Source organism: Onychostoma macrolepis, chromosome 01 (genome assembly GCF_012432095.1).
Source record: "Onychostoma macrolepis isolate SWU-2019 chromosome 01, ASM1243209v1, whole genome shotgun sequence".
Taxonomy (NCBI): Eukaryota; Metazoa; Chordata; class Actinopteri; order Cypriniformes; family Cyprinidae; genus Onychostoma; species Onychostoma macrolepis.
The window spans coordinates 37,740,375-37,801,805 of record NC_081155.1 but is presented as its reverse complement, the minus strand read 5'-3'; the positions used below and the strand labels follow the sequence as shown (position 1 = coordinate 37,801,805).

General features: G+C 35.7%; 4 protein-coding genes across 9 annotated transcripts; 3 read left to right on the top strand and 1 right to left on the bottom strand.

Moving 5' to 3' along the window:
* Positions 1–20,855: 20,855 nt before the first annotated feature.
* On the bottom strand, positions 20,856–27,748 carry brat1 (BRCA1-associated ATM activator 1). Of its 3 annotated transcripts, none has more exons than XM_058786677.1 (13): positions 27,615–27,748; positions 27,213–27,391; positions 26,926–27,002; positions 26,524–26,671; positions 25,548–25,941; positions 24,624–24,743; positions 24,328–24,508; positions 23,803–23,986; positions 23,346–23,419; positions 23,142–23,223; positions 22,508–22,606; positions 22,230–22,399; positions 20,856–21,662 (listed from the first exon to the last, which is right to left on the bottom strand). In XM_058786677.1, the coding sequence occupies exons 2-13, from the start codon at positions 27,340–27,342 to the stop codon at positions 20,919–20,921; spliced, it is 2,403 nt and encodes an 800-aa protein (XP_058642660.1). In that variant the 5' UTR covers positions 27,343–27,391; positions 27,615–27,748; the 3' UTR covers positions 20,856–20,918. The 3 variants fall into 3 exon arrangements, with proteins under 3 accessions (XP_058642660.1, XP_058642644.1, XP_058642652.1); XM_058786661.1 differs by having other exon boundaries at positions 26,926–27,080; positions 27,615–27,747; XM_058786669.1 differs by lacking the exon at positions 27,615–27,748 and adding an exon at positions 27,465–27,608 and having other exon boundaries at positions 26,926–27,080.
* Positions 27,749–27,864: 116 nt separating this feature from the next.
* Positions 27,865–38,171, top strand: LOC131546790 (eukaryotic translation initiation factor 3 subunit B-like). 2 transcript variants are annotated; one of them, XR_009272782.1, is made up of 19 exons: positions 27,865–27,999; positions 29,102–29,294; positions 29,410–29,529; positions 29,699–29,756; positions 30,055–30,183; positions 31,070–31,227; positions 31,306–31,437; positions 31,523–31,589; positions 31,677–31,723; positions 33,241–33,451; positions 33,540–33,612; positions 33,698–33,820; positions 34,540–34,618; positions 34,758–34,896; positions 35,743–35,868; positions 35,969–36,046; positions 36,872–36,980; positions 37,095–37,265; positions 37,603–38,171. XR_009272782.1 is itself a non-coding variant. In XM_058786689.1 (18 exons), the coding sequence occupies exons 1-18, from the start codon at positions 27,897–27,899 to the stop codon at positions 37,196–37,198; spliced, it is 2,049 nt and encodes a 682-aa protein (XP_058642672.1). In that variant the 5' UTR covers positions 27,865–27,896; the 3' UTR covers positions 37,199–38,171. The 2 variants fall into 2 exon arrangements, 1 of the variants encoding a protein (XP_058642672.1); XM_058786689.1 differs by having other exon boundaries at positions 37,095–38,171.
* A 636-nt stretch (positions 38,172–38,807) lies between these two features.
* Positions 38,808–50,930, top strand: si:dkey-26i13.8 (kinesin-like protein KIF19). 3 transcript variants are annotated; one of them, XM_058777670.1, is made up of 22 exons: positions 38,808–39,158; positions 39,237–39,303; positions 40,271–40,351; positions 41,582–41,692; positions 41,916–42,003; positions 42,317–42,453; positions 42,573–42,698; positions 42,832–42,924; positions 43,023–43,124; positions 43,429–43,581; positions 44,019–44,141; positions 45,053–45,209; positions 45,473–45,635; positions 46,649–46,826; positions 47,033–47,303; positions 47,393–47,514; positions 48,457–48,608; positions 48,703–48,790; positions 49,070–49,438; positions 49,813–49,984; positions 50,229–50,336; positions 50,455–50,930. In XM_058777670.1, exons 2-22 carry the CDS (start codon positions 39,262–39,264, stop codon positions 50,610–50,612), a joined length of 2,994 nt encoding a protein of 997 aa, XP_058633653.1. In that variant the 5' UTR covers positions 38,808–39,158; positions 39,237–39,261; the 3' UTR covers positions 50,613–50,930. The 3 variants fall into 3 exon arrangements, with proteins under 3 accessions (XP_058633653.1, XP_058633659.1, XP_058633667.1); XM_058777676.1 differs by having other exon boundaries at positions 38,808–39,303; positions 49,816–49,984; XM_058777684.1 differs by lacking the exons at positions 48,457–48,608; positions 48,703–48,790 and having other exon boundaries at positions 38,808–39,303.
* A 2,170-nt stretch (positions 50,931–53,100) lies between these two features.
* LOC131541747 (carbohydrate sulfotransferase 12-like) lies at positions 53,101–54,517 on the top strand. The gene is made up of 2 exons (XM_058777697.1): positions 53,101–53,134; positions 53,219–54,517. The coding sequence occupies exon 2, from the start codon at positions 53,315–53,317 to the stop codon at positions 54,512–54,514; it is 1,200 nt and encodes a 399-aa protein (XP_058633680.1). The 5' UTR covers positions 53,101–53,134; positions 53,219–53,314; the 3' UTR covers positions 54,515–54,517.
* The last annotated feature ends 6,914 nt before the right edge of the window (positions 54,518–61,431 follow it).

Genomic DNA, 61,431 nt, shown 5'->3' with positions numbered 1-61,431 from the left:
ATTCATTTTGACAGCACTAATGTTTATTGTATATAGTCAGGGGTGCACATCCGCAGGTCCGCATGCGCGACCAAAATTAAAAATGCGCTGCGTAAATAAGTTCTGACAGCGCATTTGCGTACCGACATGGTTGACAGCTGTTAATGCACAATTACCATTTTAGATCGACAGACTGTACTGTATAAGATTTCTATTCAAACTGAAAGCATAATCTAGGCTACCTGCTGCCGTTTTCAAAGCAAAACTGTCTGTGACATTTCATACACTGACGCAATTCCATCAGCAGCGCTAAACCCGGAAGCGCATAATACTTACTTGCCGGCAACCCGCCAAAATAAAAGCTCGCTGATTTTACGTTTGAAAATTAAAATTAAAATAATGATAATAATAAAAATATTAACATTTTATTTTTAAGTTTACTATGAAATAATTGCATTTGTATTATCACACTTGATTATTTAGTTTATTTTTTTAGTTAGTTAATTTATATATATAAAAACAAACAAAAAATAAATAAATGAAATGCAATAATATTATTATCACTATTATTAATAAAAAAATTTATAGTTATAGTTTATGAGTCACACTACATGCCATGGCCTGTGTGAGGACCAAACCAAATCTCCAGGTTCTCATAGGAGAACCAGGCTGAAAAACTTATGTGCACCCCTGTATATAGACAACCATACAAGGGTAATTGTTACTAAGCCTGCCCTGGGTACAGCAATTTTCTTGTCCGTTGCCCTCACAGATTCCTGCAGCTAAGCTTGGGTGTACTTTTACATTCCAATAAAGGTTAATGATGACATTCCTCTGAAGTTTGACTTTTTGCACCATTACAATACTTATAGGCAACTAGTCATCATATCTTCCGCTCCATGAAACACGTTAATGCTCAGTAGTACACATATATGGTTCTTTAGTGTATTTGCATTGTACTAAAATGCGTTAATTTTAATGGGCATATAGACGGTTTCAACAGCAACAACATAAACAAACGTTACTGCGCATGCGCGCGTTTGTGGCCCTAACTTAACTTCCGGTAGACATCCAAATACAATCAGTAACAACAACTCTCAAGTCCCTCTAGAGTAGATTATGTTTTGATAACAAGCAAAATATGTTTGCTGCGTAAATCAGACGGACTGAGATGCAGCGATTAGAGCCCTGCACGGGCCTAAAATTTAGGCCCTAGCCCGGCCCTGGCCCGAGACGCGCAGGCCCTAGCCCGGCCCGTGTCCGACAGCTCATCAGAATTCTCGGCCCGAGTCCGACCCGAGCACGTCTTTTTTCCCCCTTCTCCCAAAACAGCTTATACTACTGTTTCAGCTATTATATAGTTCAGTTTTATATGAAATGGCAAAGTGATTGTGTTTCATTTCGTTATTTTATTAAGTTAATTTAGAAAAACGTTTGGAGCATTTTTTTTATTTGTTAAATGTAAGTTTTTGTTTTTTAAAGTAATGACCAAGCGGTCAGCGGCAGACAGCGAGTTGATCATAGCCTATATGTTTGGTCAATTTAGCTTTCTCAGATCGTCACGACTTCTCTAAAATTAAATGTATAAATATAAAACAGCTCCACAATGTTAGTTTAAACGCTTGAGCTAGATAAATGTGCACTGATGCATATCCAGTAGTTTGTGCTGTTGAAGCGCGCTTTACAGGACGCGCCTGAGCGATCACTTGCATTGGAAACATTTCAAAATACGCTGTCATTTTTGCTCATAAAGTTAAGAGTAATAGGCTACGTTGTTCGGAACTGTAAAGGGTCTACTTTTATTTGTGTGCACTTACAATATCAACAAAACGTGCTTTATAAAAAAAAAAGAAGAGAAAAAAAGCAGTTTCGGTTTTGAGCAAGCGGAGTGCTTCTGAAAAACCGAAACACAGCATACAGCCTACTTGCCTCACTGACTTGATAAATATAGTATCTATAGAAAGCTTTGAATTACTACTTTAAAACGAAATAATTCGAATCGAAAACAAAAACTCTTTCATTATAAAATCGCATCCAGTGAGGAGATGGCGAGTCAGGATCATCATCAAATGCATGGCTGATCAAAAATGCAGCTTTTCCCGAAGCATTGGGAACTTTTTGTAACTCCACGCTCCAACTTCTCCCTGATGCTCTGCATGGTCACCTGTATGCTAATGCGTGCATATGCGTTGCTTATTGCTTAGGCGATGTATAACATTTATAATATAATCAGTATTTAATACAGTAGCCATGTGTGCTCTGCGCGTATATGGGCACAATAAAAGGAGAGAAGCTAAATGAGCCCGAGTCCGACCCGAGCCCGATCTATAAAAAAAAAAAAAAAAAAAATGGCCCGAGCCCGGCCAGAATGGACTCAGCGTGTCGGGCTCCGTCGGGATCCGACGGGCTTGCAGACCTCTAGCAGCGATAACTACTTGGACGGACTTATTAAACATGCAAATTCATTCTCTGCCAGCAGGAGGCGCTTTAAAGTAGGAGAAGAACTAGAGCTTTCCCCGGAAACGGCTGTTGGGCTGTACACAAGCAGCGCTGAGTTTACAAACGCTGCTTTATCAGGCATATAACATTCCAGATGAAATGAAAATGACATCGAACATTTTCTAAAGATAGTGTTCCTTCAGAAATACAGTGATATAAAAACACCTGCGCCTCGTTTTGATTTTTAAACATGCGTGCTCGTGTTTATTCAACGAAGCCTTTTGGAAAATCGGTCAGTTTTGATATCGTGGCGGGTCGCCACAAATAAATAAATGTATGTCAAACACATCCCACAGCACAACAACCTGAGCCCAACTTAATTACTCATCACTTTAATTTTAACTGTGTTTGTAGCCGGCGCCACTAACCAGGGGTGCGTTTCCCAAAAACAACTATGGTCGCAAGTTCCGTCGTTACCAATAGAGTTCAATGGAACTAACGACCAGTTAGCTAACGATGCTTTTGGGAAACGCACCCCAGACCGATAAACAAACACAGACCGGAAGTTAACTTCGGTCCAGGCGCGTGCGCCCGATGAAACCGTCTATATGCGGCTGCAACAGGTAGTCTAGTGCATCCCAAATTTTTCAATATTAACATTTTAATATAACATTATAGTCATTATGGCCTTTAGAAAAATGTTTTTTTTTTTTTGGAGGAGGTGGGGTAGTGCTCAATAGGCCCCTGTGGCGCGGCCTAAGCTTTTGTCCTTAATGGCATTTTTTTTCCTTACATTACTTTTACTTTTATACTTTAAGTAGTTTTGAAACCAGTACTTTTACACTTTTACTTGAGTAAAAAGCTTGAGTTGATACTTCAACTTCTACAAAAGTCTTTTTAAACCCTAGTATACTTCTACCTGAGTAATGAATGTGAATACTTTTCACACCAGTGCAAACTACTTAACTCATAGCCTTTCTCCTGTGTTCTCCTTGTGTTTTTCCAGTGTCTGGTATGTGAATAAAATCGCATTTGAGTTCATCGTCTGAAACACTGTGGTGTTATTCACATACCAGACACTGGGAGAAAATAGGAGAAAGGCGTGTAGATCCACAATAATCCAAACAAGACAGCATCTATATAGATAGTTTGCAAATGATTTATAAGTGCTTCGTTACTGTATACTTATTATAAAGTGTTACCAAATTAATCTAAATTCTAAACCAAATGAATTAATCAGAATTTTGAGAAATGGTTATTGTATACTTTGTTCATTTTTAATGCAACTGTCCTTAGACGCTTCATTGGAATAAACCCAGAAAAAGGCTCAAAGACCTGCAGAGGCAAGGTAGTCTCCAAGAAGACGGGGAAGGTGGTGAATAAGAAATCTGCTACAGTCAATCCAGAGGTTGCCTCTCTACTCAAATAAAAAAATAAAATATTTCGAATGGGATTTCATCTAGGCAAGTGAAGTTGCACATACATTTTCATTAAATACAGTTCTTAATACAACATATTTCACTGTTTAAACACGTATAAAATATTTCTTACATTTAAACTTGTTTAACAAGCATTTTACTAGTAAAACAATTTAACATTTAAAAGTAATCAGTCGAAAAAGACTGAAGCGACTCATTTAGGTGACTGACATCGTGTCCCTGTAGTTTGCTTTGCATAAAATAAAATAATTTACAGCAAAGAAATGGTTTTATAGATAAAATATACACAAACCTATATTTAACCAAAGAAATGCAAGTCGTCGGCGGCACTGAGAACTACTCTGAAGAGGATGCATTCCACGCTCATTACAACCCCTCTGTTGTTGGGACTGTCTGGTCCCAGGAGCTGGGTTACACAAAAACTACTCAAACACACACACACACAAAGATTTTATAATGATTAAAACCATGATTTTTTTTTCATGCACACTATAAAAGCAACTGATGCAAGCTGTTAATCAGTTAAGTTGGTCCACTAATGTTGCTCGAATGCTCCGTTACCTCTCCCTTTAATCACTTGCCGAAACCGGTCACCCCTCTTTGTTTCCCGGGACCTCGCAATTTACAAATTAAGCACTGCTCATACTAGTGGTGTGGAAGAAACAGTTGTTATTTTAGTCGAAGACTAAACTGAATTTAAAAGGTAAAATAATACAAAATCATCAGTCGATTAAAAATATTGATGTCGACTCATTATCAGCATCGACGCAGTCGATTATATCAAGCAATCGTGACAGGCCTATTTACAATAAATCTTGAACTGATAAGAAGAAATACAATTAACAATTAAAAAGAGAAAAGAAGCATTTTCTACTTCTATGAATAATTAAAAATTTTATGTGAGTGCTCTGCACAAAAAAAATAATAAAATAAAATAAAAGTAAAATTGACTTAATAAAATCCTCGTAACAATTTGCACAAGTAGATTAAGTAAATTTTACTGCTCTAATATAAAGTACAACTCACCTGTCATTATCAGGTAAAATCTACTTGCTATTTAACTTAACACTCATGAAGAAATGAAGCAAAATTACTAGGGCCCTATGAAATCCGTTTTATTTTTTCCAAATTCCGTTTTAATGGTTAAAATATATTTTAGAAATCAAATAGCAAGCCCAATTAACTGAAATCCTGAAACTTATTCAGTTTAACAATTTATTAGTACATTTTTTTTTTTTTTTTTTTTAGGAACCCTATGAAATAAGTTTTGTTTTTTGTTTTTTTTCAAATTCCATTTTATTCCTGTTACAATTAAAACATGGAAAAAATTTGTGTAATTATTCCTTAAACAATTTTTAATGGTTATTATTATTATTGTTATTTTTATCATTATACGACATATGAAAACGACATATTCTACTGTACAATACTGATATATTTCTGTCACAATTACTTCACATTAGACCAGACTTTTATTTTGAAGGGTGATTGTGATTTTTTTTTTTTTTTTTGTGTGTGTGTGTACATGAAATGAGATAGTTTTTCACAAATTAAATGGTAAAATACTGGTAAAGCGGCTTTCAAAGATGCTCTTATATGAAGTTCATGTATTCTTGTCCTCATATGGTGAGAAAACAGACGCTGACAACACCACAAGTCACACGTGCTTCAGTATGTTTGTTGTAAACAAAACCGCGCGTCTGCGCCATTCATTCACACAGAGACACAGAACATGCAGTGATCATATTTAAATAGTCTTTTTGCAGTTTAATATTCACCTAAACTAATCCACATCGCGATTTCATTAGGTGTATAACACTATTTTAATGTATTCATCCAAAATTTGTCAAATTCCGTGACAGTCCGCACAGGGACGATTCTAGGATTTTCATTTTATGTGTTAAGGGCTTTGCTGAAGGAAACAGCTGTGGTGTGATGAGTGGTGAATGCAGCGAAAACTTTACAGTAGATTGGAAACCGCTTGGAAACTTTATTTATGACAAAGAACTGCATAGATGTAGATATTATAACAATCTATCGATAAACACACACCTTGTCCTCTCCTCTGCGCCACCGCAGTCTGTGGATTGAAGAACGCGCAGAAAGATGGGGAGGAGCCGAAGTCTGCTGCCGCTTTCATTTGAAATTTAAAGGGAAAGAATCGCAAGATTTTTAGGGGGGCTGAGCAGAAATTTAGGGGTGCTAAAGCCCCCCTAAAAATGGCCTAGCGACGACCATGAGTCCGCATTATTTGACTAATTCCGTTTTCATGAGTGGATTCCTTGATTCCGTCCGTGTTTTCCACATTGTGGAAATCACAGGGCCCTAAATTACTGAATTATATTTAATTTAGAAGTTAAATTTATATGAAGTAATCAAGTAAATTGATTTATTGTTTTATCAACAGAAACCTTGCTTTTATGAAATTATTTAATAGCCTACATCTTATTAGTTACTATAGTTAGTAGATTTTATAAATCACCATATAAGATTTTCACTTACTTGATTTTATCAATTTATATTACTCCCTATAATTTTGTATAAGGATTGTTAATTAATGTTTTATAAATAAACAAATTAATTTGTCTATATCTTTCATAAATCACACAACTAAAACACATTTAAACAGTTTATTTATCATTAACAAAAGTTACTTAATAACATCCACAGTACAGTCTTGAAAAACATCAATCTATCCTTCTCCCAGACCTCAAATGTCCACCATCTTTGGCTCATCCTAAGAGTAAGGTCACCCTATAAATGAACAGACACAATTTCTTATACTACAACAATGATATAAAACACACAACCACTATTTTATGTTTTGCAGTGAAGAATAGGTAAAAATAACAATAGCAACATTATAGCGTGCAAATATATACTTGCCTGAATGTGATAACTGTACCAAGAACTCCCATATAGTCCTAATTTTGCACTCATTGTGCACTGTATCCAAACACTGACATGATAACGTTTACTTCCTGTTGTTAGAAACGTGTTAACAAGTCTTTGCTTTTAACCAACAAATTACAGATTTTTTAAACAATAGAATTTTTTTTTTTTTTTGGACCAAATATGTCAGGACTTGCATGAGAGGCTTTATACTGAAAGGAATAGTTCACCCCAATAAGAAAGAAACTCAGGTTTGGAACATGTGAAGGCATGTGAATGAGGCCTGCGATTGGTTGTCTGTTGTTAAACATCTAGGCATAACGTTCTAAAAATCAGTGCGATATGTTCCTTTACCCAGGGTTAAAAGTGGTTTAGAACGATGGCAACTTGGAATTAAGTTCAGTGTGAGAAGCCCTTTTTATGAAAGTCTCCCTCTCCTCCCCTCCCCTTCTTCAACAAGCTCAAAAAGTGTCACCCCTATTTTCTCTCTCCTTTTAAGTGAATCTAATTTCTTCATAACCATTTTTTTGTTTGCGTAGTATTATGTTGCTTGTTGTCATGTTCTTTTTTATTTTAACTAACAAAGGATTTTTTACAATGTTTGTTTCAGACTACACCTGTCCCTGCCTACATTTGCATCAGGGTTGGTGACAGTTTCATGTTTCTGAAACGTTCTTAGACTGTTCTGCAAATCCTTGCCAGGTTTTGACTCAAAAGCTTCCTGAGTCTCCAGCGTTTCCCTGCCTGACACACCGTGACACTGATTCATCCATTGGACTGTAAATTGATTCTTCCATTTTGATTGCTTTTTTGAGAAAGCATTTGCTATAAGAAATATCCTCTTGGTATTCTCTTTTCTGTGTATTTGCTGCCACTTTTTGTATAAGTGAAATTACAATACCAGTTTGTAAACTTGTTCAAGTACAGATATTTATAATAAAGTTTATGATTGACAAAATTGCCAGTTCTACCGTTTTATTAAAGAGAGAATAAAACAGTCTAGAATACAGTAATGAAACTGTGAAATTACAGAACACTGCTGGAAACCCTGCTGCCAGCATTTTACTGTTAAATTACAGAAAAGACGTAATTCAGAATACAGTAATAAAACTGTAAAATTACGTACACTGCTGGAAACCCTGCTGCCAGTATTTTACCGTTAATTTACAAGGAATTTTTTATACAGTGTAGGCCTATCAAACCTATAATACATGATACAATCAATGTATCATGTATTATAATATGTGACCCTGAACCACAAAACCAGTCATAAGTGACAATTTTTTTTAAAAAATTGAGATTTATACATAATCTGAAAGCTGAATAAATAGCTTTCCATTGATTATTGATATATTTGTTTTGATATTTACGGTAGGAAATTTACAAAATATCTTAATGTAACATGATCTTTACTTAATATGCTAATGATTTTTGACATAAAAGAAAAATCTATTTTGACCCATACAATGTATTTTTGGCTATTGCTACAAATATACCCCAGCGACTTAAGACAAGTAACAAGTTTTGTGTTCCAGGGTCATATATATATTATGAAATGACCATCCTTCTTTCTGACATGTCTCTCTCTTTGTTTTATAGGGTATGAGAATATTGGTTCAAGAAAGAAATAAGTTGGCCATTCCTTTGCAAAACTCAGCCAATGAGAAGTATGAAATGTTATTTAGTTCTCACGACTGGCGTATGTTGTTTGGAGCCCTGTCATTTTAGTCTTATGTTGAAGCTATTGATTCTCTCTGGAAGGATTCTGGGATTCGGGAAGCTCATCTCAGGAGGAGCAACTATGAGTTGGTATGTGTTTCACTGAGCATATCTATGCACAACTATCTTTAACATTCACACTGCTCTTTTCCATACAGCCAAAGCATACAGTGACCAGGCTCCAAAAATGTATGAGATTTGGGAGGATTTTTAGTAAGTAATGATTTCCATTTTGCTACATTCACCACACAAATATAGCCCTCAAATTCATATGAACTACTTATGTGCTGCTTTCAATACTGTATATGCGTTCATGAATGGAAAACAAGTATTGTCAAACACTGCCTATTGTCAGTTATATCCTCAATAAAATAAAATAAACATATAGGATTAGAACAACATGAGGGTGAGTCAATCATAAAAGTAATTTTGTAGTAGGCTATTTAGTTATCACTTCACAATTAGAACTCACCGTACTGTTCTAGTGAGTGTATGGGAGCGGTATAAAAATATGCACTCATCTGTTTTTATGCAGTATGAATCAGTAAAGTACTTCTTTGACAACATCTTTCGTATTGGCCAGCTGGTGAGTAGTTGAGTAATTGATGTGAATTAATGTAAAATGCTAGCACATATTTGGCTTAAGTGACATCTATTATTGTGGGCATATACAGTACCCTTTTAAAAAAACAGCAGGGTAAACTTTTTTTAGAGGTTAATGGGAGACCATATGAAATGGTATTTTTTGCATTCTTATTTGCACCGAGAGCAAAAGAAAAAAAAACACTGCTGCATTTAATAAGGGTTTAACAGTTGATCTGTGATCCGTACAGACACAGCCCCATGGTTTGATCATCATTGTACAGTTTATCATTTGTATGAGTTTTTAGGTCTTGCAAGTTTAAATATGCAAGCCATTTTAAACCATCAAGCACAAGCAGATGCTATAAAGAACTCAGTTTGGTTGTTTTAAGTGAACAAACATTTGAGAAACAAAAACAGTTGAGAAAGAAACTGCATATGTGTCAATATATTGGATCTTTTGGTGTGCATTGTTACGTGTAGTGGTGTCCTTCAAGGAGTGCGAGGAGGCGACGGGTTACAAATATGCTCTTTAATGAAGATAAGTAGATACAGGAACGTGATAGCATCGACATCAGAACACAACATAATGTTAACTACATTTTAAGCTCACGTTAGCATTACAACATCATAACATTATCAATCACGGACAAAACCAAAGGGAGAACTCAGGACTTATAAAGGAACCGGAACAAAAGAGCAAACAACATAATCAAACTCAGGTGGGGACAATGAAACGATAATTAACTAATGATGGCAGGAACTAAACCAAATAAGGAAAACGAGGACTAGGGACAGGCAGACATGTAACATGCATAAGGTCTTAAAATGACAGCAACCTAATATACTTACCTCTGCCTGTCATTAACAACAAAACAAACAAAAAAAAACCCAGTGGTATTGACTGAATAGGTTTTGTCGCTTTTTAAAAAGATTAATATTTTTTCTGTTGACTACCCTGTTATTGTGTCTTGTTTGCCTATTACCACTTGTGTATTTAATCACTCTGTGGTTCTTGGTTTCTGCTCCTTGTGTTTGAATTATTGTTTGTCTTAATAAAATTGCATTTGGATTCTATTCACCCTTACCTCTGAGTTTACACCATCTGCACAAACTAGCAATTGCAAGGGGAAAAGTCAGAATTGTGAGATAAAAAGTTGCGGTTACCTCTTATTATTTTTATTCCATGGCAGAAACAGAAAAACTGAATTACGATCAGAATTGATAATAATTGATTAGTATTTTAATCATTCACTCAGCTGTTGTATTAGGAAACCCCCTTTCAACAGTGTTTTTAAAATAATACTATAATATTAAAATTGCATTAGAATTATATGTGCATTACATTTAAAATAAATAAATAAATAAAAATTAAAACAAAGTTTTCTACATTTCTGCATCATCACATTCTGTGAAAAGGGTCTTTTGTGCACCTGACCAAACATCACATTATGTATATGGGGGTTATTTTTTTTTATTGACTCACTGACACACTCTTTGTACTTGCAGAACTACTTGCCATATAATCAGGACATGCACATACATTTGGAGAGCAGTATTTTGTGCTCCGTGATATCCCATTCACGATAGCAGAAGTCTCGGTCTGTAATTATATTTTGAAAAAAACTGGCACATATTTTGATATCAACATACCATTCTTCTATATCATTGGATGCGGTGATTATGACCGAACCGTCTTTGAGGACAACTGCCTGGTTGATTCGTTGAATGAGTTTGAGCACTTCTGCCATATTGAGAGCTTCCACAACTGCCCCCTCATAATCTTCTTTAACAAAATGGATCTGCTGGCAGAAAAAGTTCAGACTTCAGATATCCGGAAGCATTTTCCTGAGTTACAAGGTGATCCTGGCTGGAAGATGTGCAGGAATTCTTGGTTCAAAGTTTTCAAAAGAGGAAAGGGAATAACAAACAGCAGGCAGATTTTCTATCACATGACCACTGCTGTGGCATAACGTTCTGGATCCTCAAAAACCTTTCATTGCTGTAAGAATTTCCCACTTGGGGTTCGCGAGTCAATGAAAAGCTTAATAATTAACAAAATTGAATGGAAAATTAAAATAAACAACTGGGGCTGCACAATTATTCTGAATAAAACTGAAATTGCGTATACAGTCTGATGTGCTGCATGTTACATTTACATTTAGTCATTTAGCAGATGCTTTTATCCAAAGCGACTTACAAATGAGGACAATGGATGCAATCAAAATCAACAAAAAAGCAATGATATGCAAGTGCTATAACAAGTCTCAGTTAGCTTAACACAGTACACGTAGCAAGTTTTTTTTTTTTAACTATAAAATGAATAAAAAGAAAACAGAAAACGAATAGAGCAGGCTAGTGATAGAGGCCTTTTTTGCTTTTGTTAATTGTATAATAAATAAAAAGAAAACAAATAGATAGAATACAAAAAGATTAGAAAAGCTAGTGTTAGTTTTTTTTTAAAGAATAGAATTAGAATAGAGAGTGCTAGAGTTAGAGGGCCAAATAAAGATGGAAGAGATGAGTTTTTAGCCGATTCTTGAAGATGGTCGGATTGAGTTGGGCAGGTCATTCCACCAGGAGGGAACATTTAATGTAAAAGTCTGTGAAAGTGATTTTGTGCCTCTTTGGGATGCACAGTAAAGCGATGTTCACTTGCAGAACGCAGACCTCTAGAGGGCACATAAGTCTGAAGTAATGAATTTAGGTAAAGGGGTGCAGAGTCAGTGGTGGGTTTGTAGGCAAACATTAATGCCTTGAATTTTATGCGAGCAGCTATTGGTAGCCAGTACAAATTGATAAAAAGAGGTGTGACGTGCATTCTTTTTGGCTCATTAAAAATTAATCTTGCTGCCGCGTTCAGGATTAATTGTAAAGGTTTGGTAGAACTGGCTGGAAGACCTGCCAAGAGAGCATTGCAATAGTCCAGCCAGGACAGAACAAGAGCTTGAACAAGGAGTTATGAAGCATGTTCTGAAAGAAAGGGCCTGATCTTCTTGATGTTGAATAAAGCAAATCTGCAGGACCGGGCAGTTTTAGCAATGCGGTCTGAGAATGTCAGCTGATCATCAATCATAACTCCAAGGTTGCTGGCTGTTTTTGAAGGAGTTATAGTTGATGTGCCTAACTGGATGGTGAAATTGTGATGAAATGATGGGTTTGATGGAACCACAAACAGTTCTGTCTTGGCAAGGTTGAGCTGAAGGTGATGGTCCTTCATCCAGAAAGAAATGTCTGTTAGACAAGCTGAGATGCGAGCAGCTGTAGACAGAGAAGAGAAGTTGTCTAAGAATTGAACCCTGAGGCACCCCAGTAGTTAGATGTTACGACTTGTAGTTAGATAATACCTCACCTCTCCAAGATACCTTGAAGGACCTATCTGAGAGGTAAGACTCAAACCACTGGAGTTCAGTTCCTGAGATGCCCTTTGCCAATAGGGTTGACAGGAGGATCTGGTGGTTAACTGTGTCAAAAGCAGCGGACAGATCCAGCAAGATAAGTATTGAAGATGTGGTATCCGCTTTTGCAAGTCTTAGGGCTTCAACAACTGAGAGCAAGGTAGTCTCGGTTGAATGTCCACTTCTGAAACCAGACTGGTTGCTGTCAAGGAGGTTGTTCTGTGTGAGAAAGGCAGAGACTTGGTTGAACACAGCTCGTTCAAGTGTTTTTGCAATGAAATGAAGAAGGGAAACCGGTCTGTAGTTCTCTAAAAGAGATGGGTTAAGGGTGGGTTTCTTAAGTAGTGGGGTTATACGAGCCTGTCTAAATGCTGAGGGAAAATCACCAGTGTGAAGGGATGTGTTAAAGGAACACTCCACTTTTTTTGGAAATAGGCTCATTCTCCAACTCCCCCAGAGTTAATAAGTTGAGTTTTACCGTTTTTGAATCCATTCAGCCGATCTCCGGGTCTGGCGATAGCACTTTTAGCATAGCTTAGCATAGATCATTGAATCCGATTAGACCAGTAGCATCGCGTTCAAAAATGACCAAAGAGTTTCGATATTTCTCCTATTTAAAACTTGACTCTTCTGTAGTTATATCGTGTACTAAGACCGGCGGAAAATGAAAAGTTGCGATTTTCTAGGCTGATATGATTAGGAACTATACTCTCATTCCGGCGTAATAATCAAGGAACTTTGCTGCCGTACCATGGCGCAGCAGGCGCAGTGATGCGCAGCGCCTGAAAGTAGTCCCCAGCTAGGTAACTAGTTATAATATAGCTGGGGACTACTTTCAGGCGCTGCGTAATATCACTGCACCTGCTGCGGTGTTACGACTCGCAACTTTTCATTTTCCGCCAGTCTTACTACACGATATAACTACAGAAGAGTCAAGTTTTAAATAGGACAAATATCGAAACTCTTTGGTCATTTTTGAACGCGATGCTACTGGTCTAATCGGATTCAATGATCTATGCTAAGCTATGCTAAAGTGCTATCGCCAGACCCGGAGATCGCTGAATGGATTCAAAACGGTAAAACTCAACTTATTAACTCTGGGGGAGTTGGAGAATGAGCCTATTTCCAAAAAAAGTGGAGTGTTCCTTTAATTATGTGAGTGAGTGCAGGTACAACTGCAAGAGAAATGGCTTTAAGGAGATGAGATGAAACAGGATCAAGCGGATGATTAGAAAGGATGAGTTCGGAGACTTCTGCTTCAGAGAGTGAAGAGAAGGATGTGAACGAGTGTATGTTTGCTGGTAAGATGTGCTTGACAGATTGTGGTGTGGAAAATTGTGCACTGATGGTTTGAATTTTATTAATGAAGAATGTGGCAAAGTCTTCAGCTGTTAGAGTTGATGAAGGAGGGGGAGGAGGAGGACAAAGGAGCGAGGAAAATGTTTTAAAGAGTTAGACGAATTGTTAATTTTGTTATGATAGTATGTCCTTTTAGCAGTGGAGATATTAGCAGAGAAGTAAGAGAGGAGTGACTGATACACATTAAGGTCAGTAGGATTTTTTGATTTGCGCCACACCCTTTTAGCAGCCCTGAGCTTAGAACGATGTTCGTGGAGAACATCAGACGGCCAAGGGGGAGAAGGGGTGGTACGGGTTGGCCTGGAAGACAAGGGGCAGACAGTGTCTAAACAAGATGTAAGCGTGTAGAAGAAAGTATGAGTAGCACTGTTAGCATCAAGAGATGCTAACTGTTTAGGGGGAGGAAGCGAAGATGAAACCATAGCAGATAGCCGGGAGGGTGAGAGTGAGTGTGAGCGTAGGTTACGTCGAAAGATGACATGAGGATGGTATGTGTTGTGTCAGGAACCTTGTTGAGCTTAAGAGTGAGGAGGAAGTGATCCGAGGTGTGTAGTGGAGTAACCAGCATATGATCAGTGGAGCAGTGTCGTGTGTAAATAAGGTCCAGTTGGTTGCCTGATTTGTGAGTAGCCATAGTTAACACTCTCTTGAGATCAAAAGAGGCAAGCAGAGTGTGGAAGTCTGCAGCCTGAGGTTTATCTAGGTGGATGTTGAAGTCTCCAAGCAAAACTAGAGGAGTACCATCCTCAGGAAAGGTTGAGAGCAGCACATCCAATTCATCCAAGAACTTACCTTGTGGTCCTGGGGGGTCGATAAACAACTACAAAATAGATTTTAAAAGGGTGGGTAATAGTGACTGAATGTGATTCAAAGGAGCTGTTAATAGCCAGAGAAGGTAAAGGAATAAATGTGACCCTGGACTCTTTTGATTAAATAAATATATGACAATATTTGGCCGAGATACAACTATTCGAAAATCTGGAATCTGAGGGTGCAAAAAATCACAATACTGAGAAAATGACCTTTAAAGTTGTCTAAATTAACAGCTATGCATATTACTGATCAAAAATTAAGTTTTGATATATTTACGATAGGAAATTCACAACATATCTTAGATCATGTTCATGGGAACATGATCTTTACTTAATATCCTAATGATTTTTGGTATAAAATAAAAATTTATAATTTTGACCCATACAATGTATTTTTGGCTATTGCTACAAATATACCCCAGCGACTTAAGACTGGTTTTGTGCTCCAGGGTCCCAAATTTCCAATCATTAGAGATAAGCAGACCAGTACCTCCACCTCTTCCAGTCAGATAGGGAGTGTGGGAAAATGAGAAATTATTGGAGAGCAGACATGTTCACAAGTCTCTGAGGTCCAAGTCACATCTCAAGTCTTTGTTCTATTTATTAGCAACAGTTCTTTCAGCTAGTTTTGAAATACTGATTTCACAATATGATTTTCTCAAAAAAAAAAAAAACTTAGAAATGAAAAGGTGTCCATTTATTAATTGTCAGACAAAATGCTGCACATTTCTTTGTAAAATTGAAATGTCAAACAACAAAACTAAAATTGAAATTTTAAAACAAAACCCAATAAATCAAATAAATAACACAAATGAAAGAAATCTCATATAAACAAACTAAGGCTTTGTCTGTGCTCTTTTTCAATTTAAAATTAGAGGCAACCACTGTGTTTTAAACACAACTCAGTCCAAACAAAGAGGCTTCATACATGCAGCATGAGCAGTTTTTTAATCTAAATTTGATTGTATAATTTCAAAATTTGAAGTAAAAGAAAAAGGCCTGACTTTAGTTTTGTGAAACTATTCTACATACTACAGCAGCAAGTCTGTGTTGGATAAAACTTAAACGATGTAGTTATTAAATTAAATCTAAACATTTCAAAATATTGAATGCATTATTGTTATGCCAACTTATTTATTTTGTATTTAGGTATTTAAATAATTCAGCATTATAGGCTGTCGTCTGGCCTTATTTATTTCTTTAAATGACAAGTGACTTTGTGACTTCCTGCACTTGCTATACTTTATACTTCAGTGCGATAAAGTTCAAAATTTGTTATAATATTTATTTTATAATAAATGAGAAGACGTGAAAAAACTAGGCAGTTGAAATGGCAGCTGCAGCCAATGATTGATCATAACGTTACGGTTGAACCACTGATGGCAGATGGACTATTCTGACGACATTGTTCATTCTTTTCTGGGCCAAGACAGTGAAAATTGTTTGGCAGTCAATGGGACAGTCACAAGCATCCCAGTTTTCATCCAAAATATCTTAAATTGTGTTCCGAAGACGAACAAAACTTTTATGGGTTTGGAGCAACATGGGGGTAAGTGATTAATGACAAAAGTTCTCATGAACTAAAGCCTTATGTTGAAGCTATTGATTCTCTCTGGAAGGATTCTGGGATTCAGGAAGCTCATCTCAGGAGGAGCGACTATGAGTTGGTATGTTTTGCTGAGCATTTCTAATTGCAACTATGGCACAAACAGAGGTGTTTTGCAGAACATTAACACTGCTCTTTTCCATACAACCAAACCATACAAACAGTCACCAGCGGGCTTCAGAAATTTTATGAAATTTGGGAGCTATTCTGCAAATTGCTGGATTCACATTGAATCATGAACCATTTTTCTTCATTCCCCACACAAATGTATTGTATGATATTGATCACTTTGAATGTAGCCCTCAAGTCTTATTAACTAATTTTTGAACTTTTTGAGGGAAAACAACAAAATTAATATTTTGCCTATAGTCACCTATTTCTCAGTGAAAGAAACTGTTCCAATGAGTGCATGTGGGAGCGCTACGTAAACTACACATTAATCTTCTCTGTTTTTATGCAGTATGAATCAGTAAAGTACTACTTTGACAACATTCATCGTATTGGCCAGCTGGTGAGTAAATTATAAGTATTTGCTGAGTGATGTGAAATGCTAGGACATATTTGGCTTAAGTAATGGGACATATATTATTAGGGTCTGTACAGTTATTACATATGGACACTTTTCACAGTTTGGGGTTTAAACAGTGGAAGTAAACAACAGCATGGTAAACGTCTTTAGAGGTAAATGGATGACCATAGCAAATATTATTCCCATTTGGACCGAGAGCGGAAACAAATAAATAAACAATTATTTCATCATAATGTAAGATGAAAAGAGATGGATGGAAACGTCAAATTTAATTTCACTCACTTAGCTGCACCCTTTTTAAATAATGCCACGGTAAAATAAAACAAACTGCCATTATGTATGTACATTATATATTTTTTTAAAAGTCTGCATTACTTTCTGTAAAGGGCCCTTTGTGCAACTGACTAATCAAACATCACATGATGCATGGGACCAAGTTATTTCTTTTTTATTGACTCATTGACACTTTCTGTATTTGCAGAACTACTTACCACACAATCAGGATGTTGTTTATACACAAAAATACAGGACAACATTAGCAGATAGATATTTTGAGCTACGTGATAGCCCTTTCGCGTTTGCTGAATTTTGTAGAAGTAAAATAATTTGGCGGTGTATGTCCAATCTACTTAAACTCCAGACGCCACTGCTCTTTATCATTGGATGCAGTGATTACGACTAAACCGTCTTTGAGGACAACTGCCTGGTTGATTCGTTGAATGAGTTTGAGCACTTCTGCCATATTGAGAGCTTCCACAACTGCCCCCTCATACTCTTCTTTAACAAAATGGATCTGCTGGCAGAAAAAGTTCAGACTTCAGATATCCGGAAGCATTTTCCTGAGTTACAAGGTGATCCTGGCTGGAAGATGTGCAGGAATTCTTGGTTCAAAGCTTTCAAAAGAGGAAAGGGAATAACAGCAGGCAGCTTTTCTATCACATGACCACTGCTGTGGACACAGAGAATTTTCGGAAAGTGTTTGAGTGTTTTAAAGACATAACAATGGGCTCAATCCTCAAAAACACTTTATTGCTGTAAGACAGTGTTTCCCAAAAGGAGGTGTGTGAGTTGTAGAAATTATGTTTGTGAGTTGCTTGAATGTTTGAAAATTTAAGATAAATATTATTAGTGTATTATTGTAAATTGTAATATAAAATAAAATAATAAATTCATTAAATATTCATTTTTATTTGACAATTGTAATCTATGATAATAATATATTTGTATTTATTTTATAATTAGTTTGAACTGAAAAAGAATAATATCAGTTATTATTAGTTAATTTTATAGGGTTCTTACAGATTTGATACAGGTCATATTGCAGTTCAAATCGCAATTGCAATGATATCAATTGCAATATAAATTTTTGCAAAAGTTGTGCAGTCATATATCAGGCATGTGATCAACTAGAGACAAAAAAGAAGGAAAATGTGACCACGCCCCCAGCACTTATTATATTTTTTATTTTTTTGCACAATAAAAGATATACAGTATTGTAATAATACATACTATTGTCCTGTAAAAAATAAAAAGCAGCATTTAATAATCATGATAATAATATAATATTATAATAAAATAATATATTATAGTAAAGTATATAGAATTGTTATTATTAAAGTACCTGCCAAAAGTTTGGAATAGCTTAAGGCCATTTACACGATTTTCAATCATCATGCAGTAACCATCATGCAGTAGCGCATATATATAGCAGAAGAACAGCAAATGCCATGAGTTGCGCACTTGAAAACAAAGCCCCCAGACAGTGACCATGTGCTAATTCTGGATGCGATTCCATAATATTTCCATATTTGCGATGTAACCTATCTGAATGCGAAACTATTATTTATTATGTAAATTATAGGCGTTGTACTTCAGTCGCGTTCCAACGGTGGCACAGAGGCGGGTGCGCTGATATTTGGCTCACTGTATTTTATTTTGGTAAAGTACTGTATTTTATTTTGATGTGATTTGTTTGTTTTTGTGTGTGTGCACTATATATATATATATATATATATATATATATATACACACACACACACACACACACACACATACACACAGTGGGTACGGAAAGTATTCAGACCCCCTTAAATTTTTCACTAGTTGTTATATTGCAGCCATTTGCTAAAATCATTTAAGTGATCATTTTTAAGTGATCATTTTTCATTTTTCCCTCAATGTACACACAGCACCCCATATTGACAGAAAAACACAGAATTGTTGATTTATTAAATTGTAAATTGTTTTGCAGATTTATTAAAAAATAAAAACTGAAATATCACATGGTCCTAAGTATTCAGACCCTTTGCTCAGTATTTAGTAGAAGCACCCTTTTGATCTAATACAGCCACGAGTCTTTTTGGGAAAGTTTTTCACACGTGGATTTGAGGATCCTCTGCCATTCCTCCTTGCAGATCCTCTCCAGTTCTGTCAGGTTGGATGGTAAACGTTGGTGGACAGCCATTTTTAGGTCTCTCCAGAGATGCTCAATTGGGTTTAAGTCAGGGCTCTGGCTGGGCCATTCAAGAACAGTCACGGAGTTGTTGTGAAGCCACTCCTTCGTTATTTTAGCTGTGTGCTTAGGGTCATTGTCTTGTTGGAAGGTAAACCTTCGGCCCAGTCTGAGGTCCTGAGCACTCTGGAGAAGGTTTTCGTCCAGGATATCCCTGTACTTGGCCGCATTCATCTTTCCCTCGATTCCAACCAGTCGTCCTGTCCCTGCAGCTGAAAAACACCCCCACAGCATGATGCTGCCACCACCATGCTTCACTGTTGGGACTGTATTGGACAGGTGATGAGCAGTGCCTGGTTTTCTCCACACATACCGCTTCGAATTAAGGCCAAAAAGTTCTATCTTGGTCTCATCAGACCAGAGAATCTTATTTCTGACCATCTTGGAGTCCTTGGGTTCTTCTTTACCTCTCTCACCAAGGCTCTTCTCCCCCGATAGCTCAGTTTGGCCGGACGGCCAGCTCTAGGAAGGGTTCTGGTCGTCCCAAACATCTTCCATTTAAGGATTATGAAGGCCACTGTGCTCTTAGGAACCTTAAGTGCAGCAGAAATTTTTTTGTAACCTTGGCCAGATCTGTGCCTTGCCACAATTCTGTCTCTGAGCTCTTCAGGCAGTTCCTTTGACCTCATGATTCTCATTTGCTCTGACATGCACTGTGAGCTGTAAGGTCTTATATAGACAGGTGTGTGGCTTTCCTAATCAAGTCCAATCAGCATAATCAAACACAGCTGGACTCAAATGAAGGTGTAGAACCATCTCAAGGATGATCAGAAGAAATGGACAGCACCTGAGTTAAATATATGAGTGTCACAGCAAAGGGTCTGAATACTTAGGACCATGTGATATTTCAGTTTTTCTTTTTTTAATAAATCTGCAAAAATGTCAACAATTCTGTTTTTCTGTCAATATGGGGTGCTGTGTGTACATTAATGAGGAAAAAAAATGAACTTAAATGATTTTAGCAAATGGCTGCAATATAACAAAGAGTGAAAAATTTAAGGGGGTCTGAATACTTTCCGTACCCACTGTATATATATATTAGTGCTGTCAAGCGATTAATCGCATCCAAAATAAAAGTTTTTGTTTACATAGTATATGTGTGTGTAGGAGTGTATTTATTATTTAAACCTGAATACACACAGACTCATGGGGACTTGTCACAGTGGGGACCTAAATTGAGATCCCCACGGGTAAAAAAGCTAATTAATCACACAGAATTAAGTTTTTTGATAACTTTTTTGGGCGATAGAAATACAGTTTGTACTGTAGAAAAAGCATTACACCTATGGAGAGTCCCCACAAGGATAGCAAACCAGACGTGTGTGTGTGTGTGTGTGTATACACACACACACACACGGGTTTAAAATAATATACTGAAAAAAGATGAACTATTTTATGTTTACACATTAACCGACATTAGAGACTGATGAACATGCAAATGTTGCAATGTTAAATTACTGAAATATTAACTAAATATCAGGGGGTATTTCAAGTAAATATTTTACATATAAGGGGTTTGGTTGACAATAAAGCTTGGGAACTTTTGTAGAAAACTTGTATATACATCTTGAAAATTCAATTAGACTTGAGACTGTATATCTTCCTTTATTAAACTGCTGTAAAAAGGTCTCAAACTGTTACACAGTATATTCTCAATAGCAATCTACTATATTCTCTTCACTCTGCTGGGCAGCTGAAAGAATGTCCTCCATTAGTGATCGGGGCGAATTCACGACATGATCACTACTTAACATCAACATCCTCTGCATGTCATCTAGATCTAGAATCTGCAGTATCTTGGGTAGGCTAATGTCTTTGATACAGTATAGACCACAGTCCATTCCGTCATCAGATCCTGTAACTCCATTTGTGACACACACAGATGCTTTGGCCTGTTGTTTGTTGAGGTATCTTCTCTGCACCTCATCTCCCCATCTGTTCCCACATACATTTAAGACAAGAACGCTGTGATCCAAATCTGCAGTCTCAGCTGTAAGTGTCCTGAGTTTGACCAAGAGTGCACAGGCTCTCTCACACACTGGTCTGTCACAGTCAAACAAGCTGTTAAACAGCAAGTCAAACAGCCCAAAATCTTTAAACTTGATCAAGGCTTGCGTAAAGCGCGTCTCTTCAGAGGAACCGAAGTTCTGGACTGCGTACGGACAGCAGGTCAGTGTCTTCTCCATCAACACTTCTGCTAGCTCCAGTGTGTGCATTTTCACTTCCCAGTCAAAATCGTTGCCTCCCAGTGACAAGACAGAGCTCAGGGACGACTCCAGAGCTGTTACGAGGTGTGATCCTTTCAGCCATGATGTGAAAGTTTGGACCACTGCTCTACGAGGAAAGCCCTCTGTGTCCTGAGAGAGAATGGCCATCATCTGCACCAAAGCCTCCTCCTAAAATCCAATGTTACATAAAAAAAAAAAAAAAAAACATGTGATTAGACTGAGAAACTAAACAAAACAAAAAAAAGAATATCAACATGCTGCCAAGCTTCAGATCATTAAAATGATCAATAAGCTACAATTACGCCTCTGGACAAGATCAGGGAGGTGTTGTAGACACTGGTGGTCCAAACTTTTCATTTTAAAGGCCTATCAAATGAGTCAACCAGTTGACTCAAACCTGGTCAACTGGTGGGTTGGAACAGTCAGTTTAATTCTTGATTAGTGAAGAACATACTGTTTATGAATTATGTAGTTTAAATGACCCCATGATTTACTCATCCTCAAGCCATCCTAGGTGTATCTGACTTTGTTCTTTCAGACGAGTACAATCGGAGTTATATTAAAAAATGTCCTGGCTCTTCCAAGCTTTTTAATGGCAGTGAATGGTGGTGAGATTTTGAGGCAAAATAAACTGGGTCCATCCATCATAAAAAGTATCACTTTAGAAAAATGCAGGACCATTTTAAAGATCGTATTTGAAGAGCTGGAATTATGTACAATGAGTAATTGTCTCACCAGAAGTTTGCTATTGCTCACAAGCACCGTCTGATGGAAAGAAGCAGTAACTGCCTCCCTGACAGCAGCCACAGCACTTGCTCTGACATAGCCTTCTGCATCTGCCAGTGAAGAAAGGAGAACGGAGACCATACCGCTGGTGTGGAGAGCTTCAGTGAAACCACTGTTATCTGGGAGAAAGAGACAAGAAGTACAATAATAGGAATGAAAATGATCTCTAAAATAGTCTCACAATAATTGAAATAATTTAAGTGTAGAGATAAATATGCTTGTGGTACCATTGAGGGCAGCAGTCAGCTGGGTGATGAACTCTAGTGTGGAGTCTCTCACTTCCCATCGCAAATCACACATCCGTTTCTCCAATACAGGAAAGAGGTCTGCGAAACACACAAGCAAGCTTCATGAGCATCTACTGACATCAAGCTGTTTCATTTCAAAACAATAGGTTCATATTTGTTTCTTTTCAAGGGATTGTTCATCCAAAAATGATTTCCTCATTTACCCTCATATCATCCCAAACCTGTATGACTTTCTTTTTTTCTGTGGAATACAAAAGAAGATCTTCTGAAGGATGCTGGGAACCAAACTGTTTTGGTTCCCACTGAATTTCCATCATATTTTTTGACCATACGATGTATGTGAATGGGACCCAAAATGGATTGGTTACCAACGTTCTTCAAAATATCCTCTTTTGTGTTTAACAGAAAAGACATAAAGGTTTGAAACGACATGAGAGTGAAAATTAATTTCATTTTTGGGTTGATTATGATAAAGGACCTCTCATCTTAAAATGAAATCAATATGATTGGTTAGTTTAGTTATTTGGTTTGATTATAGTTTAATTTTTTTAACAGGGATAATTTTGGCAGGTCTCTTTTATCAAAATATCAGAATTCTGTTAGAGCTCCTCACCATGGCTGATAAACTGCAGGAGATCAGGGAAAGGCGAACACACAATCCACCTCTTAACGGCCTGAAATGTTTTCTTCAAGACCTTGGAAATCACAGAAAGCTTTAAGTAAATAAGGTGTTTCAACAACCAATCAGCTTTGAAGGCAAAAAATCTGAAGCAGCTAATATTAGTAACATACAGTATACAAATATGCACATACTTACTGTGGCATGGGAATCTGGACTCTGTAAATAGTCCAAGAGAACACCAAATACGTTCATCCTTAAATCCAGGTTTTCTGGATATAGAAAGATTGATCAGATAATAAAACCATTAAACATTAACCCTGATCACTTTCAAGGTCAATGATGCCTAAACCAGGGCTGTTACTGACCTCTAAACCTTTTTTTTTTTTTCAAATAAGTAACTAAAAACTTTCAATTTATAGTTATAATTTAAAAATAAAATAGATTTTGAATCTATAACCCAGGGCAAAACCAAAAGGATATTTCTGCTAGCATATATCATCTCCCATGTAACTACAAAATACTCATATACATAGTTTAATCAGGTTGTTTCATGTATCGACTAATTTATTTAATGTATTTATGCAAAAATATTGTGTATATTGATAAGGATATCTTTTACATTTATGATATGGCTTACTCATCACAGCCTCACCTTCATACACACTGAGTGCACCTAATGTATCCAGGCCACACCTCTGAACCTTGCAGCAGCCAATCAGGTGAGTGAATGTATTAATATGTAGCAAAGAGGAGGGGCAATGCCCAGAGCACATCCTCAGAAGCAACACCACAGAACTGGTGATCGAGTGAATGGAAATATCTTCAAAGAGGTATTTCTAGCAAAAGAAAGGTACAAATTTCATTGTGTAGTACACACTTTACCATATTTAAATCTATTGCCACACACTTTACAGTGAAATCAGCATGGACAATGAAAAAATCTGTAGAATGCATATGGGCCAGCCTAAAGTTTCGAGAGACATTTTGAATTTGAACCTTTAACTTAACACAGTGCCTTAAAAACATTGCGTTCATAGTCAAAGCCATTCATCTACAGCACATTTACATAGAAAAACAATTAAAAAAGCAGTGCAACGGAACACAAAATAGTGTTCAGTGTGAACCAGCCCTAAGAAATTCTTTACTGGAGTGACAGTCTAAGCTGAAGTCTACTTACTGCGTGTGCCAGCTGAGCTAGGCTTGATAAACTCTGCATGAGGAGGGAAATACATGAAGCTTTCTGGGATAGCTGTTCCTTCAGGACTACATTAATTTCCTTTTCTGCTTGAGGCTGTGTTGACACACACTGAAGGGGAAACATGATGATATCCATAGCCTTCCTCTTTAAAACCTCAGGACTAAAGGATAAGGTGACAGAGAAAACCCGAGTGAATAATACAACACATAACAGACTGCTAGTTCAAATGTGTGTATTTTGTCATATGTATATGTATAAAAGTCTATGGTAATCACCATTTCTCCAGCTTTACAATTAGTGCCGCACACTGAAAACACTCCTTTCTGTTTCCATCACCCAACATGGCTTCTAATAACTCCTCCACTTTATGCTCTGATTGGCTGAGCAGAGGCGTCCTGTAACAGACCTTAATTGTTTAAATTTAATATCAACAGTTACAAAAGCATCTCTGAGAATAACACTGAGTACATATTATAGAACGTACATTGTTGTATAATCTTGCCTTCAAAGAGGAACTGAAATAAACTATATTAATATTGTACAGTATAATAATCCGTAAATGAAATGAAAAATGTAAAATTTGCAAAAATACATTTAAAAGCGTAATATTACCACTTTAACTACAAAAATTAGAATAATCAGGATTAATTAATGTAACCTATTGAAATATGTAAGGGATAATGTACATGTTTCATTATCATGAAACTACTTACCAAATAAATAATTGCATGGACTAGAAACAGAATATACACTACTGGACAAAATTTTGGAATAATTAAGTTTTTCTATTTTGATATATTTTTAAAATGTAGTTTATTCCTGTGATGGTAAAGCTACATTTATTTGCAAAATGTTATTACAATTTAACATTTTTATTCAAATGTATTTTAAATTTGTAATTTATTCCTGTGATAACAAAGCTGAATTTTCAGCAGCCATTACTCCAGTTTTGTGTGTCACATAATCCTTTAGAAATCATTCTATAGTCATCAATCATTCTTGCAATCACAGGAATCAATTATTTATAAAAATTAAATAGAATTTTGAAATTTAAATTAAATATTACTGTTTGTACTGTATGTTTAATACTTAATTATTCCACACTTTTGACTGGTAGTGTATGCTATTATAATGAAATTTCTTTCTAATAAAAGTATTTCAACTCCAATAAATTGTAACAAATGCCCTATTCAACTCACCTCACAGCAGCTTCTAGAACAGTTATCAGAGTCTGAATCAATGATTCAGACCCCCTGTTGACCAAGACTTCCAGGGGTACTAGCACATCTTTCCACAGTGTGCTTCTGATAGGTTCTCCACACTGAGAGAGAACCAGTGACAGAAGCCGTAAGCCCTGGAGCACCTGAGGATGATCCTCTGAGCTCAACACTTCAACCACAGCATTCATAATCTCAGAGGAGACCAAGACACAATCAGGCCTCAAAGATGATTCACTTGATCCCACAACATCACTCTCATTGGTCATGTTTGATGATGTGAGGAAATTTAGGATATGCACTAAAAGCTGATTAGCCAAACAGGCAACAAACAGACTCCTGTCGTTCTGCAGCTGGAGAATCACTTTGATGAGTCCTGTGGACACAACAGCATTCATAATAACACTTAAAGCTTGAAAGGTTCAATAATATTTAGTTTCAAACCAAAAATTATTCAGACACCAGATTATATTTTGCGTGCAGGACACTGTAGTTCATTTATGTAAGTGAGAATAGCAAAATAAAATAAACCGTGACATATTATACCCAAAAATGCTTCATACAGTGGACTACCAGTAAAACTGATAAAAATTTGGGACCAAAAATTATTCAGACACTTTGACCTGACCATGTTTTGCTTAAGTGTTTTTCTTTAATTGCTAATGCGACCACAGTCTGAACAAAATTAACCACTGCTTGGTAACTGGTTGACCTAAATTGGTTTTATCTAATTGTTTACTATTCAGCCTAATTCATTACATACCTTTCTATCAAAGATATCTGATATTATCAAGATGGGTTTGTTCTAAAACAGTTTAACTCTGAGTTCTTGTCATATTTCATTACCGTTTTCTAAACTATAGTGAATAAACTGTGATAATGTGAGAAATGTTGAAGGTGTCTGAATAGATTTTGGTCTGACTGTATGCTTTCTGCATAATTTTGGAGCTGTTCTCACCATTTCCACACATGAAGTCCAAGGCTTGCTGGTGTTTCAGCATATTCAACAGTCCCTGCAGCCAGCCACTGCGAACCGAGGCATCCTCCCAGAGATCACACACACCCCAGGCTTCCCGCTCAAACACACACGCCAAAAGACCTCCCTCCTGATCTCCATAAACAGACAACACATAAACCGGATGGTATTGGAAAATGCTGCAAACTGCAAAGTATATCATTGTACTTTTTATTGTTGTTTTTGTGTGCGTGTGTGTTAGACCAGTGCTAACCAAGGGACCAGAGCTGAGAAATATTTTATTGGGTAGAAATTGCTATTTGTATATAGATAGATAGATAGATATTTAGATAGATAGATAGATAGATAGATAGATATGTGAAAATATTGTGGAAACTGTCTCACATCAAGCAAGTGGAATCCCTGCGTTGTGGCAGCCAGAAGTCCAGTCAGGTTGAGGGTGAAAGACAGGATAGCAGGATCTGTAGTTTTAGACGTACAAACACTGGAAATGAACTCCAAAAGGCACGGCTGATGCTGCAAAAGCACCTGTCCATTACCTGAAGAAACATACTAGTTACCTATACAGTAGATACACTACAAGAAGTACTACAATACATACATGTGTTACTCTTCCAAAACTTCCAAACGAATAAAAAAAAATATCAATTTGATCCCAGGTTCAAACTTACTTTGGCTGTGCAGCGCTTTGAACCAATCAAGCAGCTTCTCTAAAGAGGTGTCATCAGGTGGAGACTGCTTTGGGTCGGCCAGCACCAGGCAGACCGCTGGCAGCAAAGATAAGCACTCACTGTCCATCATATCAAAGTCCCTGGATCACCAGCACATAGTTTCTCCAAACAGGACAAGGCTGTTAAATATAGTACTCTGTCAAATCATACTGGATGTAGCGTAGCACAGCAACAATAAAATATGTAAGTTACCTTGACACAACAGGGTAACGTTACGTAAGTATGGAGAAATTATTCAAACGTTTTCAAGAGTTTGAAACTGTCCTGTACGTAACTATAATGAGGAAAAACACCTATTTATCACATTTAAAACAGCTTGATATCAAAGTTGGCTGCACTTACTGTACTTTCGCTCCGTACGGCGAGCAGGAAAGGACATAAAAAAACTACATCCTGAGCGTCGACGCTTCTAGCGGTGTCTGCGTAAATTCGACGCATTTTAACGTTCTAGAATAGCGTAACCGCCTCGCGCTCACTCGCATGGTTACAGCAGACGCTTTGAGAGTTCCTAACTGCGCAGTCAGGAGGCAGCCAGCCAGCATCAACATTATCTGACGCATTTCTACTAGTTGTGTAACTAAAAGCAATCACACTGCATCATACTCAACAATTCCAGCTCGTCAAATGCAGGATACGGTAAATATGGCGGCCGAATCGGAATTTGATGATGAAGAGGAGCCTTCGTTCAGCGACCAGGAGGATTTTGTGGATGACATCGATGATGAAGGTAAAGAGGCTGAGATGAAATCCGCTATGTGCGCGGCCTCAACGCAAGACATCAGATCAACTAAAACTGCTATAAAATAACTAAATAAATTACTGAGCAATTATATGGCATATTTCTTTACTGTTTATTTCTAGGCTCTTAGAATAAAAGGGCAATTTCTGATAATTTGACAGCAAGCACACAAATATGTGTCATATGCATCCTGTCATATTTTGCACATCTGTCATTTTTTTATATTCATTCAGTTCTGTTTTTGCCGGGCCTTGCAAATATTTTACATGGTTTCCGCTAGAATACAGTTATTTTCATCAAAAAATATTACATTTGAAAATGTATATTAAGGCATCGCGTGATTTTTTTATTTTTTATTTTTATTTTAATATGATACTAATAAAACCATTAAATAAATAAAACATTAGAAAAAAATATTTCACCTAAAATGTGACCCTGGAACACAAACCAGTCTTAAGTCGCTGGGGTATATTTGTGATTTTGTAGCAATAGCCAAAAATACATTGTATGGGTAAAAATTATAGATTTTTCTTTTATGCCAAAAATCATTAAGATATTAAGATCATATTCCATGAAGATATTTTGTAAATTTCTTACTGTAAATATATCAAAACTTAATTTTTGATTAGTAATATGCATTGCTAAAATCTTCATTTGGACAACTTTAAAGGCAATTTTTTTGCACCCTCGGATTCCAGGGTTACAATTGTTCTTTACATGGAAACATTTAAATTAAGTGGTTAATTAATATTATTTAAAATTACTGAATCCATTTGACTACATTAGGTTACACTAAAGTGTCAGATTAGGTTTTTTGTGTTTTTGCACTTTTAAAGAAATAATAATGATTTTTTTAATTATGATTATATAATATAATAATTATAATTTTTTTCAAGAACAGTATTGTAAGGGTTCAGAATTGTATTTTATTTTTTCTCTACTGAGGCTAAACTCTACTTACTTTACTGCAATTGTAGGATCTATTTTATGAAACATCACATTTAAAATTTTAATGCAGGTATTAAATATAATATGTTTCCAGTAGCCCAGTTTCTTGTGAATCATTAATTATCTGTGTCAATTTGTGCAGAGTTGTTGGAGGATGTTTTGAGGGAGAAACCTTTGGAGGCTGATGGGATTGATTCGGTGGTCGTGGTGGACAACGTTCCCCAGGTGGGACCTGAACGTCTGGAGAAACTGAAAAATGTGATCCATAAAATCTTCTCCAAGTTTGGAAAAATCACAAATGAATTTTACCCTGAAGCAGCTGGGACGACAAAAGGGTAAGTTACAGACTTGAATTTTACATTTTATCATATAAAACTATAAACTATAATCGAAATGATTCAGATTTTTCGTATAGACCATGATTTAGTGATAAATGTGAAATGTTCTCAGGTATATCTTTCTGGAGTATGCGTCCCCTAACCAGGCTCTGGAAGCTGTTAAGAATGCAGATGGCTACAAGCTGGACAAACAGCACACATTCAGAGTCAATCTGTTCACCGATTTTGATAAGTATGTTTTCAGAGGGTTTCATGTGTTTAGAAGATCATAACTGGTTATGACTGGCTTATGACTGTTTTTTTGTGAGCTGAAAAAAAAATACAGCTTTCTGTTACTATACAAATATTGAGGTTCACTAGTGATTCAGATCTTACGGACCATTTATCTGTGTGTTTTTCAGGTACATGAATATCAGTGACCAGTGGGAAACCCCTGAAAAACAGCCATTTAAAGACTTTGTACATACTTCTGCTTCTGTTATTTGAGAAAAAAATAAAGAAAAAAAAAATATATATATATATATATATAATGATAAAATATATATATATATATCAAGCTTAGCTTTAAAGATTTATCTGTTCCTGCATTGTCTTTATATTTAAAAACGTGGTATTGTAAAGCGCCAGGAATGAGACATTTCAAGATTATTGGACTATGGGTGTGCGAGTTTTGCTTTTTTTTTTCTTTTTTTCTTTTTTTTAAATGTTTTTAGCCAATGACAATGGCATTACATCATTTTCTGTCACTGTTTACCAGGGCAACATGAGGCACTGGCTCGAGGATCCAGACTGTCGTGATCAATACAGTGTGATCTATGAATCAGGAGAGCGAACTGCCATATTTTCCAATGACCCGAAGGAGCCGATCCTGGTTGAAGAAAGAGCTGTGAGCACATTTCCTTTAAAACAAACTTGTTTCAGGGTTATTTTAGTATTATTTATTTACTATTAAATAATGAATATAAACAGATTTGCTTTAGTGTTAGTATTATTAGTATTATTTATATGCTAAAATATTATTAATATTTCGAATTTGAATGTTTTCAATTTTAATCTTAATTTATTTTCTTTTTAATTTGTTTTTAGTTTTAGTTTTGTGTTTTTTTTATTTACATTTTATTTAATATTTTTATTTCAGTTTTAGTAGTTTTAGCTCTTAAACTTAAATTATTTTGTTTAAGCAACATTTCAAATTTTTGTTTTTTGATTTTTTTTTAAGTTTAAGCTTTTTAAATCTAATATAATTTTGGTTTATTTAAATTAACAAAAACATTTAATTAACAATAACAAAACTGATTTGCTTTAAATTTGTACGTGTTTAAAACCCAGTTTTTTCACTCTCAGAAATAAAGGTACAAAAGCTGTCACTGGGGCGGTACCTTTTCAAAAGATACACTTTTGTACCTATTAGGTTCTAATATGTACACTTTAAGTACTAATATGTACTTTTAAGGTACCAAAATGGACTCTTTAGGTACAGACATATACCTTTTGAAAAGGTACCGCCCCAGTGACAGCTTTTGTACCTTTATTTCTGAGAGTGTTGAAAGGATAAAGATTTGATATTTGCTTTAGAGGTTTTCATTTAGACATCGATTGGTGGAATAGTAACATTCAAATTGCTCATCCACAGTTTTCATTTACAGTATTTATTCAATTTAAACACTTTAGTTCACTAGGCTTGTAATTAATAATTATGTCATGTCATTCTACCAAGAAAATAAATGCGTATAATCCTTACATTACTAACTCCGAGTTGGATCTTTCTACAGCGCTGGACAGAGACTTATGTCCGCTGGTCACCCAAAGGGACGTATCTGGCCACCTTTCACCAACGAGGAATTGCATTGTGGGGTGGAGAGAAGTTCAAGCAGATACAGAGATTCAGCCACCAGGGTGTCTCTCTCATTGACTTCTCCCCATGCGAGAGGTAAACACCTGAGAAAGAGAGCGAGAGCAGCTATTACAAAGTTATGCATGTGAATAATACATTAAAAATGTTTGTCAGGTATGTGGTGACTTTCAGCCCACTGATGGACACTAAAGAGGACCCTCAGGCTATCATCATCTGGGACATCCTGACTGGACAGAAAAAACGTGGCTTCCATTGTGAGAGTTCGGCACACTGGCCTATTTTTAAGTGAGTGTTTAATTATCCTTTGTTTGTTCATGTTAATATACCTTTCACTCAGATAATAAGAATTTATAAATTGAATCTCTCACAGATGGAGTCAAGATGGAAAGTTCTTTGCCAGAATGACACAAGACACTTTGAGCATCTATGAAACCCCAGTAAGACAAGGCGTTATCTTTAATTAATATGCCTTTTTTGTATTTACTCTTTTATTTTTAATAAATACCTTTGTTAATTTCTTCCAGTCAATGGGTCTGCTAGATAAGAAGAGTTTGAAAATAAATGGAATAAAGTAAGTCTCAACTAACTTATGCAGTATTGTAGAAAGGCACAATTCATCCCATTGTTATTTTAGTATCACGGAGATACCGATATATATATATTTTTAAATATTTTGAGTTATTTCTTCACTCTCTCTCTCTCTCTCTCTCTCTCTCTCTCTCTCTCTCTCTCTCTCTCTCTATATATATACATACATATATACATATGTCTGTTAAATGTTTAGTAAATTTACTGTTTTGCCATATTTAATATTATTTGTTTTAATTAAATCTGTATAGTTTTTGTATTTATTTTTATTTCAGTTTTTGTTATTTTGGAAATCGAACCTAATGAAGAAGAGAAATTATGTCACTAGCTGAAATAAATTTATGTTTTTTTATATTTTATTTTAGTTAAAAAGTTTTGCCCCTTTGTCGCCATCTTTGTTTGAAAACCTATAATTGCAGCTCTGTTGTGATCCGGTGTTCCGTCACAGCTTCAGCGCGGATGAATCTAATGTTTTGAGTTGAATGTGTGGCTGTCAGTCACCGCACCGGTGTGGATACTGTACTCAGGAATCACAGATTCTAGCCTACGTCTTGGAATATATGACCCAAATAAGAATTTTCACCATATATTGCCATCTGAACAAATAAGTAACAAGTCTGCCATGTTTGTTCTGACCAACTGAGGAAAAAAGAATTATAATAAATCGCACTACAACGGTGATTAAATCTAACGATCAGTTAGCTCATATCACATCTAACCGTGCAAATTATTATTATTGTTATACTTTATTCTCAAATTATTATTGTTAACAACATCAGCATTGCGTGACAATGAGTATAGTGTGTAGATTTCAATTTCTGTACAGTCTAATCTAATTGTCATACCATTCAAATTTCATGTTAAGAAATTCTTTTAACCCAAAAAGCAAACTTTGCTCCCTTCGAACTGGTTGTCTTTAAAATAAAAATCCTGTGTAATCCCAGGCTATCTGTAATCACAAGCACATTTAAAACTGGAATATAATTTAATTTCATTCACATGTGTTTCATATAAACACATAATCCTTTCTGAAATCAAAATTATACATTTAATTATTCTAGCTGCAGTGAGAAAAGGCTATAAACGATCTGTCACCTGCAGGATCCTCCCATGCGACAGCCTAGTAGCCGGGAAAACTTCTTTATGTTTACAGACGTGATGCAGTGCCATGCTTGAATTTCCTGTGGAAACCTATCCGTACCACTCAAATTAGAAAACATTATTATAAGCTAACCGTTGTGAATCGGGCTAAACTAAGGTGATAGTTTTGAATACTGGCTGGTTATGTACTTGCTCAGATATTGATTTCGGATCATTTTTAACGCAAAAAAGTTACGGACTGCAGCTTTCAATTTTTATTTTTTTTTAAGTAAAAATTTTTTAGCGTCAACAAAAGAACTATAAGAGCAACTTTGAATCATTAAAAAAGATCTATATGAGTGTTATCAGGAAGTCAGGTCTTTGTAAAATGCAACCCTAAAGTTTTTTCCTGTTCGACAGAGATTTTTCTTGGTCCCCGGGAGACAACATCATTGCCTTTTGGGTCCCGGAAGACAAGGACATTCCAGCCAGGGTAACTCTCATGCAGTTCCCATCCCGTTTAGAGATTCGGGTGCGGAATCTTTTCAATGTGGTGGACTGCAAGCTTCACTGGCAACGGCAGGGTGACTACTTGTGTGTGAAGGTGGACCGAACACCCAGAGGAACACAGGTGTGTGTGTGTGTTTGTAGAAAGTCTTTATAGGGCTTGTCTTCACCTGTCTTCATATTTCCCCTATTTGTTTTCTGTTCTTTAATAGGGTGTCGTCACAAACTTTGAGATTTTCCGCATGAGAGAGAAACAGGTTCCTGTTGATGTGGTAGAGATGAAAGGTAACCAAGACCTTAAATTTTCTTAAAGGCCTTAAAGAGCATTTAATAGTATATTGGACTAAATATAACATCTGATCTTTATTAGAGAGCATCATTGCATTTGCCTGGGAGCCCAACGGCAGTAAGTTTGCAGTACTACATGGAGAATCACCAAGAATAAATGCCTCATTTTACCACGTCAAAAGCAACGGCAAGATTGATCTAATCAGTAAGTGCCAATCTTTTTTTCACTAAAATTTAAGTTTTTATAGATTAAATATATGTTAGTATATTTAATATATGGAAGCACGTTTCCGCCACTGAATAAAAAATAAAAAAAAGGTTATTGCGACTTTTTATCTCACAATTCTGACTTTTTTTCTCAGAATTGCGTGATATAATCTCACAATTGCGAGTTATAAAGTCAGAATTGCGATTTATAAAGTCACAATTGCGAGATGATAACTCGCAATTCTGACTTTTTTTCTTGCAATTGCGAGTTTATATCTCGCAATTCTGACTTTTTCTCAGAATTGCGTGATATAATCTCACAATTGCGAGTTATAAAGTCAGAATTGCGATTTATAAAGTCACAATTGCGAGATGATAACTCGCAATTCTGACTTTTTTTCTTGCAATTGCGAGTTTATATCTCGCAATTCTGACTTTTTTTCTCAGAATTGTGAGATATAAACTTGCAATCAGTTTTTTTTTGGGGGGGGGACTGATATGTTCTCAGAATTGCTAGTTTATATCTCAGAATTATGACTTTTTAGTTTGTATCACGCAATTATGAGATAAAAAGTCGCAATTAACGTTTACATTTTTTATTCAGTGGCGGAAATGGGCTTCCATATTAATACTATATAAATCTATGTTTGTAATATTATCCTAATGAATTTGGTATTCAAAAAAAAAATTTCTTGTGAATATTCTGTGTTTTTCCAGAGATGTTTGATAAGCAGCAGGCCAACAGTATCTTTTGGAGTCCTCAAGGTCAGTTCATGGTACTGGCAGGACTGCGGAGGTTAGTTTATATATTATATTATATTTATTATACTATATTCAAATTGCAAATCAATTTTTTTTTTTTTGCTTTTCAAATGTTTTTTCTTAAATCTTTATTGCTTGGCTCATACTGGGGATATTTCTCTTTTTCTGTGCAGTATGAATGGAGCTCTTGCATTTGTGGACTCGTCGGATTGTACCATTATGTATATTGCGGAGCATTACATGGCCTCTGATGTGGAATGGGACCCTACAGGCAGATATGTGGTGACTTCTGTTTCCTGGTGGAGCCACAAGGTAATATGACATGTTCACTTCCTTAAAGCTGCAGTCCGTAACTTTTTTGGGTTAAAAATGATCCAAAATCAATATTTGAGCAAGTACATAACCAGCCAGTATTCAAAACTATCACCTTACTTTAGCCAGATTCACAACGGTTAGCTTATAATAATGTTTTCTAATTTGAGTGGTATGGACAGGTTTCCACAAGAAATTCGAACATGGCACTGCGTCATTACGTCAGGTCTGTAAACATAAAGAAGTTTTCCTGGCTACTAGGCTATCGCATGTGAGGATCCTGCAGGTGACAGATCGTTTATAGCCTTTTCTCACTGCAGCTAGAATAATTAAATGTATCATTTTGATGGTGGATTGTAATCCAGAAAGGATTATGTGTTTATATGACACACATGTGAATGAAATTAAATTATATTCCAGTTTTAAATATGCTTCTGATTACAGATAGCCTGGGATTACACAGTTTTTGTATTTTAAAGACAACCAGTTCGATGGGAGCATAGTTTGCTTTTTGGGTTAAAAATAATTTCTTAACATGAAATTCGAATGGCATGACAATTGGATTAAACTGTACAGAAATTTTAATTTACACGCTAATACACACTATACTCATTGTCACACCATGCTGATGTTGTTAACATTAATAATTTAAACACCAGATCACAGCCCCGTGCACGGAAGATAATTCTGTACAGAGCTGCAATTCCAGGTTTTCAAACAGAGATGGCGACAAAGAGGCAAAACTTACGGACTGCAGCTTTAAGTTAATTTATGTTTATCCTCATAAAGTTTTATTTTTTTATTTTTTTTATTTGCTGGTCATATATTTATGTACTCTGTATACAGGTGGACAATGCATACTGGCTTTGGACGTTCCAGGGACGTCTTCTGCAAAAGAACAACAAAGACCGATTCTGCCAGTTGCTATGGAGACCGCGCCCTCCTACATTACTCAGTCAAGAGCAAATAAAGGTGACGGCCTTTTCTACTGTTCACATTTGTAATGTCTACACACTATTTTGTATTATAATAGCCTCACCCATAAAAATTTCAACATTCCTTATTTTAACAGGCAATTAAGAAGGACCTCAAGAAGTACTCAAAAATCTTTGAGCAAAAGGACAGACTGAGCCAGTCTAAGGCTTCTAAGGTCAGTTGTTTTTTTCCTTTGTAATTCGTAATGACTGAGTGAAGGTGTTTAGCAAGATATTCTACTTTGTTTTAATGAGATATAAAAATCAATTAAACAGAAATATCTTTAATAGAAAATGTAAATAATTACATTGACATGTTTGTCTTTTTAATTTTAATTAATTAATTATCCATCCATTATTTAGGCCTTCTTATTATTTATTTATCATTGTTATTCATTTATTTTAAATTTATGTACATTTATTTATTATAAATGTATTTATTTTCTTAAAAATATACATTGTTTAATTGGCTTTGATTCATTTGCTCTGTATTTACATACATTTATTTATATATATATATATATATATATATATATATATATAAATAGCCATCTTCAAGAAACGGCTAAAAACAGATCTCTTCCATTTACACTTGACCCTCTAACACTAGCACTCTCTATTTTTTTCTATTCCATCTACTTGTTTTGTTTTAATTAATTTTTTTTTTTTAAATGACCCTCTAACAATCGCTATTATTTTTCTATTCTTTCGACTTGCTTTCTTTTTATTTATTGTAAAAAAAAATTTTAAAAAAACCTTGCTATGTGTACTGCATTAGACTAACCAAGACATATTATTGCTCTTTTGTTGGTTTTGATAGCTTCTATTTTTCTCATTTTTAAGTTGCTTTGGATAAAAGCGTCTGCTAAATGACTAAATGTAAATATATATATATATATATATATATATACACACACATTTAGTCATTTAGCAGACGCTTTTATCCAAAGCGACTTAATAACGTTTAATGTTACAATGTTTCCGTAATGCTCTTGATGCAGGAGTTGGTGGATAAACGTCGGTTGATGCTGGAAGAATACAGGCAGTACAAAGACAGTGCCATTCAGCTTTACAACCAACAGAGGGAGCTGCGCCTTCAGCTCAGAGGAGGTAAGAAGCATTGTCCTTTTTTACATTTTACATTGTCCTTATTCTTTTTCTATCATCCTCATACTCTATTAACATGTATTTCCATCAGTTAAACATTGAATTATTATCTCTCAGGTGTGGACACTGATGAACTGGACAGTAATGTGGAGGACTGGGAAGAGGAAACCATCGAGTTCTTTATCAGTGAAGAGATCATTAATCTTGGAGACCTGGAGTAGATGTACATGGAAAGCACTGTTGTTTCCAGCTATGAGACAAAATACTCACCCCCAGAGAGTGCCACAGGTCCTTTACAAGTGCTTTGTATGAGAGACACACTAAGTATGCTTACATGCACAGTTCCAAGCAAAAAGTTCACAGAAGTGCATAATCAAATATTTAAAGGATGAAATACTTTGCACAACTGGGCTGATATGATTTCAGTCAGACTAAATCATTTACAGGACATTTTAAACAGAGAAATTATTGTTTTAGTCTGACTAAAATCAAAATGCATGTAAACACACTTACTAATTCTTTTTCAATATATTCCTGCTGATAAGGGATGTTGTTTGATTCTAATATGAATTTTAAGAAATAACTCATATTCTTCATAACCCCCCTTCATACAATTTTCTTGTAGGAATCACTGAAAGGAGTAAAAGGCAGTGGTTTATCATTTGCTGTTCTTACTGACAGAGCAAGATACTTCTCAGCAACCAATGGTACAGTTTTGTGGGTAATAATTTCTCAAAAGAAAACTTGTCTGATTCAAGAGAGGAATTTCTTTTGTATTGTGGTCTGGTCTTTTGTATAAGAACATTTTCTTTAATAAGGAAATCTTTCATAATGTATTTTTTTCCACCAACACCATTCCAATGGAAATACATATAGTCTTCATGGATGCTTCAGTAGTGATTCGTGTGCTGCAGTATCAGGATGAATAATATCAATCCAAGCTGTCCTTAATTAAAAATCATTTTTAAATTATGAGGGAATTTTAACAGTAAAAACATTTCAACATTTGTTAGCCAAGTTTAATTTATGACATTAGCAAGAACGAGTCTTTCACAAGTACCATCAAATTTTTTATATGAACATTTTCATTGTATTTTATTTAATTTACTTAATGTTTTATTTTACTTCAATTTCCCACAAACTCCATACTAACCTACAAGAATGTGTATGTTTAATCCTATAATAAATGTAAATGACTTGATGTTTCTCCTGTGGTTTAATGTTTTTAAAACTCTAATCTGTAGCATTAACGTTGTGTTTGTTTCATGCCCCCCATTAAGTATCCACCTTTAATGTGCCAAGCTTCCAGTGACATTCGCTTCCAGTTATTTTATCTGTACAGAAACAGTCCTTTATGCTTAATTATATTGCAAACGGATATTTTATTATCATAGTCATAAACACACATAAACAAAAATAGTTTTACAGTTTACAGCTCTCTATGCTATTATTCTTGCAGCTGCTAATAAATCGGAAGTCGCAGATAAATAAAAAAGTCGCAAAAAAGTTGTTCGAAATGTAAGAAAAGTAACAATAAGCATGTAAATATATAAACATCACTTAATAACTCGCTACATAATTTATGGGTTCACACTGTAAAAAATAAATAAATAAATAATATAATAAAATTGGGAACCCCTGCTATAGGTAAATATTAATAAAAGGTCCATAATAAAATAAACCAAGAGAGCACATGCGAGCAAATTATCATAAGAAAACGACAAAATATGACACAAATATTATTAGTTGGGCTGACTCATTTTGGCGCAAAAAAAAACTGCCAATGTAACCGAGTGTGTACTTCTCTCCATAGCAACTGTAACAGTTTCCTCGCGCCAGCGCGCTACAAATGTCTTGACTGGTTTAACTAGGCACAAACACAGTTTAACCTTTATCCTTCACTTGTTAAATCCTTCACGCTCGTTTACTCCTAAGTAAATATGAGGATGACTATGGTTTGGACTGATGAAAAAAGTATTTTAGCTTCTCTTGGGAGCATGGGTTGATACAGTCCCAGCGTGGTAGGAAGGCGTCGGGTAGTTTGACACCTCTAGGGGTTTTATCACCGTTAACAACAGTCCGCTGGTGACTTCAGGACCTCCACAGGGGCCAGCACACACACAGTCCTGCCTCAGAATGAGATTACCCAGCCACCAAGAAGATTAACGTAACTAACCCACGGTAAATCACCGGTATATTCTAGCGTGGCTCTAGCTGAGGCGTATTTTAAACTTGTCTAAAACTGGCTTTGATACAAAGGTTGGAGTAATTTGGGGATAAAAAGATGAAGGATTTGCCAGGAGAGTGGAAGGACCATCAGCTCACGGTAAGCTGTCGATCTTTTATTAATGCTGCACAGTTCAATCAATAGTAAGGTTAAACACCTGTTACTTGAACGCGCCAATAGAGATGCATGATAACGTGACTCCTGTGGGACAAGAGAGCGTCAACAAATGAACAGAACAAAATGAAAACAAGTGATGACACTTTATAGTAGCATTCATTAATAAGTCACTACATAGGCAGACTGAGGCTAGTTGTCACATTTTTAGTTAATATTCTCAGTGTGTTTGTATGTTTCAATCTTTGCATACATGCGCATTAAAGTCATGGCTACAAAAAATATCATATAAAAAGATTGTGATTTTTAATGCATTGTCCTTTCTATATGGGGTAAGTTGTAAAAGGGGAACCATAGGGTTATTTCGCAAAATAATGAAATCACAAGGATAAAAAATGGATCACGGTTTCCACAAAAATATGAAACAGAACAATTGTTTTCCACATTGCTAATAATAAAGAGAACCAAGTCAGTATATTAGAATGATTTCTGAAGACTGGAGTAACTGCTGCTCAAAATTCAGCTTTGACTTCAGGAATAAATTACATTGCTATTTGAATATATTTTAAAATGTAAAGTTATTTTAAATAATAATCATATTTTCACAAAATTACTAATTTTACTCTTTCTTATTAAATAAGTGCAGTCTTGGTAACGTCTTTCAAAAACATTAAAAAAACATCTTACCAACTTACGGTGCAAAAACATTAAACCATTGTTTTGGCTATCAGACACTGTAATTAATTATAATATTTTAAAATATATAAACCACGTGACAACTTGCCCTGACCTGACATACCCTTGTCCTGAGAACACAGTTCAACCTTTCAGTTACAACTGATGTTTATTTAAAAATTGGTGCAGTATGTTATATCTCAGTATTACTGGACTCTTGTGAATTCTTCCATGAAGGCAGATTAATACATTTTTTTTTAATAAATGATGATTCAAGGTTGCTCTGCGCATCCGACCACTGAACGATGCAGAGATCGAGGAGGGTGCAACAACAGTTGCTCACAAGATTGACAGTCAGGTAAGCAACAAACAAAAAACACAAAGACCATTGAGACACATGTCCAGCATTACTTATGATTCCTTTATGAAATAATTATTTAATTATTTAATCTATGACTCTTGACTTAAAACCTACACTCTAAAAAATACCGGGTGAATAAAACCCAGCACTGGCTAAAATGTGGACAAACCCAGCGATTGGGTTGTTTTGACCCAGCGGTTGGGTTACTGCCCAGAAGGTTGGGTTAAACATTTAACCCAACTGTTGGTTGAAAACATCCCAATCGCTGGGTTTGTCCATATTTTACCCAGCGCTGGGTTTTATTTAACCCAGCATTTTTTAGAGTGCAGTTACGAAGATATAGCCATGTGACAACAAACACTGGTCTCCCCTATATATTTTTGTAAACATTACAGATTTTGGAAACATATGCATAACATTAACAACTCCTGGTTAGGAATCTGTTGCAGAACCTGTCATGATGAATGATGGTCTAAAGACCTAATCCTCCTTTTCATCTTCAGTAAATCCTGTTTACAGTCAGTAAATAAGGTTTACTGTCTTCTTTACTTACGCTTGATGTCTTGGGATTCTCAAAGGCAAAGAAACATGCCGCAGACATGTCTTTGTGTGCATATTTTTACATTTCCAAACTACATCAATCTTGCTGATTAGGGAGGGTGTACCTTACAAACACCTTATGAAGAAGAGATGACACTTAAAAATTACAAAAGGATGCATCATTCTGGAGGTTTGCCAAAAAGGAAAGGTGTAAATTAAGTGCAAAAGACTTTGTCAGGTGTCTCCAGATGTAGGTGTCAGGTTCTCAGAGACTCTTCTAAGAGAAGGAAGGTTGAAACACAACCGCCATTTAATAAGAATCCAGGTCCAAAAGCACAACATGAAAGATTTTTCTTGCCATGCACACAAGTTAAGGGTCAATATTTATTTTTATTTATTTTGTATTTTGAAAGCAATTTATACTTTTATTCAACAAGGATGCAATAAATTGATTAAAAGCGACAGTAAAGCCTTTAACATTGTTACATATTTTAAATAAATGCTATTCTTTTGAACTTTAAAAATATTAAGCAACATTGATATTGAGAAATGTTGCTGAAAATTCGGCTGTGCCATCACAGGACTAAATCACATTTTAAAATAGTATTCATTCATTCATTCATTGCAGAATTTATCTAATAATTGGAGTTAATTCTCATGTCTAATTACTCATTCTGATATCTTCAGATGGTGGTGCTGATGGACCCCTGTGAAGACTCTGACAATGTCCTGAGGGCCAACCGCTCACGTGAAAAAACATACATGTTTGATGTGGCATTCGATTATACTGCCACACAGGTGTGTAGTAGTGCTGCTCTTCCACACAAAATAATTAAAATGTTAGTAAATCATGGGATCCTTGATCATCGGCCTGCATGTTCACTTACAATTTTATGAGCAGCTTCTTGAATTAAAGTATTCAGTTTTAAGATTATTTTGTGTTAATGGTCAAATAATGGTTTTGAAAGATTTAGCATGATCACAGTTCCAGACAATGTTATTTACTTTTTCTTTATTTCAGGAGGATGTTTATGTGGCGACAACAAAAAATCTTATTGATGGTGTGATTGCTGGTTATAATGCCACAGTCTTTGCATATGGACCTACGGGTAATGTTGATGTGACGTTTTCTGTTTAGTGTTTGGATACAAATTCACACAATGTATATTCCAATACCCTGCAAAATAGTGATCATCCTAAATGAAAATTCTTAGCTAAAACAGAAAATTCTGAACCCAATGGGATGAAAAATGAAATTGCACAGACACTTCACCATCGATTGGGTCTGCAAATTACCACTTACCTCCACAGATCAGACAATACAACCCTCTAAAATTAAGCATATTACTAAGCAAATAAAGTAAACTAACCAAAATATCCGTGTTCACATTTTCTGCTTCATTTCTTCATTTCATTTGTTAGGAGCTGGGAAGACATACACTATGTTAGGTTTAGATTCTGAGCCTGGCATTTACATCCGAACACTCAATGATCTCTTCAGGGCCATTGAAGACAGCACTGAGGACTTGGATTGCAGTGTTTATATGTCATACATAGAGGTCAGTCTTATTGTTTGTAGATATTAAAAAATATTGCATCAGGTTTGTTACTGTCTGTCCAGGAGTTTATAAATGGAGTGCGTCCTGAATGTATTAAACACTAATCAACTTGTGTGCAGATTTATAATGAGATGATCAGAGATCTGTTAAATCCATCCTCTGGATACCTTGAGCTGCGTGAGGATGCTAAAGGGGAAATACGAATTGCAGGCATCACTGAATTCTCTACATGTAATGCTAAAGAGGTACACAGACTCATTCCAGTTGGTGGCCATTTTTGCCGTCCATTCATTTCCTACATTTGGCCTGTCTACTCCTTATAATGTCTCCAAAAAAGGATGATATCCTTCTGAACCTGGTGTTTGCCTGTGATTTCAGATAATGGCTCTTTTGACCAAAGGGAATAAACAGAGAACCCAGGAGTCAACAGCTGCTAACAAGACATCATCTCGCTCTCATGCTATACTTCAGGTCGAGAACACACACACACAGACACTAACCATGTTCATGACCTCAAATTGGCACACTGTCGTCTGAGTGTGCCGTCTCCTGCTTTGTCTGCTACACAGGTGACAGTCAAGCAAAAGAGCCGTGTAAAGGATATCAACGAGGAGGTCAGAGTGGGAAAGCTATTCATGGTAGACTTGGCAGGAACTGAGCGAGCATCACAGGTACGTGCTGTTTGTGTTGATGTGCTGAATTGGAAACGCAAGCTTTCAAATTCCTCAGGGATGCCAGATTTTACAGTTCGGCACCCTTTCTCAACTTTCATCAAAATGAATAGTTAAGCTCTTCTGTCCTTCATTATTCATATGCATATAATGTGAGACTGATGAAGGAATTTGAGCATGTTACATCTCATATGGCAGCCAAAACATCACCCTTCATTAAATTCAGACATTCTTACATACAATTGCTTTGTTTGTGAACGCCAAGAGTATGTCAAGTTCTAAAGCACATATTCTCTTCTTTCAGACTCAAAACAGAGGAATGAGAATGAAGGAAGGAGCACATATAAACCGATCCCTGTTAGCACTGGCCAACTGCATCAATGCCTTGAGTGAGAAGGGTGGGAAAGGAGCTCAGTTTGTCAACTACAGAGACAGCAAACTCACTCGACTACTTAAGGTTAGCAAAATCTACGGAAGCTTATTTCCACCACGGAATCTTTAAAAACAATTGTGGCTTTTTATTTCACAATTCTGGCATTTTTCTGAACAATTCTGAGTTTATATCTTAGAAATCTGAAATCTTAGAAATTTTGTATTTTTTTTTTTTCTTCAGAATTACGAGATATGAACTCTGAATTGCTAGAAATAAGCCAGAATTGTGAGATAAAGTCGCAATTGCATTAAAAAAAAAAAAAAAAAATTATTCAGTAGTGGAAATAAGCTTAAGTCTGACTTGAAAATTGTAAGCAAATTTTTTTCATAGAATTGTAAGTATATATTTCAAATTCTTAGAACTGAAAGATATAAACTCAGAATTATGAGAAAAAAGTCCCATACAACTCCTTCATTATTAAGAAGACTCACAGTTGCAATATGTTTTGATGTGGATTTCAGGATGCTTTAGGAGGAAACAGTCGCACAGTCATGATAACCCATATCAGTCCTGCCAGCTCCAATTTTGAAGAGTCAAGAAATACGCTGGTTTATGCCGACAAAGCCAAAAATATAAGAACCAAGGTAAACACATACGTAATAGTATTTAGAATAGTCTAGAACCAGATGATTATATTAAACCAATTACTGGACAAAAATAACCACTGTATTACACAAAAATAGAGTCAATGAAATAAGTTTAGGTTTATGAGGAATTTACACAACCATTCAAAAGTTTGAGGTTGGTAAGATTTTTTTTAAATGTTTTTTAAAAGTCTTTTATGCTTACCATGTTATATTGTGTGTAGTATTATATTGTGAAATATTATTACAATTGAAAACATCTGGGTTCAATTTTATATATATATTATATATACAAAGCTGAATTTTCATCAGCCGTTACTCCAGTCTTCAGTGTCACATGATTCTTAAGAAATCATTCTAATATTCTGATTTGCTCAAGAATGATTTCTTACTATAAATGTAAAAGCATATTGAAAATGCAAAGTCGGCAACACCTAAGCTCCAAAAGTATCAAAGAAAAATTTATTAATTAAAAAAATTCACATAAGGTGTAACGTTTCGAGCACACAGGCTCTTCATTCATTCTGATGAAGAGCCTGTGTGCTCGAAACGTTACACCTTATGTGAATTTTTTTAATTAATAAATTTTTCTTTGATACTTTTGGAGCTTAGGTGTTGCCGACTTTGCATTTTCAATATGCTTCTACTTGTTTTTTAGTCGAGCACCCATTTGAGATAGATGTGCGTGCTGTTGTTTGCTCTTATTACTATAAATGTAATCAATGTTGAAAACTGTTGTGCTGATTAATATTTGTGTAGACACTGTGATACATTTTTCTTCAGGATTCTTTGATGAATAGAAACTTTTGAACGGTATTCCATTGATAAGTTATTTATTACTATTGATGATTTTATTTTGTTGAGATGCAGCCCAGGTCTCTCTCTTGCTATTCTGTTTTAAATTCTTCTAGGTGAAACGTAATTTGATGAATGTATCATATCACCTGGCGCAATATACACGCATTATTGCTGATCTGCGGAGTGAAATTGAGCGACTTCGTGCAAAGATTGACCAACAGAGTCAAGAGCAACAAAAAGGAGAAAAAGCAGACATTCGTGAAATTCAAGGTATGCTCATTGTGTTTCAGAATTTGGCTACAGTAGCTGAAAAATAATATTGAAATAAACTTTTTTATTAACACCAGGATTTTAAGGTGAAATCCACTCACTATTTGAGTTATGCAGCAATGTTTAATAACAAGTAGTTTGTTCAAATCCATAACTGCAAGTAAGAGTAATAATAAGAGATTATTTTCTGAAATAGCAGGAAAAAAGTGCAGGCTGATTTTTTTATGCTTGGGATCTGGTTTCTCTATATGGGCTGTTTTTAGCTGAGGTGCATCAGTACAGTCATGGTGAGATGGCTTTACTGCAGGAGCAGCTCTTGTCTGCCTTCAGGGAGCAGATGGAGATCAGACGCAGCCTCATGGAGCTGGAGAACTGCAATATGGAACTCCATATAGACACGTCTAGACATCTGCTCACCATCTCAGAGTAAACACTTAAACATACAAACAGAGTTCCAGTCATCAGCAATTCTTCAATTAGAGACAGGGTTACAATAGTTGGGGATAGTGCACACAAAAAAATATTTACTCACCTTCATGTTGTTCCAAAACTGTATGAATTTCTTTCTTCTGTTCAGCACAATTTGGAAGAATGTGTGAAACCAAACAGTTACAGGTAGCCATTCCTAGTATTTTTTCCACACTTTGAAAGTCAATGGCTACCAGCAACTGTTTGTTTACCAACGTTCTTCAAAATATCTTCATTTGTGTTCAGTATAAGACAGAAAGTCTTACAGGTTTGTAACAATTTGATGGTGAGAAAATTATAACTTTTTATTTGGGTGCACTATCCCTTTAACTGAATTAAAATTATATACATACTGTACACATATATAGGCAACACTTGTCATTTTCAGCTAGTTTAACATTTACTAAAATAATTAAAATATAAAATAAAAAGTATATAGACAACTTCTTAAAAAACTAAGTAAAAAGAAAAAAATATCACTAAAACTTGAACTAAAATGAAAATTCAAAATATGAATAAATGGAAATGAAAATTATAAAAAATAAAAACTATACTAAAACAACACTGATTAGGGGAAGCTTTCTGTCCCCTAGTATGATTTTGAAGAAAAATGTTTTTAAGGATACATTTTAATCATTTTAAAATGTCCCGTCAATTACCTTTTCTGTATTTTTAATAGTTTTAAAATGGTAAAGTGTTTCTGTTTGTGTCATTACCACCTTATATCATTTCCATTACTTAAACGTAAAAATCTACACCATCACCCATTATACCAAAATCCACTTGATATTTTGCAGGATGATTGAGAAAATAAAAAGAAACTGTTTCATCCATGTGAAAACATTTATGTAGTAAAAAAAACTATACTCCTCAGTATACATACTGTAGTCCCTTCTCCTAAATTATTGTATTTCAGCTTTTTCATATTTTCATCTCACATCAACCCTCTTTCTCTTTTCTTCATCTGGTAGTTGGGAGCGTGATCAAGCACGTGCCCGGCGAGGGAGAGATGAGGTAACTGGAGAGAAAACAGACAGAGACAAGGAGGAAGAGCAAGGGAGTGGACCAGAGGAGCCTCAGTATGTCACAACAGCCCGAGAGGAGATCGGCCCACTACTGGCTGAACAGAGAAAGACAATGGAGCTCAAAGTAATTAAGTTCATTACATAATGAAGACTCTATTTTTTGAATGCGTCATAAAAGCAAATTGACATAAGCGACAAAAGTATACTTCAGATAAAACTCGTATTTTTCAGTTTGTTTACGCAAGCCGTTATATAACTCTGGCTTAAATAAATGGTTTTAAATTTATAAATAAATTTTTCTTTCACTATTGGTTTCTTTCCTTATTTCAGCGTGAATTGGAAGAAAAATTATTGAACATGAAACTAAAGTCATCTAAGATTGAGGAGTTGCTTCCTAAACGCATAAGTAACCGTGAGCAGAGAGACATTCTGACATTGCTTTGTAAGGTTCATGAACTGGAACTTGAAAAAACTGAAATCCAGTCAGCTGTTCTCTGCAAAGAAAACGTTCTCCGAACAAAAGACTTCATCATTCAGCGCCACGAGCAGCAGCGGACGCTCTGTGATGACATCATACACCAGCAGAAGGCTCTGATTGAAGGTTGTGGGTCACTGAAATGGGCTGATGTCTGAGAAACAGATTATAGCAATAAACATTATATAAAATATATTTATTCATTCTGTCCACAGATCAAGGACTTTGTGTACCTGAGGAATTACAAGAGCTTTATTCACTGTACTTTAGTGAATTAAGTGATGGAAGCATCGACCAAATACTCAACCTTCATACTTTCACCACAAACCCCAGAGCTGTAAGCTTTTATTTGATCTTTCTTTCTTTCTCATTTACCTGTCCCTTTTTACCTGTTTTTTACATATACATTTCTGTTAAAAAATGTAGGGTCAGTATGATTTTTTTAAAGAGTTCTCTTATGCTCACCAAGGCTGCATTTTTTTAAATAAAAAATACAGTAAAAACAGTAATATTGTGTTATTGGTATTGTAATATGTGACCCTGGACCACAATACCAGTCTTAAGTCGCTGGGGTATATTTGTAGCAACAGCCAGCAATTTATGGGTCAAAATTATCGATTTTTCTTTTATGCCAAAAATCATTAGGATATTAAGTAAAGATCATGTTCCATGAAGATATTTTGTAAATTTCCTACCGTAAATATATAAAAACTTCATTTTTGATTAGTAATATACACTGCTAAGTACTTAATTTGGACAAATTTAAAGCCGATTTTCTCAGTATTTAGATTTTTCAGATTCCAGATTTCAAATAGTTGTACCTCGGCCAAATATTGTCCTAACCTAACAAACCATACATCAATGAAAGCTTTATTTATTCAGCTTTCAGATGATATATAAATCTCAGTTTCAAAAAATGTACCCTTATGACTGGTTTTGTGGTCCAGGGTCACATATTATTACAATGTAAAATAACTAACTTCTATTATAATATATTTTAAAATCTAATTTATTTTCATCAGCCATTACTCCAGTTTCTAGTGTCATGTGATTCTTCAGAAAGAATGATTTGGTGCTCAAGAAACATTTCTTTTTATCAATGTTGAAAACAGTTGTGCTCCTTAATATTTTTATGGAACGCATGATTTTAAATCTCTTTACTGTCACTTTTGAACAATTAAATGCATCCTTGCTGAATTAAAGTTTTAATTTCTTAAAAAAAAAAAAAAATCATACTTATTTCAAACTGTTGAACAGTACTGTATTTCTGTTGATACAGGATAACTCTCTTATGATTATGGCCAGCCAAATGAGACTTAATGTGATCTCAGATTTAGAAGAGGTAGATAAAACACAGCAGAACAACAGGAAGTTCAGTCCTTTCGATAAACATCCCCGTGATTCTTCTTCCTCTGGGCTGGATTATGACAGGTAAAGTATGTAATGAGAAAAGTAGACTGCCATGTTCATCTGGAATATAGTATGCTTTCAAGATTTTTGATATTTTCTATCTTCCTTATTATAGTGACAGTAACAGAGTTTTCAAATCACTGTCTAAACTTAAGCCACAGAGACGGCACCACTTATCTTCTAGCCCAAATCTTTCAATGAAGGTAAATACAGAAGTGCCCACAGACACTGAGTCGCCCTGACTGACAGAATCGTCTCATCTTTTACCATGTAAACAAATGATTTAACATGAGATAGTCTCACAAGACAGACTTTTGACTATCAGATTGAAAGTATCAGTAAATAAAATCAAAGAGGTAAACATGAACTCAACTTGATGTAACTGTACATTCCCAGATCTTAATCTATTTTGAAATAAGACTACAATTGATTTTGGTCAGTTTAGTGTATAGTTTTTAATGTGGCTGACTGTCTTTGAGCAGGTTTGTGCTGTTAAGGATTCGACTCCTATTTGTCCTACTGAAGCTGTGAGTCCAGACACTCTGAGGGAAATTGTGAGTGACACCAAGAGCATCTCAGTCATTGCAGCGAAACGTCGCTCACACCTAGCAAAGGAGACCAACTCCAGAGTGGCCAGTTTGGCTTTGGCTGCAGGGCTCAAATCCTCGGTGAGCATGGACAGTCTAGTTTCAACTTTGGCAGATGAGTCATCTGAGGTCAAAAGAAACCCCCCAAGACATGGAGGCAGGTCCCAGTCAAAACAGGACTTAAAGACATCGGAGGGTAGAATGGAGCTCTCTGAGAGACACCAGCGCAAGAAACGGTCCAGATCTTTTGAAGCAAGCAAAAGGGTATGAGCATATCTATGTGTACCTCCATTTCTGTTGTTTCAGTGAGTTTTGCTAAATATACACTACTATTCAAAAGTTTGGGATCAGATTTTTTTTTTTAAAGGAATTAATACTTTTATTCAGCAAGAATGCATTCAGTTGATCAAAAGTGACATACTGTTGCCAAAAATCTATTTCAAATAAATGCTGTTCTTTTCAGCTTTCTGTTTATCAAAGAATCCTGAAAAAAATGTATAATTTCCACAAAAATATTAAGCAACTGTTTCCAACACTGATAATAAGAAATGTTTCTTGAGCATCAAATCAGCATCAAGTTGTCAATGTCAAGTAACATTATCTAGGAAGCTGCTTAATTTGATCTGTTTGTAACACAGCAGGTACAAAAACCAAGACAGAACCCTTCCAGATATCCAGCTTTGAAGAGCATCTCAGACAACCGGCTTGTGAGACCAGCATTAAACGTGATCCAACCACTCAACAGTGGTACTGGAAACCCTGCAACACCCCCAGTAGCTAAAGTGAAAAAACCTGTCTCTCACTTTACAGGTACAGAACTACAGCGGTTTCAGTTTCACCGCTTTACACTGTTTTCCAAACTCAGGCAAAATTCTTATTCAGACAAGCATTTGTATGTGATCTCTTTTAGAAAATTCAGAACTTCTCTAATACCACAACTGAGATTTTCTGTTTTTAATATGGGTGCCAAATCAATACGAGTCTCTTTCATGCTGTAGATGTGAAATGGGCCTAAAAATGAGCAAATTTTGATATTTTGTCTATATGATTTTAGGAGAAGTGCAGCTTGAGAAGTTAGAGATCAGGGGAACGCCACCCAGCACCATCCATCAAAAACACTCAGATATCAAACGAGGACAGGCAACCTACAAACGACAGCGAGGTGAGTTTCTTTTTTTCTAGCTATTCAGCAACTTTCTTTTATTTTTAATAGTGAAATGAAGTTGGCAGGTTGTGGATAGTTTTGTAGTCCAAGCCGAGTTAACAAAAATTTGTTTTAGGCCCAGGAGATGTTTCTTTCTCCAGCAATCTCCTACAGCAACCAGGCAATTACAAGTCCACCAATGAACATCCTAGACAAAAAGGAATGGCTGATGTTAACAGAAAGAATGAAACACGGCAAAATAACAGACGCACTGTAAAAAAGTCATATGTCTGAGTTTTTTGTTCTTGTACAAGAGAACATGATCTATTTTTGCACTAAAATGTACAGCTGAGACTAAGTTGTGAAATGATTTTAATGTTATTTAATAATTATCACGTGTTGAAAATCTTAAAATTCAAAAACCTTGAGATATTAAGTAGAGATTTTATACAGTTTGTCTCTGCTTTGAAACTGACAATACAAATACTGTATATTTTTTTGATGATTCACATTTGAAGCAAATTTATTTGAAAAAAAAACAAAGCATTGAAATAAGCATGTGCATAAGCTTGGATATAAAGCTTGTTTCAGAATGGCTTCACACTGAGAAAACTCCTGCAACACTGATGAAATGAATATGGTTTCATTTATTTAATAAAAAATGAATTGTATAAAAATTTAAAGTGTGAAAGCCCATATTTGTTTCTCCAGGGGGGATTGTCCCTGTAATAACTGCTGTGAGTCACTTTGGATAAAAGTCAACCAAACTGACAGGCACAAACTTATCCCTGATCAACCTTAGTGAACTGAGTGTCTGGTGTTGAGCAACATCAGCTTACATCACTGTTTAATGATGTATCAATACAATTATTGGATAAATAATCAGAATTTGCATATTACATCGGAAAAGATGATATAGACTGTATACTACAGCATGAAGCTGTTATCTAAACCTTTTAGCACATCATGTTATTCTGTAACTCTTCAAGTGAACCAGTCCCCTTAATGATGCATTCTCATATGTGACCCTGGACCACAAAACCAGTCATAAGTAGCACAGGTATATTTGTAACAACAGCCAACAATACATTGTATGTTTCAGAATTATCCATTTTTCTTTTATGCCAAAAATTATTAGGATATTAAGTAAAGATTATGTTCCATGAAGATATTTTGTAAATTTTATATCGTAAATATATATCAAAACGGAATTTTTGATTAGTAATATGCATTGCTAAGAACTTCATTTGGACAACTTTAAAGGTGATTTTCTCAATATTTTGATTTTTTTGCACCCTCAGATTCCAGATTTTCAAGTAGGTGTATCTCGGCCAAATATTGTCCTATCCAAACAAACCATACTTCATTGGAAAGCTTATTTATGATGTATGAATCTCAATTTAAAAAAACTGACCCTTATGACTGGTTTTGTGGTCCATACATGAAAACAGGGCAAGTTAAACCTTCTAGATGTGGCTTTATTTAATAATCAATTAATACAGCCACAATAATGTGACCATATCTGATATGGCTTGACAAGGAACAAGGTCTTGAATCCATGAGATTCATGGATCATTGCATTTCTCTCTTTCAAATCCAGAAATGCTTTATTGGCATGATTGTTGACATTTATAATAGTAAGTATTGTATATATACACACAGTACGGTTATTTACGGGAGTGACATCCGCACATTTTAAGGACTCATAAACACATTCATGGAAAACTCACGCCGTGTGAACAGAACAGGACACGACAAGTGTCAGAGAGGCGCTCACAAACGCATGTCTACTGTATATGTGTGTTGTGGTTCTTGAAGTGTGGTTTCGGTAACTTACAGTAGGCCTAACGCATGTGAGCTGTGTGTCATCTGAAGGTTTGTGTGCTTTGCGCGACTCAAATGTTCCGCTCTCCACCCAAATATAAAAGCTGCTGTCGGTTAAAGAAGATTTGAGGGATGAACTCGCAGCTCGACTGGATACGGGCTTGACTCCCATTGCACGTTCATACTGACAGTATTCGAGACTCTAAGCTGCTGTGTGAACGGGACATTTTTTTGAGACTCACAAATGTAAGTTAATGCAGTTGCCAATCCCAAAAACTTACAGTGTGAATGTAGCCTAAATGGGGAAATAAAAAATAAAATACTATAGCGCTTATAAAGAAATTATCAAATAAATAAGGGAACAAAGAAACACAAGGCAATGTAGGCTACTGAGATACAAAAAGGTTTAAAGTAATAAATCACTCAGAAATGTTAAGAAATTATGAAAATAAAGGAATTAAAGTGTAAATAAAAAGGGAAACATAAATGTTTTCTAAATTAATTCCTTTTTAAAGTTTTTTTTTTTAATCATTTCTAATAAATAACACAGGACAGGAGTAATCTCTGTGTTTGAATGTGTATCTCCCTTCTCACATACTGTAAAAACAATCCCACTCAAATCCTATGAGAGGCCTCTTGATCTCAGGGGTTAGGCTATTTTTGTAACTGAGTACACAAGTGAACCATTGAATTTTATTTTGAAATAAAAGTTATTTGTGACAATACTGTTGGTGGTCATTTTTTGTCATTCTTAAGTCGACACTACAAGCCGGTCCGTTTATTTTCAGCTGTGGTTTCCTGTGAATATTTGTGGAAGAGAGCTGAACTCTGGAATAACAGCATATGATTTACTTCTGGTTGAAGGGCGGAGCATTTCTCCAGTGTTCACAAACTACTGTGAGTTTACATATGTAGCTTTAAGCATTCCTGCCCTCTTAACAGTTTGCACGCGGAACATTCTGAAGTGTAGAGCACAAGAAGACGAGATTTAGGTGAGTGATGGATTGTATTTTATGGAAACAGATTTCAAAATGAAACGGCAACGTAGATGTCCTTATTTTTGTGTTTTTCTCCAGAATTCTCAACTTGGCTCATTGCAGAGATGATAATGTTACATATTCCAGTTGGGTAGTTTCCATAGTTTCCACATCATTCAATAGTTTCCAGTGAAAATGCTAAAACAGCTGCAGTTTTTCCTTCTGTTGGGAACATTATTTATCATATTCTTCATAATAGTTCACTGGGATGACGTGAGAGATGGGACTTTTTATATGCACGTGGCTTCATCATCTCCTGCATTACCCACAAGCATGATGTCCTCTGGACACTGGATAAGTGAGGATTCATTTCTCTGGAAAGACTCAAGCAGGTCAGTCAAACCAAACCTGACAATCATCACAACTCACTTAAAACATGATCAAGGCCCAAACAACCTAACGCAAACTTCAGCAAAGTCTTCTCCAACACACCTCGAACTGCGTCAAGCACATCGTAGACATTTAATAAGAGGACTTTGCTCAGCCAATAGCAGCTTCAACTTCCCTGGAAAATTTAAGACATTTGACCAGATTCCAAGCAAAGCCCTGGATCATCTCATTGTGGATGATCATCATGGTGTTATTTACTGTTTTGTACCAAAGGTAGCCTGTACCAACTGGAAACGAGTCATGATTGTGCTCAGCCAGAGCCTGAAGGCACCTGATGGAGCTCCGTATCTGGATCCTCTTGACATACCATCAGCGCTATCCCACAATGCTACTCTGCATCTGACGTTTAACAAGTTTTGGAGGCTGTTTGGTCGTTTCTCTCGTCCTTTGATGCATCACAAACTGAAGAATTACACTAAGTTCCTTTTTGTACGTGATCCTTTTGTACGACTTATTTCTGCTTTCCGGAACAAGTTTGCTCTGCCTAATGAGGATTTTTACAGACAGTTTGGCTCTGTAATGCTTCACCGTTATGCTAATATCTCAAAGCCCCCTGACTCTGCTCAAGAAGCCTTTGCCGCAGGTATCAGATTGTCCTTTACTCACTTTATTAAGTACCTGTTAGATCCACAGACTGAGGAGGAGAAGCCATTTAATGAGCATTGGCGGCAGATGTACAGACTCTGCCATCCGTGCCAAATTGAGTATGACTTTGTAGGCAAACTGGAAACACTTGATGAGGATACAGAACATTTGTTGAAGATTCTTGGGATGGAAAATCATGTTCGCTTTCCCCCAGGGTACCGCAACAAGACAGCTGAAAACTGGGAGCGAGAGTGGTTTGCAAACATTTCAGTAGCTGACAGGAGAAAACTGTACAGTCTTTATGAAGCAGACTTCAGATTATTTGGATATGACAAACCTGAGACACTTCTGGACGAGTGACAGAGACAGTTGTACTTTAAAAGAGATTACATGCATATAATGTGATATAAAAGTGGTTTGTACAGATGTTTTGTTGCTTAAACATTTTCTAATTTATTTGACTAAAACAGTGAATTGTCAGGTGCACATTTTTAGATTTTATATAAAACATGTTATAAAATTGTTGTGATGTATTGCTGTTGAACAGATTGATGTTTCACTCATGGAAATTTAGTAATAAAATTACTGTAAAATTACGTTGTTAAACAACAGTACAGCTGTTGTACTTCTGTCCCTCACAGCCTCGTTTTCATTCCTGTCAAAAATGATATGGCTCTACCCTGACTAAGGTCTACTGATCAAACCAAAGCATTCATTTGTTTTGGCCACAAGGGTGCAGTGTGTTTCAATTGATTTGTTGAAGAAAGAGTGATATACTACAGCTGTGTGAGTAGCACTCAGATGGAGTTCTGAAATTTGACTGAACTTATGAGCCTTTAATGCAAGAAGAAGAAAAAAGCAAATGTAGAATTTATGAAATGAGGCATATATTGACAGCTCTCTAAGGCCCAGTGAAAGTGAAGGTTCTTGTTTTTATTTGAAACAACATCTGAGCAAAAGTAGAGAGAATAAAATAATTGGAGACAGTTAAATTTCACATGATCTGAAAGTGAGTTAGGGGAAAATATGACATTTTAATTTATGAAGTTTTAACAATATAAAATGTTTTCAGGAATAGACTTTTGATATAATTTTAGCACATTAATCTGTTTGGGGTTATATTTTCATTACTTTTTAGTTCAACAGGTAAAAAGACCTATTACCTTCACTAAAAAGTAATTTGAAAAGCAGCATTCATAAATTTGCCAAAAATAAAATAAAATAAAAAATAAGATACATTTTTTTTTTGTTTTTTTTTGTTTAGCCTTGGTAAAGACATGAAAATATTCTGACATATATGGACCATTCTACAGAATTGGTCCAAACTGCTGTCCCACAACCAAAAAAAAACAAAAATAAAAACACATTTAAAAAGCATTTAAGTATTCAAATCTTAGATGTTTACTAAGATCCTTCTATTATCTATTGAAACCCACAATAATATTTAAAATATTAGTAAGCTTAATATATATAAAATCATAATTTATTGTCCAGAACCCTAACCCCTATATTTCAACTTAAGAAATTATATTGACATAATTTTTGTTTTTGTTTTTTCATTGTTGTTATTTAAAGTTTATTTTTGATTCTTTTAAAAAGTTTTTTTTTTTTAAACTGTCAAAAAATGTGTCCCGCATTTTTCATGTCACTACCGAAACAGTGTATGCTACAGTTTATTGGCCGAGACTGATTTTAACTACACCGCTAAATTTATGATCAGGAAATATTCCAGTGTCCCCCTCTCTCATAGCTACATGGTGAGTAGATCTCGTCATTTTGAGGTAAATGTGTTCAAAAGTCTGCGTGTAACTTTAAAGGGGTCATCGGATGCCCATTTTCCACAAGTTGATATGATTCTTTAGGGTCTTAATGAAAAGTCTATAACATACTTTGGTTAAAATTTCTCAATAGTGTAAACACCCTTTTACCTTGCCAAAAACAGCTCTTTTCAGAGCACGCCGTTTTCTTACATACCACTTTAAATGCAAATGAACTCTGCTCACCCCGCCCCTCTCTTCCCAGCTGCTCTCTGACAGATGGTAAACTTTAAATGCATTCATCGTGAAATTTGCTAACTAGCACGTTATTAGGAAAGGCGATTTGCGAAGATTAATTTAAAAAAAAAACCTTATACTCACTTCTTCTGCAGGTGAGGCTGGATCACGAATGATTCGCGTGAACAAACGCATTTAGGTAGATGGGGGGTAATTCCCTTCAAAAACAAACGTAATCCACTGTGTCTTCAGTGGCTCAGATGTCGGGAGCAAATGACTGCTATGTTCATTATTACATCCAACAACAAAATACCTCAGTCGCTTAGGAGACATTTTTGTCTACATCTGCTCCGGAGGTGAAACAATGGCGGACTGACGACAGCGCACTCAGGGCGGGTCTAAGGTAAGACACCGGTCCAGTCTGTGCTGAAACGTTACTGTCAATAAACAGTCGTTGGGAGGGGCCTGTCTGTGTGATGTCACACAGACAAGAAGCTGAGATTGGCTCAATTTGAGAGAGGGGAAATGATTTTAGTAGATTAAAAAAAAAAGCACCGGGTGGATTTTTATCATTATAGGGTGGTTGTGTATACACTCTGCCAACACACATTTCAGTTCAAACAACTTGTAAAAGTGCATGCATCCGATAACCCCTTTAAGGAACGTCACTACTGAACACCTTTTTTGTACAGTTAAGCACAGTTTTTTTCAGTGTTATTCCATAACATTTAGGTTTTATATGTGTACCACTGTTCAGAACTGTGCTAGCTAACCATGTGCTGATTAGCATCTTTGAGCTAGGATCAAAAGTATCTAAAATTGTCACTACCAAAACAATTGGTGAAGTTTCGGTATTGACATCTTTGTTTTGTTTTTTTGGGTGCTATCCCACAAAATTGTCGCTACCGAAATAGTCATGCCCGAAACATGTCATCAATGTTTCGGTATTGACAAAAGGCAACACATAATCCTCATATTTGGGGGAAATAAACAAAATTTTAGCACAGTGCAATTATGCAATTTTTTTGTATTTTAGTAGGTTTTGGTAGTGTTGTAGTATGCAAGTTAAAATTCTGTAATGTAATGTGGTCGCTACAAAAGCATTACTGTCAATACCGAAAATGTGCTGTCACTACTGAAACATGGGATGTTTTGTCAAAAGTAAATTATGCTGAATTATCAACTAAGATGTTATGTTTTTGGTTCAATGTATATTCAAACTAATGAATCCTTAACTTTGAAATCAGTATGATCAACTTTTTGCGTTTTACAAAGAAAATTTGATTAAAAATACAAATCTCATAAATTACATTGAAATATTGTTAAAAATGTCATTGATATTGATTTACCTCTGAATTTTATTTTGATAAAATAGCCAAAAAATATACTTTCAATGTAGATGTAAAAAAAAAAAAAAAAAAAATGTATAGGTCATTATAACCCTTCTAATTAAATTATTATGACTGTGTTTCAGTAGTGACAAATTTGGGGAGAGGACAAATATTCCAAAACTTTCTGAAAATACAATATGAGAATTAACTGCACAATTACTGGAAATGAGTACTTTGGATATTATACAATTTGCAAACATACAAATAAAAAATAAAAATTAAATTAAATTAAAAAAAGACACGTTTCCAGCTCTGACTTTGGACCAATTCTGTAGAATGGCCCATATAAAAGATTACTAAGGTTGTATTCATTTTTTATTACTATTATTATTATTATTATATTGTTAACATTAATAGTAATGTATTAATACTGCTATTAATAATAATATAACAAAGCTCTCTATTTTTATAAAATTTTATAATTATAATTATTAATAATTATTATTATTATTACTATTACTGTTATTATATATTATCATTTAATGTGATCATCAAAAAGAAATACAAAATATATTGTTGTTGTAATCTGTTCAAATGTTATTTACATTGGACAATGCAATAATAAATAATGGTCCTGGGTGTTTTGTTTTTAGTCATATTCCTTCATTACAAATGAAGACATGAAAAGGTCACTGTAAATTCCATTATGTAAAAACTGTTTTGTTATGTCCTCTTTCCCCATCTCTTTAAAGTTCTCTATCAAACTGACTAGAACTGGATAGTCTGAAAGGTCAAGGGCAAATTCACCATCGAGTCCAGACTTCTGAACTACCGTCCTCTTCATCTTGCCTACGCTTCTGCTGTATGACAGCTTGAAAGGTTGTGTGGCAGATTCTTTTAAAGTCGTCCCCTCTACGAGATGCTTTTGAATAAAGGTCAGTACTAATGGGCAAATGCAGTCACCCACAGGAACAGGATGCAAGTACTTTTTTTGTTTCCTGTGACCCCTGTCTGTGCTGACTCATGTCCATTATTTCTTACTTTAGTTCAGCACATTCTTTCACCCCCCTGAAGAGGGATCCCACTTGTTGCGACATAAAGTAGACCAGTGAATGAACTAAAAACAGAACAGGATTAATAAAGAAAGTGTGCCGATCCTGGTTACACTTTCTGTAAACAGTGAACAAAACAGGGACTAAAATGTCATTGAAGTTATTTTCAAGAGGTCAAGAATTTTTTTTTAAAGCAAATAGAACGAATTATTATTGCTGTCTACCATAAACAGTCACTTGTTCAATTTCTGGTGTACTTCACATGCTACTCCCAACAACAGGATAAATGATAGAGTAAAGGAATGTGTAGCCATGTATGGTGTCCCATACTTAGAATTTATGCTCTGCATTTCACCCATCCAAGTACCACAATGAAAAGCATAGGTTTGTCCAACACGGTCTCACTCCCAACTCGTTACATATTGACGCTTGGTCAGGACCCTTTGGCGTCGCTTTTTGACGCACAGGGTACCCCTTTAGCGTAATTTTTCAACGTCCATTGCTTTAAATGAGAAACCCTTAGCGTCAATATGCCAACGCAAAAGGCTTATCGTCATGATTAAATTATATATTGGGCAATAATATTGCCATTATTGCATATATGTTGGGGTGTGTCACAACAGTTTTATTTATATTACACTATTTACACATTTATCAGCACGTAACACAACCCCTGCCCCTAAACCTACCATTTGTCAATAAAACACAAGATATAACAGGCAGATACAACTACCGTCATAATTTATTTAAAAAATAAAAATATTCCTAAGTCTTTCGAGGCAAAACGATTGATTTGTGAGAGGAATAGACGCGATCGCCGTCTCCGTCTCCCGTAAAGCTCTTCATGTGTGCTGTCTCTGTGTGCGAATTCAAAAAATGCTGCCAGAAGAAGCCTTATGTTAGCAATTGGTTCTTGATTGTCTCGTGACCGATTGCGTCATGCTAAGGGAGTATCTTTTTGAATGAGATGTGAGCAAGTTAATGGAGTGGGATCATTTTCAGCGATTAAAACCTTATGTTTCACTCTCTTCTTTGCATAAAGATATCGTATGGCTTCAGAAGACTTGGAATGCAACACGACATATTTGTAATGCTTTTATACTGCTTGTTTATGGTTGTTTTTTGCAATAAATACCTATGACTGTACTTTTATTTGCCTGTTACGTGTTTTATATTGTTCAGAAGTGGGTAGGTTTAGGGTAGGGGTGGGGTTACGTGCTCCAATGAAAGTATACATTTATATAAAATTATTTATATTTAATACAAATGCATGAAAACCATTAAATTAAGACAAACGACTGAAAACAATGGAGGACCCTGTCGAAAAATGACGCTACCTTGAGCGTCAAAAAGCGACGCCAAGGGGTCCTCCTTACCAAGCCTCAATATATGACGAGTTGGGAGTGTTTGTCAGAAGTGGGATGTTTGTTTTGACCAGCTGGTTTAAACAGCACATTAGATTCTCTACAGCCTTCAGAAGATCCACAGTGGCAAAAACAAGTGGATGGTTCATTTTAATGATGTCCCGGATCACAGATTCTTTTGTAAAAAAGTATGGAGCTGTATTGGATTTGACAGCAGCTACATCACAAACCACAAGTAAACAATTTCACACTGCATTTCACATGCAATGCTGAGGGGAACTGACACTTTTACCTATAGAATGATATTAGCCAATCATAACAGTGGTCATTTACTGACAAGGAGCCACCTATCTGAAAAAAAAAACAAAAAAAACCCTGATAATAAAAGGTTTATCAAAAGAAAATTTTGTCAGATTTAGCGCACTTCTGGGTACAAATTTGTCCACAAAATATGTTTAAGTGCAAACACATTATTAAATAATTTTAAGACATTAAAAAAAGCATAGCCTATAACACAGGCACAGTGACCAGGGTCCAGATGCATAAACATAGACACTTTGTTAAGACTGTCTTAAGAGCTAGTTTAATCAACTAGCAATTAGCTTAATTTCCAGATACAAATTACAAGTCTAACTTTAAAGCTGTTACGAGGCGACAGGGACGAGACATGCGGATCCATGTGCAAGGCTTTTATTCAGAGATGTGGTCAAAAACACAGGCAGGGTCGAAACACCAGCAAACAGGTATGACACAGACAAGACAAAGAGAATTCCTAGGGCAAGCGTGGGTCTTTGATCAGCAAACGATATCTAGTTGGCTGGACAAGAGTGGTAATCCAAATAACGGGAGCAAAGTCCAGGCAAGGTGCAAACACAATCCGAAACAGCAAGTCAAAGTGTTAAATCCAAGATACACAGGCAAGAATCAGGTAACAGGCAATACAAGACTAGACTAGACTATGAACTGAGACTGGGAAAACTAGACTGGCTCCGTAATGTAGCTATCAATAGGTGAGCGATAAACACTAAACAATACTCGGCAGTGAGAAAGAAAAAGTCCATGGCTTATGTAAAGAGTGTGATTGGCTGCAGCCATGTGCGTAATTAGAGTGAAATGGATTGTGGGAACTGAAGTCCAGTGTAAGTGTAACCGTCTGTGTAGTGTGAGAGTCAATATGATAGAAGGGTGACTTCTGGTGACAATCGGACAGAAAGCCACTTACCAGATTCGGGACAAAAGCATTCTACACACTGCATGATTTTAGCAATCCTATAAGATCACTGCAGATCACACTGTCAAGTCAAGTCAAGTCACCTTTATTTATATAGCGCTTTTAACAATACAGATTGTGTCAAAGCACTTAACAGTATCAAATTGGAGGATAGAGTGTCAGTAATGTATAATGATAAGATTAAACACTCAATTTTCAGTTAAAGGCATTTCATTATGGAATTCAGAGATGTCATTGTCTAGCTCAGTTTAGTTTAAATAGTATCTGTGCAATCAAATCGGCGATAATTGCTAGAAATTAAGTGT

Bases quoted from the DNA above. Each gene is read 5' to 3' on its own strand.
- LOC131541747 (XM_058777697.1), top strand. From the start codon at position 53,315: ATGCTAAAACAGCTGCAGTTTTTCCTTCTGTTGGGAACATTATTTATC.
- si:dkey-26i13.8 (XM_058777670.1), top strand. From the start codon at position 39,262: ATGAAGGATTTGCCAGGAGAGTGGAAGGACCATCAGCTCACG. The intron at 49,439-49,812 runs GTATGAGCATAT...TTTGTAACACAG, and splicing joins CTTTTGAAGCAAGCAAAAGG to CAGGTACAAAAACCAAGACA. The intron at 49,985-50,228 runs GTACAGAACTAC...ATATGATTTTAG, and splicing joins ACCTGTCTCTCACTTTACAG to GAGAAGTGCAGCTTGAGAAG.
- LOC131546790 (XM_058786689.1), top strand. From the start codon at position 27,897: ATGCAGGATACGGTAAATATGGCGGCCGAATCGGAATTTGATGATGAA. The intron at 30,184-31,069 runs GTGAGCACATTT...ATCTTTCTACAG, and splicing joins TCCTGGTTGAAGAAAGAGCT to CGCTGGACAGAGACTTATGT. The intron at 33,613-33,697 runs GTAACCAAGACC...GATCTTTATTAG, and splicing joins TGATGTGGTAGAGATGAAAG to AGAGCATCATTGCATTTGCC.
- brat1 (XM_058786661.1), bottom strand. From the start codon at position 27,342: ATGATGGACAGTGAGTGCTTATCTTTGCTGCCAGCGGTCTGCCTGGTG. The intron at 24,509-24,623 runs GTGATTACCATA...CTTATCCTTTAG, and splicing joins ATTGTAAAGCTGGAGAAATG to TCCTGAGGTTTTAAAGAGGA. The intron at 22,607-23,141 runs GTGAGGAGCTCT...TGTGTTTCGCAG, and splicing joins CCTGCAGTTTATCAGCCATG to ACCTCTTTCCTGTATTGGAG.